At 42.2% G+C, this 72,089-nt stretch overlaps 1 protein-coding gene across 3 annotated transcripts; it reads right to left on the reverse strand.

Annotated features, from left to right (window-relative positions):
• Window positions 1-14,672: 14,672 nt before the first annotated feature.
• PCYT1B (phosphate cytidylyltransferase 1B, choline) lies at window positions 14,673-59,447 on the reverse strand. 3 transcript variants are annotated; one of them, XM_074968312.1, is made up of 8 exons: window positions 59,198-59,447; window positions 46,125-46,224; window positions 42,173-42,289; window positions 39,548-39,699; window positions 37,395-37,473; window positions 28,878-29,020; window positions 24,202-24,390; window positions 14,673-18,428 (listed from the first exon to the last, which is right to left on the reverse strand). In XM_074968312.1, exons 1-8 carry the CDS (start codon window positions 59,312-59,314, stop codon window positions 18,216-18,218), a joined length of 1,110 nt encoding a protein of 369 aa, XP_074824413.1. In that variant the 5' UTR covers window positions 59,315-59,447; the 3' UTR covers window positions 14,673-18,215. The 3 variants fall into 3 exon arrangements, with proteins under 3 accessions (XP_074824413.1, XP_074824431.1, XP_074824422.1); XM_074968330.1 differs by having other exon boundaries at window positions 59,278-59,310; XM_074968321.1 differs by lacking the exon at window positions 59,198-59,447 and adding an exon at window positions 56,036-56,123.
• Window positions 59,448-72,089: the final 12,642 nt, after the last annotated feature.

Below are 72,089 nucleotides of genomic sequence, written 5' to 3' on the forward strand. Positions count from 1 at the left end.
TTTAAGAATGACAGCTGAAAGGAGATAGTAATTTTGTTCTGCATGTTTACATGTAGCGGAATCTCTGTCCTGCCTTTGGCTCAGTTGTGAGGCAGCAGCCATTTTGTGTTTCAATTCACATGCAGGATGTTAGAGAGTCATTATGCATCTGCTCTCCTCTCATAGGGAGGCTTTATTTCCTTTTCTTTGATCTGAAGTAAGGCCATTTGGGCAGAAAATAACCCTTATTGTGTTTTTGGAAAAAGAAAGGATTATTCAGAAAAATAAATAATTTCAGGATAAAATCATAAACATCCTGAAAGTATCCTTTTGTAGTCTTGAGGAGACTTTTGTTAGCAGCTCACTGGCAAATCTCTTCCACATTGAATTCTGTTTTCATCACTCTCAGAGATCTCAGGAATATGTAATGGACTCATTTGAGCCCTTTACTTAATTGGAAATTGTGTGATACATAGGACTCACTTCCCTTAATAGTAGTCATCACTGGCCTTAATGAATGAGCCTATAGCTGAGTCAAACCCTATCTGTCTCCTGAGATATAATGCCAGGCTGTGTATTTATTGGGCAGAGGGGAAAGCAAGTAGCATCCATTGGTCCATGCATGAGCCCTTGTATCATCTCATGGTTTCAGCTGAGGCAATAAAGGGCGGGGTGGACCGAATGTGCCCTCAGTTTCTTTTCACTGTCACATCGTCTGAGTTGGAGCTTCTGCTGTTGTCTTGTACCTTGTAACGCACTTTCCAACTTTTTCTGAAAAAACTGTTTTATTCTTGTATATAGTTAGCATGTTTGTTGTTTTTGTAATACATTTTCGTGTTAGTAGTAGTTTTCAAGGACTTTGCAGTGCTGCTTTGGCAGTTTCCCACCTCTCCTCCCCCTCCGGCCCCCATACCCAAGCCTGGGTACTGGATTATGCCAAAGATGCTGGGGTTCAAGATCTGCACTTCCTGCTCTTGCTCGTTTTCAATCAGCAATGAGCACCAACGCTGCCTATCCTGCTTGGGGGAAGCCCACGTTGCATCCAGACGCAGTATCTGCCACTCCTTCCCTGACTGTACCCAGGAAGGCTGGAGACTCCACCTCAAGAAGCACCTCATGGAGGTTGCCATGAGGCCACAGTTGGGTCCAAGCCAGGGAACCCTCCCTATACATGGGCCTGAGCACTTGAGGAGTGCACCTCCTACCATGGAGCTCTAGTCTGGTTCTGCTGGTACCAGCACTATGGACCCTGTGCCAGGGCCTAGCCAGGAGGCAAGGAAGCATGCACATAAGCGTGGCAGTAAGTCTTCCTCAAGGCTCAAGAAAGACACTGCTCCTCCCTGAGTTCCAGCCATGGAGAAACGGCACGTTCCAAGGCCCACAAGCACAACAAGAAGTTGCATAGAATGCTGGACACGCTGGTCCCGGTCACTGAGCCTCATACCCCCTCTTCCTTGGTACCACCAAAGTCATGAGACTCATCGGTTCCAGCCCTCTGTCCCCATTCTGACTCTGGTTCCGTTGGTGGAATACGTGCCGCTGGCACCAGGGAGACTAGTGTTGGCTCCTGGACCGCATGAACTGTTTGCCATAAATGAGATGAGATTCCCACATCTTCCAGTGCATTTGCCTCCAAAGGACTCCGCTCTCCTGCTTTGCATTTGCCATCTTCAGGTCATGTTCCTGAGCACTCCCCTGCGGTTCACTCAGTTCCAACGGCTCCGCTGTTTGAACAAGGGTCAGGTGCACTTTCTCGGCGTCTGAGAACTCTGTGCACATAGTCCACCACTCCTGTACCAACAGTGAGAGCATCCTAAGTCTCAGCCTGCCCAATGGCAATATCCTCCCTTCCCTCAGCACAGGACCCATTGATACCGATCTCCATTGGGACCGCCCCAGCAACCGCCATATTTTCCTGGTTGGCAAGACTGGGTATCTTGGCTCCAGTATCCGCCTTCTCAATCCTCCTGAGAGGAGTCCCCTATCTCGCCACTCTAGCCTTCATCGAGTAGATATTCAGAACTGGGGTTAGCAGTACTGCCAGATCTGGAGTGGTTCCCTTCCTCGTCTCTGGATGCAGCAGCATCAACTCCTCCCCTCCCCGGATGACTAGCACCAGTTCCAGGCCCTGTTACGAAGGTTGGTTAAGGCCCTCCACATTCCAACATCCATTACTGGACATTCTGCATGCATTGGTACCGACCAGAGTGACACTACCAATCAGTGCTACCATTCTCCAACTGGCCCAAGCAACTTGTTTCTCCACCCCAAAGGTGTGTACCAGCGAAGGGGTCTGAGTTTTTGTTTGCTTACCTCCACCCAAGGTTATTCAAGCTGCTACTGAGCAGGCCAGACAGCAACACCCATGTTCCACTCCCACTGACAAGGAGTGTAAAAAGACTGAACTTTCTGAGTTGTAAGGTCTTTTAGTCCGTCTGCCTTCAGTTCTGTATCTCTAATTACATGGTATTGCTTGCAAACTATGACTTTTTGAATTTTGGCCACTTACTAGAATTTGTGGATCAACTTCTCCAGCAGGACCATGCTGTGACGGGTTGGATCACAGAAACCCCCTTGGGGATGCCAAATGATGTGCCAAGACTACTTGTGCCCCTGCTTTCCCTGCCAGCTTGGGACTCCAGCACCCTGTCTTGCTGAGCCAGACACGCCAGTCTGCTCCAACACAGACCCAGAGTCTGAACCACGTGCCCCAAAGCTGCAGACGTAACTGAAAGCAAGTTAAGAAGTGTTCCTGTCTTTAACGCTCAGATGCCCAACTCCCGATGAGGTCCAAACCCCAAATAAATACGTTTTACCCTGTATAAAACTTATACAGGGTAAACTCATAAATTGTTCGCCCTCTATAACACCGATGGAGAGAGATGCACAGCTGTTTGCCCCCCTCCCCCTCAGGTATCAATACATACTCTGGGTTAATAAGTAAAAAGTGATTTTATTAAATACAGAAAGTAGGATTTAAGTGGTTCCAAGTAGTAACAGACAGAACAAAGTGAATTACCAAGCAAAATAAAATAAAACACGCAAGTCTAAGTCTAGTGCAGTAATAAAACTGAATACAGATAAAATCTCACCCCCAGAGATGTTTCAATAAGTTTCTTTCACAGACTGGATGCCTTCCTAGTCTGGGCACAATCCTTTCCCCTGGTACAGCCTTTGTTCCAGCTCAGGTGGTAGCTAGGGGATTTCTCATGATGGCTGCCCCTTTGTTCTGTTCCACCCACTTATATATCTTTTGCATAAGGTGGGAATCCTTTGTCCCTCTGGGTTCCCAACCCTCCTTCTCAATGGAAAACCACCAGGTTAAAGATGGATTCCAGTTCAGGTGACATGATCACATGTCACTGTAAGACCCCAAACCTTCATTCCTCCCAGCCTGACTCACAGGAAGGCCTGCCTGCAAACAGAGCCATCCACAGTCAATTGTCCTGGTTGATGGGAGCCATCAAGAGTCCAAACCACCATTAATGGCCCATACTTTGCATAATTACAATAGGCCCTCAGAGTTATATTTCATATTTCTATTTTCAGATACAAGAATTGTGGGATTCATACAGGGTTCATGCGCTTGGCAACATTCAGGGCACACCCGGAGTGTTGTGCTGGAGCTGAGCACACACAGCTCCTCTCAAGGGCATGAACCTTGGAATCTCGCCCAGATGACATGAACCGTGGGAAGCCTCCCAGGACTGGGCTCAAGGCCCGAGAGCAAGGAATGCGGTAGATAGAAATTGGTAAATAAGAATGTTAAACAAAGCCAGTGTATTCCTTTTATCTGTTGGAGAATGTAATGCGCAGGGGGAGAGAAAGAATAAAGGGGAAGGTGGAAAGCTGACAGGCAGAAGTCCGTTGGCAGACCAGCTCGCTTGCTTACTAAAAGCTCTGTGCTGTCTTGTATTTGAACCGCCACACAAGAATGATACATTTATACAAATAGGATGACCACTCCCAGTAGATTATAAGCTTTGTAATGATACCTTACAAGAGACCTTTTGCATGAAACAAATTTTAGTGACATCATATTCACAATCATCGGCATACTTTCATAAAATCATATATTTCCAGGCTATTTTAGGGGAAGGCAGATTGGTTGCCAGGATGACACTCCAGGCCATGGTAGATTTGGTGGACATGTCTTTGAGCACTGTGGCCATAGGGATCATGATGAGGAGGGGGATCCTGGTTACAGTCCTCTGGTTTCCCAAGGGAGGTACAGAACACAGTCAAGGCCCTTCCCTTTGATGAATTTCACCTCTTCAACCAGAAGATGGATGATTCATTACACTCAAAGACTCTAGTGTGACCCCGTGATCACTGGGCCTTTATACACCAGCACCTAAGTGCAAATTCTATTGCCACCTCCTGCACAACAGTACAGAGCTCCTCCGTTTTCCCGTCAGCAGCCCTATGAGCCTTCCCACAAGTGTCAAAAGACTCAATGGTCCCATCCACCTGGCCCATCACCACAGCCCTGGACATCACACACTCTATCTTCATGTAAGTGATATTTCTGAAAGCATCTAGGGAGCCATCAGCCACATTGCACCCCACTGTTCTTGCACCCCACAACCTTTGGGGATCATCTAACTATCTTTCTATCAGCCTGGAGTGCAAGAACAATGGACAAGTGGGTCCTGGATGTCATTCGAAAAATGGCTATACAGTCAAGTTCATGATGCTACATCATCCACATTCCTGAGCCTGCCTCCGGGACCACTCTCATGATAGTATCCTTGCTCTGGAAGTGGATTCCCTTCTACAGATAGGGGCAATAGAGCCTGTGCACACAGACTTCCAAGGGACAGGCTTCTACTCCACCTACTTCCTGTTACCCAAGAAAAAGGGAGGATGGAGACCAATCCTAGATCTGTCATCTCAACTGCTTCATATGCAAGTCAAAGTTCTGTATGGTCACACTCATACCTTCATTAGAAAGAGGCACATGGTTTACAGCACTGGATATGCAAGACACTTACTTTCACATAATTATCCACCCAACCCACAGATGATTCCTGAGATTTACAGTGGGCCCTTGGCACTTCCAATACAGGGTTCTATCGTTCAGACTCACAACTTTTCCCTGGGTCTTCACCAAGGTGGTCTCCATAGTGGTGGGCTACCTCCAGTGTCAAAGGGCCCTCGTCTTCCCTTTTCTTGATGACTGACTGCTAGCAGCACAGTTCAGACACAAGGCTCGAGCATAGACTTTCCTGCTGCTTCTACTGCTCTCCTCCCTGGGAATCAGTGTAAATGTCAGAAAGTTGATGTTTGCTCCCACACAGCCTCAGGAGTTTATCGGGGCATGCATTGACATCGTTTCTGCACATGCCTACCTACTTATGGGACAGGTTTCAGAGTAACAGCCGTGTTAGTCTGTATTCGCAAAAAGAAAAGGAGTACTTGTGGCACCTTAGAGACTAACCAATTTATTTGAGCATAAGCTTTCGTGAGCTACAGCTCACTTCATCGGACGCATAAAGTGGAAAATACAGTGAGGAGATTTATATACACACAGACCATGAAAAAATACACATTGTAAAGAGAGTGATCACTTAAGATGAGCTATTACCAGCAGGAGAGTGGGGTGGGGGGGGGGAGAAAACCTTCTGAAGTGATAATCAAGGTGGGCCATTTCCAGGAGTTAACAAGAACGTCTGAGGAACAGTAGGGGCGGGGGGGGGGGGGAGGAATAAACAAGGGGAAATAGTTTTACTTAGTATAATGACTCAACCACTCCCCGTCTCTATTCAAGCCTAAGTTAATTGTATCCAATTTGCAAATTAATTCCAATTCAGCACTCTCTCGTTGGAGTCTGTTTTTGAAGTTTTTTGTTGAAGAATAGTCACTTTTAGAGTAGGGGCATTAGGGGACGAGAACTGAGGAAGCATTGTTCGAAGTCAGCCATAAAAATGTTGGCATACTGTGGGGCCATGCGGGTACCCATAGCAGTGCCTCTAATTTGAAGGTATACATTGTCCCCAAATGTGAAATAGTTATGGGTGAGGACAAAGTCACAAAGTTCAGCCACCAGGTTTGCCATGACATTATCGGGGATACTGTTCCTGACGGCTGGTAGTCCATCTTTGTATACATCTTTATAACATTCATAAACCAGTCGGAGAACACTTCAATCTCTCTGGTCACTCGATTTCTGATCTCAAAGTGACTATCCTTCAACAAAAAAACTTCGAAAACAGACTCCAACGAGAGAAATGGCCCACCTTGATTATCACTTCAAAAGGTTTTCTCTCCCCCCACCCCACTCTCCTGCTGGTAATAGCTCATCTTAAGTGATCACTCTCCTTACAATGTGTATTTTTTCATGGTCTGTGTGTATATAAATCTCACTGTATTTTCCACTTTATGCATCCGATGAAGTGAGCTGTAGCTCATGAAAGCTTATACTCAAATAAATTGGTTAGTCTCTAAGGTGCCACAAGGACTCCTTTTCTTTTTACTATGGGACAGGTTCCTGATTCTGCTAGAGCTGATTGCTTTGGTAACCTGAAATCCTTTGGTCCCAGCCAGAACTTGCCTTTCCTTTCTTGGCCACATGGTGGCATGCACGAAAATGTCACTGCCTTTGCTCATCTCCGCTTCTGCTGTCTGAGAGAGCACATTCTCTGATGCTCCACTCCAGGCACTCCCTACTGACTGTGCCCCCAACCACCCACCCCGAAGCTCTTTCCTCCCTTTGGTGGTGGACGGACCCAGATTTTGTTCGTAATGGAATGCCTTTCCTTTCATCCTCCCCAAGCATGAAGATCATTATGGATGCATCGCTCAATGGATGAGGTGCCCACATAGGCAAACATATGACGCAAGGAACTTGGACCTCTCAGGAATCCAGGATGCACATCAACCGCCTGGAACTTCAGGTAGTACGGAGAGCATGTCACACATTTCTCCCATCCGTCCACTTCCACTGATATGCGAAAAATTTCCCAGACTCTATTCTGTGACCCTAACCTCCATTTTGTGTCTCTGGCTTCCCTATTGAATAAGCAGGAGTCACTTGACCAAGTAATAACTGCAGGTCACTTACCATTGGGTGACATAGATCACATGACTAGAGCTGAGAGATCTCTAAGCTAAGCATGCCTAGTAGTAAAAATCACATAAATGAGGTATGACCATGAAAGGGCCCAAATCTGGAGCATGAGCAGTAGGGATAGATAAGGGAATCATGGCTCTGAGGTAAACAACAGCAGCGAGCATGTGCAATGATATTAATAGGTAGCTACTGAGCATGTGCCGTACGGGGTGAGCAAAAGATCAGCTAGCTAACTAGTTGGCTAACCACAGCTCATCCGTACTGGTTACAACTTGTTCTGAAGGTCAGAGCTGTCAGTCATAATTCTGAGGTAATGGTTGGTACTGAGCATGTGCGAATGAGGTAATTGTATAAGGGTATATAAGGAAGTCCCACTAGGACAGTATAAAAGGTCAGTTGCCAGCAGGCAGAAGCCAGCAAGAAGAGCTGCTGGAAGAACGGCTAGAGAGAGAGATCGGAGGGCTGACCAAGAGGACAGAAGAGCTGCTGGAATGAGTCTAGAATCCTGAGGAGAGCACGTTCCGAGGCTAGAGACAGCGGGTTCGGCCGCTGTAACATCAGCAGAAGCCACCGCATCCGCAACATGGAAACAAAATAACTCGGGGACAAAAGGACAGAGCGAGCGAAGCTGTGAGGAGTGAACTACAACTGTGAACAGAGGAAGGGAGCTGACTAGAGTGAGCTGACTAAGAAGCTACAGTAGCAGCAGCAGCGTTTGTAACAATGCCGCTGAGTCAGCAGATAGCTGAGCTTGTCAGTTTTTAACTACAAGTTAAGATGTGTATGTTTGAGGAAGGGGTGTGTGTGTGTGTTTTTGTGTATTTTATCCCTGTAAAACTTAAAGTATAAGTTAGGAACAGCCGTCAGCAATTTGTTACAAACTGGCCATTTGTAGCAAAGCAGCTCTCTTAGAATTATTTAAACTGGATGCTATTGTAGTTTAAATGCTCTTTAATTGGCAATAAGGGATTTGTGTGTGATTTCTATTTGTAGATTACATTGTAGTAGGGATTATTAGTTATAAGATACTTTGGTTAGGAAAGAATAATGCCTGTGTCAATCACTTTATCAGAAGGTTATATCTCTGTCCAAGTATTTCCTTAGCTATCCTGGAGACCCCCATACCCTAGGAAGACAAGATTAAAGGGGTGATAGGCAGGCACCCCCAAGCCTAAATTTCAGGGTAATACCACCACATTCTCATCATGTTGGACTCACTACAGTTTACTACATAAACAAGCAAAGGGGCACAGGGTCAGGAGTGCTTTGTGTGAAGTGGTTCGCGCACACTATACTGATGTCAGCATCTTTCCTCCTGGGGACTCAGAAAATTATTGCAGATGCTCTCAGCAGGAATTTAGTGGCAGACATGAATGGGAACTCTATGACTCTGTGTCCATGGACATTTTCCAGCATTGGGGGACTCCGGTCAGGGATCTCTTTGCCTCTCGCACCAACACCAAATGCATCAGGTAGTGTTCCAGGGGTGGGCTTGGAACCTGCTCTCAGGGTGAGACCCTAGTTATCAGCTGGTCAGACTGGATCAATTATGCCTTCCCTCCCCTCTCACTCCTTCCCCATGCCCTTCACGAGGTTTGGTGGGAGAGGGGCCCTCCTGACTGATTGCTTGACTTTACCTTGAGATAGGAGTTGAGGCAATCTTAAAATGTGCTCTCAAGTAACACTTCAACTGCTCTTATCCGTTCCCATTGTACTAACAAATCCAGCTGACTAGGCAGAAGCAACATCACGTGTCTTTGTCCCTTGTTTACACATTTTAGTATAAGAGCATCAAAAAGTCAAATCCAAAATTCTATCCCGGGCAAACAAACAGACCTAAATACTAACACTCTTCCCTGCCCTAGGGGAACTGTATGTGCGGGAGTTAGTTTGTAATGCACTTGAATCCAGAACTTAGGTCTATGCTGAATAAAGTGAGAGCTGCTTTTCAACTTGTCTCTGCTTGGTGGTGTTCTTCCTCTTGACTGTATTTCCAGACTAGGTTGCAAGCTGGCTGTGTTGAAGCCCTGCCTTGTATTAATGCACGTGCCCTGCCAAAAAGAGTGACGTTTGCTTGGAAAACATTACCAGCATACACAGTAGAAAACTTTATCATGTATCAAAAATCCGTTCCCAAGCAATTTGTTCATTGAAGCAATGGTTCCTGGAGCTCTTTAAATTCTGCTCTGTTCTACAGGTGTCACTCCACTGAAGTCATGGGTGGATGAGCATACCAAGGTGTATGACTGAAAGAAGGCCAAACCCAGGAGTACATTGTAACAAGGGGAGTTTTAATCTCGGCCACGCTGTTTTCGGAAGGGGAGTATGGAGACTGTGCTGCTTCACTTTGGTTGATACAGGAGCTTTATTTTCTGTGGTCCACCCTAAAGAGTGGTTCTACTCTAAAAAGTGCCTTAGAGATATTTCAGTTGGTTTAAAATCCTCTTACTGTAGTTGCTCTTGCAATGACTCTCATGGCTGTCTGCCCTCTTGCTTCTGGTTCAGCGCGGCCACCAGCAGCATTTCCCCAGGTTAATGACTGGCGGGAAGAATGACCTCTTCCTGGGCTTCACAACAGAGAGGGCAGAACTTTGTGGTGGCAGAGCCACCAGGATGATTTTTAAACCAATTTAGAGCATTTCAATGTAAAACAAGGACAGAAAGGAAGGGGATGACAGGAGGGAACACAGCTAAAGACAATTTGAGCAGGAGAAAGGAAGGAAAATGGTGTGAATAAGAAAGAGGTGACTCTATTAGCCAATCCTGCAGTCTTTATGTTGGCAAAACTACAACTTAACTTAAGGAAATCTTGCTTGAGTGAAGACGACAGGATTGGGCCCATATTAACATGAAAGAAGGAATGAAAAGGTCCAGAAGGAGACTATAACAGAAGATGAAAAGGAAAGAGTAGACAGAGCAACAAGGGGAGATCAGACTGGCTGTATGCCTAGAATTCATTAAAATAATCACATACTTTGGAGATGGCAAAAAGCCCTGTTAGATCTTTGAGTCTGTATCCCTGCCAATTCAGGATTACTCCCTGCAGTATGCCATCTCATGTTTGACTACTTTAGTTTTAAATGTCTGTCTCCTGATATTCAGCTAAAATTTTCCTTGTATGACTTTCTGCCTATCAGTACCCTCTTGCATTACTCTAAATATTTCCTTTCTTTCATTGATTCTCAGCCCCTGAAATATTTGTAAATGGTCATTAATATTCCCACATAATTGTCACCTACACGTTATATGTGTTTAGCTCATCTTTAAAATGTTTCCTGATAAATTAAACCAATCAATGCGTGTTTGTGTATATTAGATTAGGGGTGTGTGTATAGACAGATATTGTATGTGTTTAAATATGTATTACGCAAGTATACAGAACAGAACACTGTATTCTAGATGTTTTCACATCAGAGCTATGTGGAAAAGAGCTCTCTCCTTGTTGCTTTGTGATATGATCTCTGCCGATTCAGACAAATTATCATTAACCTTACACACCACACTGTGAATGTCTATAAATCTACTTATCTCTTCAATACATGCTTCTTCCTATTACTGATTTCCAGGTTTCTACCTCCAATGGGAGTATGTTTCATTTTATCCACCTAGCCCCACACTATTCATACACATGTTGCACCAATTTAAGTCAAATCAGTTTTAAAATAAACTTACTTAACGCCAGCTCAAGCTCCTGTGTAAACACTCTTTTAAAAGTTTACATTTGGTTTATGACTCATTAACTTATTTTGGTACCTGGCTGAAATTGGAGGAGATAATTGATATATGTTGGGGCACCGGCTAGCCCTCAGTGCCTATTAATTTCAAGATTGTTCTCACCGGGGTTTGCAACACCCCCCCCAGTTCACGCTGGTATAACTGAGATAAGAGTGAAGCCTGTTGTCTTCAAAACATCAGGGTCTTAAAGACAATGGGGTCAAAAACTAGTAAATGGTATTTGTGTGACAAATGTATTGAAGAATTAAGAGTGCAGCTCCCTCTCCTGGAGCTGGATTGGCTCTCAAGCAGTGGTTTCCAAACTGGGGTTCGTGAAATATTACAGGAGGGTTTGGGGGAAAAATTCCCTAATAGCAGACAGGGCTGTCCCTAGGGACCCTGGGCAGCATGGGGCCAGCAGCCCGGAGCCCCTGGACGTCCAAGAGCTAAGCAGATCAAAGCAAGCATATCTATCACACTGAGGAGATTTAAACTTCAAGACTCCTGATAAAAAATGGAAAGGGAGGTGGATATTTTTTGCTGTTTTTAAAATTAAATAGGCAGCTAGTATTGTTTTAAAATTATTATGCAGAACAAGTTTAAGCTTCATTGTAACGTGCGTTGTTTGCCTGGACTGCTCAAGACCTGAATGCTTGTGTAGGAGGAACTCTTTGAGTTGGCTTCTTAAATGCCTTCATGCTGTTTCACATCTGATACTCCTTGATGAAACATGGGAGCCTTAACAGGCTTATTGAATTACTTATTGAATTACTTTGAATAAGCCTATAACAGGCTTATTCAAAGTAATACAACCTATGAAAGTGAGATCTTGGAAGCCGTTTTCATAATGTAATAAAAATACTGTAATGATAAATAATAATAATAAATAGTGTGTAATAAGCATGTCATAAAAACAAATCTTATATTTCCATGATCACTGCTTTTATCATTTATACTCAGGTAAAGGAGAAAATCCCTGGAAATATTCATTTTTAGGAGGGGGTTCGCAAGACTTGACAATTTAGTGAAAGGGATTCACAGGTTGTTAAAGTTTGGGAACCAGTGCTCTAAAGGGTTCCTATGAGTAAAAGTAATACAAATTATTTTGGTCACTACTGTTAAGCAACACACACAGGAAGCAGGTCTGCTGTGTGAAAGTCATTATGTTGTTTTTTTAAAAATCCATCTTATCCAGGGGAAAAGTTTGTGTAACCAACGATGATTCTGGTGGGGACTTATACCTTTAAATCATTTGTTTCTCCACCCTTTTCAATTATTTTTAAAATCCTTATTTTTATTTTAGAGCATAAAATGTATCTCCAGCTCATACATGCTCTTAGCTCTTCTCTGCAGCTTCCACCCTCCCCTATGCTCAGGGATAGCTATGACTGTCAGAAGAATGTTTCATCTGCAACTGCTAAAGTAAATTTAAGATCAAAGAAGGAAAAGAGTGAAATCGGGGTCATGAGATGTTTGACTAATTTTTAATGGGGAAGAGAAAGGGAAAGTCAAAAGTGCTGTGTTGTTTAGAGCTTCAGCCAGGCCAAAACTTTCCTATTGAGTCTTTAAATAATGGTAGTTTCAAGTAATCCAGAACACCCAGCAGTGCCCTGAGTGCCTCCACTGTGAAGGCTAGGGGAAGTGTGTGTGTGGGGGGGGGAAATCAGCATCAAAAGGGAAAGCTAAGAGTAGCTCAAAGGTTCCACTGCATCTGGGCAAAGACTAAGGAAAGCCTGAAACTCATGGTATATGATGCTGCAGCATACCTGAATACCAACATCTAGGCACCAGCGGGAAGAACTCTGTTGATTTTGAGTAAAACTGAAAAACCAGAAGGATGAAAATGGTGGACACATGGAGCCCATGGCATCTGGTTAGCAGAGCCAACAGCTTTAGCCAGTGTGTAATTGTCTGTAGACCAAAGACCCAGTTGACGGCAGCCATTATTGCCTTCAAGCATAACACCGCCTCCTACCCCAGCTCTGTCCTCCCTCCCAATAGTTTTAAAGTGTTGACACTGAATGATTTATCTCTCAGACCTAAAGAAGTGGGGAATGGGGGTGCACACAGAGCCTCTGACATGGGTGGAATTGAGGGGCACGTGGAGCACCTGTGAAGGTGCAATGGCAGCATACATGGAACCCCTGGGATGGTGGAGAGAATGGTATGGGAGGAGAGGGACAGAACCCTGGTATGTGGCAGAGCAGGAGATGGTGGGCACATAGAGCACCTGGCCTGAGGAGAGGATGTGCACAGAAGGGGCGGTTCAGGTTCAGGAAGTTCCTGAAAGAAATGTAAGGGGATGGGAGAGTAGAGCACAGAGAGCTTGTGTGGAGGAAGGTAAGGAGCCCCCTTGGTGTACACAATTTATTTGGCCTACGGAAACAATTGTGTGACCCTCTAGTTTAGAAAACACGTCTTTCACTAAATGTAATTGAACTTTCTTGTGGATTGCAGCTCTCCAATTCAGCAAGGTACTTGTGCACATGTTTATTTTTAAGTAAGTAAGCAGTCCCATTGACTTCAAAGTTAAACACATGCTGAAATACTTTGCTGAATCAGGGCTTGTAGCGAGAGGGGAATGAGGGAGAAGCTGTAATAAAGAGGTGAGGGGGGAGGAAATATCTATTTCAAAACCAGCAACAAAAGATCCTCCAAAACCCAGCCAAGAGCAAGCACCCTTGGCCCAAACCTAGCGGTGGTGAACTTGACAAAGGAAGGAAATAGTCTTGTATGTGGAAACTAACTTTTCCATGTCTACACTAAGGGTAGGGACTGATTCTTGAATATAAATACCCAGATGTTTTAGAATTGCATTATTTTAAATTCATTGCACCTGTAGCCTATCGGATGGTTTGGGTTAAGAATAAGTAGAAGTTAGGAGCCTCAGTGGAGAGGAATATGGGAAACTGAAGATGCTAGTGTGAGAAGTTAAAGGCAAGTTGGAGAAAGTGCGTTATGGGAAAGTAAGAGTTAGCAAAGACATGACCATTATGGTTTTGTTATAACTAGTTTAAGCAAGGTTTTTCAATGTTTTTAAGAATTGTAAAAGTTTGATTAAAACGCTATCTATATTGATAGTATGGGACGGACATTGATGCAGATGTTAATTTAAATAATGTATAAGATAAAGAGCCAATAAGGTTGTGGAAATATAATTATGACGAAGGGGAGTTTAATGTTAATTAGCAGTGTTATGAAGTATAAAAAGTAGTTTTGCTAATTGCATGGGAGTTCCAATTAACATCATGGGTAGGGGTGGATGTTTCCAGGATCACAAGGTGTACAGTACTTCATTCTTGTCAGTGGACCGATCATTGATACACCATTTCATCTTTGAGTGGGAGTGTTTGTGTATGTGGTAACTGCATGCCTGTCTGCCTAACTAATCATCTTCTTTTGAATAAAGTTCAGTTGTATCACTAAAGTGTTTCCTAGTGGTCCTCTCTAAATACATTTTCTGTAACTGACCTAGAAGTTTGAACCTGAAAGTTAAGTTGGGTTTTATTGCGCCCTTATCTTTAACAACTTAATATTAATTGGAAATTAATTAAAAGGTTACATGCCTACCAATTATGGGTGCCGTCTAACAGAAGCTATACTGTAGCAGAAAGAGAGTAAAATCCTGTTTTCTACTCTTTAATTAATTATATAACTAGTATATAAGAGATGGCTGCTCCCTGCTTGAAGAGCTTACAGTCTATCTGGGACAAGACAAAACATGGGACAGCGGTGCAGGTGAGGGAGGAAGCAATACTGAAGACAGCCACACAGGACAAACTCCTGGAAGAAATGGGTCTGAAGGTGGTAAAGGCAGGTGCTTGGCGTAAAGGAAACACAAGGCATACACTGCAAGGCTAAGAGTAGGAGGAAGGTTGGCAAGCAGCTAATAGGAGAGACGATTGGGAGGTGGATGAGTTTAGCAGCAGGGGTTTGGACAAGTCAGAATGGCTGGCTGTGCTGTTTTTCAGCTCACTTAATATCGTGGCTGTAGAGACGGGATGTCCATAATGGAGCCACTGGTGTTAGAACATGGGCTTGATGTTACCAAAGAACGTTCTGGCAGAGCCGTAGTAAAATAAAGAAGGCAACCTGCACTCTCTGTTGTATTTAATTTATTTTCCCCATGGAGCTTGGGCTTATAAATAGGAACACAATAAAGCAACACTTGTTAAAAATAAAAAATGAAACCCAGTGATGACCAAAAAGTGCAAATCACCATCTGTATGTCCAGAGATGGTAAGGAGGTTGGCTGTCTTCTCTGTGCGTGGTGGAGATACGCATGGAGGGTGGTATCCATACTAAGAGAACAGGCGTTCGGGCTTAGTCTTATCCCAAACGCAGACCACACGTCTGGTACAGGTATATGGCTTTGTCACTCAGTAAACCACATGTGACTCTGGGAGCAATAGCTAAGCTTAAAATGAGGTCATTCTGGTGAGTGTCTGTCCTGTTTCCCATTCCTAGCCAAGCAGTTTAATTTTCCTCCAAAACTTTGCTGAACAGAGGGCATTGTTTGAACAACAAAAAAACCACCAACCCTGACAGCCTCAATCTCATTTGGACAGGGCTTCTTGGTATAAACAGCACCATAGAGAGCAGGCTGTTCTCACTGTGAAGGGGTGGTTTGTGATGGGAAAAACTGAGGAGTGGAGAAATCGGAAGAACAAACAAGCACACCCTAGGGATGAAATTGCAGTAGCTGGTTGCCTAAGGTGAACAGGAAGGTTTTAATTACACTATCCTCTCTCACAGGGCAGGTAGCAGCCAAACACTGTGGCCCTCTTGTCATTCTCACGAGTGAAAGAAGCAGTGAGTGCCCCTGGTACCATGATAGCTGCCTGTTGTTGCAACTCTGTAAAGGGACTGGTGGTGTCTCCAGAAAACCAGTTACTCAGCAAGGATGTCTCTCCTGGAGAGAGAGTCAGATAAGGGCTGGGCTGAGGTTGCATATGAACAATCAGCTAGGCCTTGCTGGGTGGATAACGGAATACTTGGCTATTAGAGGGAAAACACGGGGCTGGCTTGGGGGCCTGGTGCTAGAGTCCTTCAGTGGCCCACCTGGAAACTGCTGAGGGTGGGGCTCATTACCAATAATTTCTAACTCTGCAGGGAAAGGGAATGCAGACAGAGGGTAAACTGCTGCCAGGACCTTGATATACGTGAACACACACTGTACATTTACACACCAACACCTGTTTTTCACAAACTCCTATTCTTGGTGCCTCTCTGAAATGATACTGTTAGTCTGTTCTTCATGAGCTGGAGCAAAGTCCTCTTCTTTTGCTGGTTGATCTCACCCTTTTTAATCCCCCTGTCTCTCTCTCCTTCCCACTGGTGCTGTGTTGTACATGAAACCAACAAAATGAAGAATACTAAAATCTACAGTAACTTTCACACTGTGATGTGCTCGCAGCATGAAGGAAGCAAGTGAAGCAGTTGGCTTTTGGCTACTGTTGTCCATGCCATTCCTTGTTCTGGCAGCCGGGCAGGATGCAGATTGGAATTTATTGCAGGTTTAGTATGCCTTGCTGGTTTGGTGCCCAAACCACTCAGTGGACTGGATGGAGAAACACTTGACATGCCAGCATAAGAACATAGGTAGGTCCAGTGCAGCAGCCTCTAGAGCAGTGGTCCCCAAACTTTTTACCTTGTGCCCCCCCTTGGGGCCAGGAGTGGGGGACGTGGACATGAGTAAGGGAGCCAAGGCTGGGACCATAGCTAGGGGCGGGGTGGGTGTGGAGCTGGGTGGTGCTCCCTCGCTGCCCTTGTGAGGGCTGCCTCCCCCAAATGTTCCTCCTTGGCCCCCTAGGGGGGCATGCTGCACAGTTTGGGGACCCCTGCTGTAGAGGTAGATGGAGCAGGTCATTTCTCTGTAGTGCTGTCTGATCAGTTTCTAATCTAATTTTCCAAGCTGGGAGAAACGCGGGAGTCTTACGGGAGGTAGTTCAGCCAGCCACAGAGCGGTATGTCACACAATCCAACAGCCACCCCTCCCAGTGGCTGCTGATCTGGCGTAGATGGAGTATGAGGGAAGTCTCACCTCATGCTGAGCTGAGAGGCTGGTGATGTCAACATGATCGTGTAAAAAGGAGGAGAAAATTTCTTAAAGTTGATGTCTTTGTGGTTCCGTTAGGGATATGAGGATGCTCTGAGGGAAGGAGAGAAAACACCAGCATCCAATTCTATGTATAAAGTTTCATTATTTTCCAGTTGGGCTCTCCATGTTTGGATGTATTAAAGGCAGTTGCCAGCAGGAAGCTAACTGGATCCCAGACTGGGAATGCATATCCATGTGTGTGCATGCATGTACTGTATACGTAGCTGTAAAAGAACGTACAGTGCGTATATGCTTTTGTCTTGTTTAGAGATATGCCAAAAGTTTTAAGATTGATCTGATTGATACATGGAATGGGCAGAAACGCTGTTGCATAGACAGTCGGTTGATAACTGACATCTCCAAAGGTGTGGTAGTCCCAGGAGAAGTGTGGCTGAGGGGCTTTGGTTCCTGTGTATTCTTAAGGTGATCACTAAAACAGCCCAATTCTTTAAAATATTTTCCCCCCAGACAAGAAATCCCAGCTAGAACATTCACTGTCCAACCTTCAAAGCAATGTCACAAAGAAAACCAGAACACAACAGGTGGCTTCTGAGGCACTAGGAACAAGGAGTGAGATTTGCTAAAGCAAATTGGATTCACACTATATTCACCTTTGCACATGCCCTGACAAAGGCCTGGTCAGCAAACATTCATTAAACTCAATCTGTTCAATGCATCTCCAGTGCCGACTGGCCAGATCCCCGTTGCACTGGCCTGGTTTAGTTTTTTGGTGGCTTTTTTAATTTTGAAAGAAAAAAACCCATATTTCCTGTAACAAAGAAGCTTTTTGCTGCTGTGACGAGAGACCTCATCACGCTGGCAGGACTCAAGTTTAGTAGGGTGACCAGAGAGCAAGTGTGAAAAATCAGGACACATTTTTTTTTCCGAAGGTGGAGGTATAGATGCCTATAGACGAGCAAGCCCCTAATATTGTCGGGTCACCCAAGGTACATGCAGAGTCCAGAAGTGGCTCAATTATCTCTTCACGCAGTGCTGCTGCTGTGCCCATGCTGACTCAGCCTAGCTCAGGGGCTGAATATTCCCCTGAGTGCAAATTCCCCGAGGTTCTTGTCTGGCCCTGGCAGCTGCAGCAAGTGGTGACTAGTGACAGGTACTTACTCCAAGGTCATGTGTGTGTTGGTTGTCTGGGTGTGTCTGAGCCCCCATGGGGCAGAGATGAGCTGTTCCTGAGATCTCGTCCCTTGCAATGCACTACTCTCCTTGCAATGCCTTTTCCTACAGTGCACTCACCTCTGTCAGAAACAGCTGTATGTAGCTCCTCTCCTCCCAGCCACCTGCAGATTATATGAGTGGTGGTATCTTTATTTTTTTTTTATTGTTTATTTTTCTTTACTTCTCATCCTCATCTCCTTCGCTCATGCTGCTGATGGAGGCTGAGGCCGCTTTCGGAGAAGAAGGGGGAGAGGCTTTATTGAACACCCAGGGGGAGGGCGGCGACGGAGAGCGGGATGGAGAGCGGCCGCGCGTTGGACTGCTGGTTGGGCTCTGCCTCGGCGACAAGGCCTGGAGCATTCGGCCACTTCGCTCCTGAAACATCTGTTTCTGAAAAGCAGTTTGAAAAAGAGACTGTGTGAGTCAGGCACAACAATCGGGAGGTTGGGTGCTGGGAGGCCAGTTGGGGATAGTTACCTGCATAAGGGGAGAGGTTCTTTGACCTTGAGGAAAGGGAGAGGCTTAACATGCATTTCTGCTCTGAAATATGGCCAGTCAAAATGGCACCCTGGAGTCCCCTGTGGTGTTGCCTCTCACGCATTCCAGGCAAATGCTCACACTTTACAAGCCAAATGGTTTGGGTACCCAGCAAACTCGTGTGGATGCAAAAATGCTGCTGGGAGCTTTCCAGCTACACTACACATCCTGCAGATCTCTGCAGGGATGCTGAGGGCAGAATTTAGTTAGTTGTTCGGTTCCTGGGTGAGCCAGAACAGACTCCGTTTCACTCTCGCTTAGCTGGGCTGGCTCCACTGTACCAACAGGAGTCAGTCAGAGAAATGTAAAGTCAGATTGGGCAACCTGGTGGTTATTCACAGAGTTGTCCCTTAGGTGGGGCGAATCGGGGCAACCACTCCGTGCCCCGCGCTTTGGGGGGCCATGTGGGCCAGTGCAATTAGCCGGTACGGTTGGTCCCAGAAGTGACGGATTAGTCACTTCCACCCCAGGCCCCGCACCTCCCTAGAGACGGCCCTGGTTATTCACATCTGAAGTCAATGGGACTGCGCTTATGTGATGTGTGCACAAACCGGCCTTCACTTTGTTGTTGTAGCCAGCGGAGATGACTCTGGATACAAGTATGGGGTGAAATCCTGACCTTATTCAAGTCAGTAGGAAGTTCTCCATTGACTTCACCCATGGAATAGATCTTTTGAGCAAAACAAGATGCCACATTTTGGTGTAGTCACTTTTGAGAGCAGCAATGTACTGTTAAGTTTGTGACAAAGGAGACATGGAGCTTAACCTTCAAGGTGGAGTGGGGAAGGTGCTGTCTGGACTACTTCTTGTGGAGCTCTTACTGCTGCCTGAGTCACTGAATTGTATTGGTAATTCTTTCAACAGCTTGCAGCTGGACTGTGCTCTTGTTCAGGGCAAAGTGTAGCTCAGGTGTGACCGTGTGTGAGCTAATACATTGTAACTAACATGTTTCTAAACAGCAGCATAGGCAGGGTTGACACTTTTGACAACAATGTTAACAACCTTGGCCCCTTCTGGGCTTCCTTCGAGGATTGGACCACAACCCACTAACATGGTTTGAAAGGTGTTAAACCCTGTTTATACCATTGTTTAAAAAGATGGTTAGTTAAAATGTGTTTGCTCGCACATGCCCTATATTTTTAGTCTGCACAGAGCAAATGGTCGCTTGCAGCCCGAGTTCTAATGAAAAGAATAAGGCCTTATCTACATGCAAAAGTTGCACCACGAACCTGCTAAACTGCTGCAAACTCTTATTTTTGGCTAACGAACCTAAATAAGCCTAGTTTAAGCCAAAATAAGTGTGTCCACACAGCCTTTGACACCAGTTTAACTAACATGATTTAAAAGCACACCTTAAGTTTTTGCCCCAAGGCTTCCTCCTCCAGAGTATTTCCACGCAAAATAAGAAGCACGCTTTCTAGCTAATAGTTCTGCACAGCAAGGCAAGGCCTTGTCAGCCAGCTCTTGTCCAACAAAACTGCGTGACGTGCTCTCTGCCAACTAGCTGCAACTTCATCTGGCAGTGTTAAGCTTTTGCGTCACCTTTTGTCTCATGAAGCTGGTTTTCCCTCTGTCTAAACTCTGAGCCCTTTTTGCTGCCAGAACTTCTCCTGGTCAGAGCTGGACAATAATCTCCAGATGAATCCTGCCCCACCCTCTCATGGCTAGCTTCCACTGCTGCACGGAAGATGGAGATGTGTCCCCCTCCTGCTCAGTGCTAGAGTTCCAATTCTGTGCCTGTCGAATACCAGCTGGATCAACACATCTAACCACAACACACATAACCCATACAAATACAGGCCAGAAATCGTAACAAAAACCTTGGGTTGGATTTCATTTTCCCTTGCTCTAAAGAGGAATAACTGGCAAGGTGTGTTATGATTTGTTTTTTATTTTAACTTTCCTTTGAAATATGTGGTACTTGCCAGTGCTGGAGGCAGAATAAGGGTTAGATGAATGAATGACCTGCTCTAATATGGCACATCATATGTTTCTAGTGCCATGCATGGCCTCATGGCTGAAGTACTGGAATACAGGAGATCATCTATTTCAGCTGTGCCCAGACATCTTGTGTGGTTATGTAAATTGCTCAGTCAGGCTATGGCTCTATTCTCGATCAGGGATAGCAATACTTTTCTATTAGACCAGTCATAGGGCTATGAGAAGGATAAATCTATGAATGTGTATGAGGTGCTCACATACTATAACAATTAGTATGATTTCAAAAACCATAAGTAGCTAGTGTGCCGTGCAATGTTCTGAACATACAGCTTGCTGAGTATTTTCTGCTTCTCTTTTCCTCTTGGAGGACCCAAGAATTCCATGATTTTTCTCAATTTGATTTTTTCCCCCAAGTCATCAAGATCTTGTGCTGTGGCGACCTTCCTTCTGGCCAAGAAGGTTGGATGGCTCCCTTTGGAGCTCATCAGATCTACTACAACAGCAGCGAGAGGCATTGCTGAAATGAATGGAAGGCCCTTCTGACTTCTGGGGACTAAGCTAGTTTCTTCCACCACGCTCCTGGCTGCTACTGGCCCAGGGAGTGAAGTACCAAACTAGAATAACAAATCTCAATTAACTCCAGAGCCCCCACACCAACCTTATATTTTATCTTCTATTTGCATAGAACTCTAAAAATTAACTAGCTATTATCAACTTAATGTCACACTCTGCCTTCAGCTGCAAAACCAAATGGCAGAAGAGGATACAACCTCAGTAAATTCAACTTCAGCACAAATTCAGGTTGGTATCCCTCCCACGCCCATGGCCATGTGTCTCTACTCCTGTCCTACTCTCTAGGTTTGAACTATTCAATGCTTTGTAAATCTCCTGGGCTAGCAGAAAGTTCTTGCTCTTTGCAGTAGCTTCCAGCCTGCTAAGTAGAGGACCGGTTTGGGCAGGAAAGGGTTAATAGTGTGACTAGTCCAGTGCTGTCAGAATGTAATCAATGCTGGCAAAGATCCCAAGCCTGTAGCAGCATCCCAATCAGTTGCAGTAGCAGTCCCAATGAGGGGTTTTAGTGTGGAGGGTTAAGAGAGGAAAGTGATGTGGTCTGGCTCTGTAAAGTATTGGTGCAAAAGTCTTTGTTGGGTTTAGGAAGTTCTATGGGGCTGTGCAAAAGTTGCATTTACTGTGTATGGAAGTCTCATTTTCTTTACAAAATAAAAGTGACCAGGTAAAGAACCTAAGCATTGGAAAACTCCCTCTGAAGGTCTGCAACTGCTGCTATTTGAGCTTCTGATTCTACAATACACTATGGACGTTTCAGTGGGGTCATACTGCCACAGTTTACGGTCAGTCTAATCAAAATCCAGGATCCCGCATTTAGTGCACAATATACTTTCAATCTGGACCCTGAAGCCCACATATGACTGACTTCAGGCTCTGGCCAGTCAAACATATTTCCAACAATGATCAGGATTGCTCTCCAAAAGCTGAGATGTCCCGGTTGGGGAACTGAGCAGGTTGCTCTTTAAACTAGTTTCCTATAATGTTGCTCTATTTCTGAGGGACTTTTGTAACCATTTTTATTTTTTAAAAACATGGACCTTTTTGAACATCTTTCTTCAAATAGTTCAGCCCAGAGCACCAGAGGATGTTATACTCACACCGCCAGCAGGTTTGCGCAGGGAACTTGATCATTATCTGCTTTACGTTGTACTGCACTATACAAGTGTGAGATTGCAAGACCGCTTTTGGTCTGGCTCTTTTCCTAGAGTTTTATATCACATTCACTATTATTGTATCACAGCACCTGTGGGACTATCTGAAGGAAATAAACTGTGTATAAAACTATCTTGGTGAACAAATTCTCAAATGAATTTTATCCATCCTTTGCAATTTTGAAAAACAGCATTTTAACCTTTTCTAGAAATTATATATGATTTTAAGTGGGTTGCCCAGCCCTTAGTTTATCTTTTAGAAAAGGGATGCCAGCACAAAGTGTATTATTTCACAAATAGTAATTATAATAATAGCCTATTAATGGAATGCAAATTACTGATCTAGGAATATAACATGCCTATAACTATTCCTGGACTTTTAATGTCAACATTCAAAGCAGCATCTAACTAACAATGATGTGGCAAATTAATGTTAATAACAGTTTTGACACTAATAACAAGTTATCATTATTAAAAAAAACAACCAATTTCCAGTTGCCAGGCTGAAGATGATTTCTGAAAACACCTCAGTTCACTGTCACTAAAGCTTTCCTTAGAACAGTGCCAGCTCTGATTTCACTCTTTACCAGACGCTTTTATGGGACTTTGCTCTGCAAATGTGTCTGCATAAAATTACATCTGGTTTCCTACTCTGCATCTGCCATCCTAAATCAGAGGCCAACAAATATTCTTTAGCAGGAGTTTTAGCCGACTGCTTTTCACTAAGGAATTTCAGTCTATAAAAATATCTAATGTTGAAGATAAAATATTTCTCAATGGTATTTTTTCTAGTGCTTAGAGCAGGGAACTGAGTCAAGACCCTAGCCTCTATTCCTAGCTCAGCCAATGACTCAGAGCATGGCCTAGTATAGTGCAGATGCCGCTTATCTTAGCAAAGCAGTTTTGCCAGTAATGCTTATTCCAGCCACATGAAATAAACTATATTGGCAAAAGCACATGCTTGCTGGTATAACTGCTTCTGCACTAGGGGCTTTTGCTGGCACAGCTGCACCGGTCAGCTCACATCTCTTCACACCCCTGACCAACAGAGCTATGTTGGCAAAAGTTTGTAGTGGAGACCTGGCTTTAGGCACTCTACCTAACAAATAAGACACACTCTCTGTTCTGAACAGCTTACAGTCCAGTTTTAGACATGACACACTAAATTAGAGTAACAAACGTGGGGAATGAAGGAAAGGGTAGGCCCAGAGGTGCAATTTTGTGTGACTCAGTTAACCCCTCTGTGCTTCAGTCTCCCCAGCTGTAAAACGAGAACTGTAAATAATCCTATGACCACCTTTGGGAAGCTCCATGAGATCTCTGGATGAAAGTGGCTGGGTCAATTGTTCACAAAAAGAAGTGACTTACAAAAGTGCATCTTGAAGCCTGGCCTAAGATGTGTATCTCTCTGCAGGCATCCCTATGAGTCTGATTATTAGGAACTGAAATAATTTCTCAGTATAAATTTACACCTGACTACAACATGACCATTTTTATATTCATTATGCTATTTTAAAATATTGTCAAATTCAGATTTTTAATGTTTCCCTGCCTCTTTATTGCCATTTTCTGGAGTATAAGCTTTCCCTGATATAGGTGCATAACTCCTGTTTATTGATGATGCGGGAGGGAGGGGGAAATAGGCCTCTGTGTATAAATGTACAACGTATCTGTTAATACACAGTAATACCTAATGCAGTCTTACACGGTAACGTACTTGGGCACTACATAATGTTGGTAGTGCCTTTTAAAAATGCGAACGCAGAAATTGGCCTGAAAAGGACACTGGAAGTGGGAGATGTCTGCACTGTGGTTCTAGTACATGTTGTGGGATGAAATGAGTGGAATTGGCACTGACCTGCTAGATTGGCTTTCGAAACAAAGACTGCAGCAAAAGCACTTGCTATGGGTCTGTGTTAAGAATAAATCAAAGGCAGACAGAATTCCTGGAATGAAGTACCTACCCAAGCTCCGTCGGGTCCAAACAGCTCTAAAAAGTTGCCAATGAACTCTCTGGACTTCTCTTCCCATTTCTGAATGAGGTCATGGCTCTTCTCTTCCACCTTATTAACAAATTCTTTTGATTTTTCCTCTACATTTTTCACCTTTTCTTTCATTTTGTCTACTTGGTTCTGAAAGCGATATTTCTTTTCCTGTTTGAAAAGTATGTGTGGACAGACAAAAAAATTATCAAGTGGGTTTGGGGAAAGAAGAAAGCTTGTTATTTGTGCTTAAATACACAGGGCTTTTTCTGACTACTATCGTGTAATATTTTAATATGTAAATGTATGGATGTTCTGAAAATATTTATCATTTAGTGCTTATCATGTATTATGTTCCCCAGTAGAAAAGCAGAGTTCTAGATATATTAAAATAGGGTGTTCTTTAAAAATAATGTCAATTTAGTATTCGTGCAAGTAAAGAACTAATACCCAGACCTGTAGCAGGCAACATGCAAATTTCCCCACACTCTCTTGCCAGTGCATCCCAATACTGGCTTGCAGCCCTGATGCTATCCCAGTCCAAGGTATCTCCTGTGAAGAGATCTCTTCAAAACAGAAGAGAATCTTCATGATTGTGGCTTTGGATAATCAGCGGTCCCCTGGTTATACCTGAGAGGTGTGTCTAGGCCAGAAGGCTAGCTGACCAAACAGTTGAGGAGTGTAGGGAAAGAATCAATGTTCAGAGATCTGCTCAGCTCATCGGACGAGAAAAAGAATGGGCTCTCAGCGCTGCTAAGTGCCTCAGATTCAAAGCTTTAGTCTTGAAAAGCTTCTAAACTCCTCAGAAGCACAGCCAGTCATGCAGAGCTTAAAGGCTCTGAAGCTCTGTCTCTGGAGATCTTATGAGCTCTGTAGGAGCAGAGCTTCAGTCAGTTCACAACCAACTTTTGGCGGCCTGGGAACTTCAGTTAACTGGAATTTGAGTAAATCTGGATTACACAGTAATTAACTAATTAATTTTCCTCTAAGACAAATGTTCTTTAGCTCGACTGTGGCAGCTTAACCTATAAAAGTGCAGCTTTGGTTGAAGAAGTGGGAGTGTAAATTTGGCATCTTATGACTCAAGAGAATCTACTTCCTATGTATAGCCAGTCATATTTTTCTTGCTGGTCTTGTTAGCATTGCAGTTAGGTGAGTGTGAGATGGATTTTATTCCAGCTCAAGCATCATCAGTAGAATTGTTGAAGTCCAGTTGCAGAATCTTTATTAGTTGTGAGGAAGAACAAGCCAGAAAATACGCAGCTTGACTTCCAGCTTCCAGTTTGAGTTTTCAGGGTTGGCATTCAGAAAACTTTTTGTAAACCTGTTAATTAATCAGATATGATATGGAGTCATTGAAGTCTTGATTTTTCACATGTGGCCATGCAAATGCATACACCAAAATATGTGAGCATTCACACACCTGATTTACATGCACAATTCCCACATTGCAGATGCAAATTAGTTTTGTGCTTCTGGTGCAGCTTGTTAGTTATCTGCATGCTTAAATATCCAATTTGAGCAGGCAGTTATGGTAAGTACACAAATTAGACGCATGTGCACACACCCCACACACCCACCCACACACTTGTGCACTTGAACTTTTAAAAATCAGCACCATGGGACAATGAAAAAGGAGCTCTACAATGCCATTTTAGAGCTACTTTCAGAGTTGACGTGTGCTTCAAAGTTTACAAGTTCTAACATAGGCCCATGCTTTTACTAAGTCATTTTTATGTTAAACATTTAATGGCACTAGCAATTGCATTTTATCTTAAACTCAAAATATTAGCACCTCCAAGCTGTTGCTGACACAGAAATTCAAAAGGACACAGGAGCATTTGTTTTTCAGCTTGGTAGGGCTAGCCAAAGTGGCTAAATCAGGATAACCCCACCACCCCAAACCCCACAGTTACATAAGCAACCAAGCCTTAATTTAGGAACGCCAGCATTTTGATTGTCTACTGGTCCCTTTTATTTGTTTTGAAACACTAGAAGCCCTTGGAGAAGAGCAGAGCGTCTCCTGTTAAACTAGTGTAACCCTAGGCCAGCAGGGACTTCAGAACGCATTAGGCTAGGTCTATGCTACAGACCTTGCAGTGACACAGCTCTAAGGTCATCCATGTAGCTGCTCTTTGCAAGCCTGAGAGAGCTCTCCCGTAGGCATAATTAAACCACCCCCAATGAGCAGCAGTAGCTATATTGGCAGGAGAGCGTCGCCCACCGACACACTGCTGACCACACCGGCGCTCCTGTCGCTGTAACTTATGTTGGTAAGGGGGTGTGTTTTTTCACACCCCCTGACTGACAAAAGCGCTAGTGTAGCCATAGCCTGAGTCTCTAGAAGTGGGGTGAAGAAATGCCGCATGTGCTATGCAACAGTAATACCCTCTGACCAGTTAAGAAACAGATTTGATGAGCTCCAAAGCAAATTCACACCCAGTGTTCCTCTGTCTGAATGATGGCTGCAGTATTGATCCTCCTGCGTGGATAGTTACAGCAGGGAAAATATGGGGAAGCCTCTAGGTCTAAAAGAAGGATACATAAGATGCCCCCATTCCCACCTCAAACATGAACATAGAAACTAGCAGTACAGTAGACCTGGACTGAGAATGAAGGTTCAGAGGGAAAATCTAAGGATCCCAAGGATCCTCCTAAATTGGAATGACCGATAAATCTTGAGTCACCGCCTGAATTAAATTAGTGAGCCCCTTCATGATGTGCCATTTCCAGGTGGGAAATATAAGAGCCAGTGCTCCGAAATGAAATGAAATATGAAACAAAGACCAAGAAAATGCCTATGTCTGTGTTTCCAACTCCAGCTGAGAGGTGCATGTTACAAAAAAAATCTATAGACTGTCTGATTTATTCTGTCTCAAGTATGGGAGAATTGTGCCACTCAGCCTGTCATTCCTTGGCTTGAGAAAGGGCCAGATTTACAAAGGTACTTAGGTGCCTAAAGAGACAGACAGGCCTTTGGTGGGACCAGTGCTTAATTTGTAATGAAAGAGGTGCCAGGGCTCAAGCAGTTTTTTTTTACTTTTTATTGACGCGGCAAGCCCAGAGGTGCTGGGGCTATGAACCACCAAGCCAAGAGATGCCGGGGCTCAGCCCTGGCAAGCCCTGATACAAATTAACCACTGAGTGGGACTTACCAAAGTGCCTAATCAAGATAGGTGCCTAACTCCCATTGCAAGTCCCAGGGTCTAATCCCACACACACAGTCTGTCCTCATTGCTTAGAAAATATTTAAGGGGGCACTCTTCAAAATTACATGTCTGTCTGAAATAAGTTTGTTTGCTGTTGGAACAAGTAACACTTCAGATTACTGTAAATGAACATTTGGAGGGAGAAAAATCTTTCCTCCCCCTTGCCTACTTTGTGACCTGATAGCATTTTATTTACAGTTTCCCCTGTTGCTCATATGGCTCTTTGACACAGCAAAAGGGGGGGATAGATTATTAAAGAAAAAGTAGGAAAATATAATTGCAATCCCACAAAAATTGGCAAGGTGTAAGACTTGACAATACTTTTTACTCATTTTTTTCAAAATTGGCTAGACATCTGCTTAAGCATTTCTGTTTAGCAAAGTGCTAAAGTGAGGGCTAATGAAATAAATACAACTATCCTGCACATGGCAAATAAACAGGAGAAGTACATTTTGTGATGCACTGTCCTTCCTTTAAAATTTTTTTCTCATTAACTAGCTGTAGTCATTCACAATGTCCTTTTGTAATATGGCACAGTGCAGACGAGCTTTTCAGCATTGTCACTTTCCCGGGGCTATGCTGCTAAGACTTGAAAGAGAAAATGGCGGAAGGAAAACTTATGTTTCCTTCGCATCTTTACCCTTTTCCTGGACAGTACAGAGAGTTCTGTCATTAGACGCTGCTTAATTTGAAATACTGCATCCTCCAGAGCAATCCTCAGCAACCTCTGAGCTTTCAGATTAGCTCTCTAATTCATTCCGTTCTGCTTAGGTTTTGTGTCACATGTTATATGACTTGACACACTGCTCTCTGACTTCTGCAAAATCTGTCAAAACAGTGGCTCACCATAGATTTCCTTTTTCACCCCCTGGGCTTACACTGGACCCTTTAAGCTTACTTTAACATCTTTTTTTTTCTTTTCTTCAATGTAATTGCTTTGCAGAGGAAGAAAATTGATTGCAGACACTTGTGCTTTCCACGCCTTTTCCTTCTGATCTCTGGCATTTGGCCACATCACAGCAACAATAAGGAAACAAAGTCAAACTGCAGGCTGCTTTTTGGAGAGACTGTGACTGTCTTCCTTACATGATTGGAAGCTTTTTTTAGCGGCAGTGTTATTAAATTATCAGCAGCTCCATGAGAAGTATGCAGTAGTTCAGAAACACAACGGGAAATTGGGAGTATTGGCTTTACTTAAAGAGCTACAGTTTCCAAGAACTATGCCAAGTGGTATATTTGAAACTGATACTTGCCAGGACTCCTTAAAAATAAATCTCAAGCCCACCAATGTTCATTTTTCCCAGTTAGTTTTAACCAACTCCTGCTCTGTTCCATCTCCCATGTCAAAGGCACAAGAGGAAAATTAGTGTATCTTAACCCCTACTCCAAGGTTGGGCTTCTAATGGAAACCCTATCAGAAGAGGGAGAAGAGAAGATGTGCTTACTTACATTTATAAAACTAACATTCAGCTCTTTGGCGGTATATCCTCTTTGGAGGTTGCGTCGGGCATAGACATCATAGTCTCGTACAATTCTAGTAATGATGTCTGATGTTGAGATACCTTCAGTTCTCTGTGTTGGTACAAACATTCCTGGTGAAAGTGGAAAGCAAAGAGAGATGAATGACATGACGAGACATCACAGCATTTAGGCAGGGATGCACGTTTTAGCATGAATGCTCCTGTGGATAAGGTGGGTAACTGGGAGCTGAGAGATATGCAGTGAAATTCTGAAGCTAATGGGAGTTTTGCCATTAATTTCAATGGGCCCAGGATTTCACTCATGTGTTCTAATCCTGGGTCTGCCACTGGTTTCCTGTATGACCTTGGAGAAGTCATTTAGTTGCCTTGTGCTTCATTTTTTCAGCCTGTAAAACTTGGATAATATTTGCCAGCATCCAGTGTTATTGTGAGGTTTAGTTGGCTGTCTGTGGCATTATAAGATCTTTAGACTGAAGATGGACAAATTGTTCTTCTCTATTGCTATTCTCATTCCCTTGAGCTCTTTGATTCTCTCATATAGCAGAGATTCTCCATTACACTGAAGGGGTAGTACAAAGGAAGTGTTGTTTGCTTGTACTCTTTCACAGGAAGAGGAAGTACAACCGGGGTGGTGAAGAGGGCTACTTATTATTATTACTAGCTTATTTCCTCTAAATATTTGACTAGTTTTTAACTGTTTGCCATTAAGACTAGCCCATGCATGCTGTTAAATAAAGCCAGAGCCAGAAGCAATATTAGCAGTAAATGTGAATACATCTTCTGTACAGCATTGAGTGAAATAATGCACACCATGCAAAGATGAAAACTCAACTCCTAGAGCCAGTGTCTGCCTTATGAAGTAGAGATGACTGTGTTAAGCATTCCAAGCTCTCATCTAGGGATGGGCAAACTAGTTTGAATAAAATAATTCTACTGGTCAACCTGGAAAAAGAGTAATGGCTTTGATAGTTCAGTGTGAGTTAACTGCGATTAATTGACAGCCCTAGTAATGACCTAAGTAGGTAATGGAGACGGAGGTTAGGCCACCCACTACATGAGTCTTGGGCCAGCGGAGCTCAGGTTTCATGCTTCCACTTGGAAGGGAGAGCAGTTTAAAGGCACTGTTGGTGAATGATTCACAGCCCTGAGAGGCGTTATACTGAGAAAACACTGTTCTCCCACCTTCAACTCAGAGTGTCATAGAGATGGAAGGATATGTAAAATATTAAATAATAAAGGGAGGAGAACCTCAGGGCATTGTCTGGCCCAGACTTATGTAGGCCAGATAGAAATGCAAAGGGCACCCACTTTGAGGGCCAATAGAGTAACCGTGTCCAAACAAGCCAAATAAAGCTCCAGATCCAACCATTTGCTTTAACAGTTTATATAGGAAAGTGCAGGTGATACAGAGTTGTGAGGCTGGATTGGAAATAGTCTTGTGAAATAATAGTACTTACTACTTAACGTCTTAAAGGATTGTACAAATATTAAGTAATTAATCCTCACAATGCCTTTGTGAGGTTGTCACGGAGTCACTGGGCAATGCTCTGGAACTACTCCATACGAAGCCAGTCAGGACTCTGGGGGAGCCTCCTCTCTGTGAGCAGACTGTCTCCAGGGCAAGAAGCTTACACAGCTTCGACCTTCCTGAGTCTGACCTCAGAGCATTCAGCATCCCCTTCCAGACCATGCACTTCCCACAGCGAGTCCACACAGGCGGGGCTCCTGCACCCTAATTTCGCAGTCAGACGTGACTCTCAGCCAGCCAGTAAAACAGAAGGTTTATTAGATGACAGGAACACAGTCCAAAACAGAGCTTGTAGGTACAGGAACCAGGACCCCTCAGTCAGTCTGTCTTGAGGGGCAGGGAGGCCAGAGCCCCATCTGGGCCCCCCTCCATTTCCCCAGCCAGCTCCAAACTGAAACTCTCCCATCCCTCCTCTCACCTTTATCTCTTTCCCGGGCCAGGAGGCCACCTGATCTCTTTGTTCTCCAACACCTTCAGTTGGCACTATTGCAGAGGAGGGGCCCAGGCCATCAGTTGCCAGAAGACAGGGTGTCGGCCATTCTCTGTGCATACACCATCACACTGGCCCTCTAGGGCTCTGCAACAATCACACACCCTTATCCCACCACCTAGATGCTTAAGAACTGCATAGGGGAAACTGAGGCACCCACGCGGTATTCAGAGAAAACATTAAGAACATTCCCACTTCATCACAGAGATAAATAAGCATTGTTAGCCCAATTTCACAGGGTTCAGGGAGGGAATCAAGAGGCAACAACCTCTCATGATTTAATGATGAATCATTTCCCCCCTCTATATTCTAATTAATATTCTGCTAAACAGTTTTAATCATTGTCACAATATTCTCCCTAGCATGCCTTTCAGAATTGCAGCAGTTGCTAAGGAAGCTATTATGGGAAGCAGTAAAACATATCTAAGCACAGGTTAGAGCTAAGAGCATGCCTGAAAAAATACTGGCTTCCAATTGATTTAGCTTAAACCACATTTTTAGTCAGGTTTCACAAACAGACCCTGGCATGTAATATTGGTAGGAAAGCAATGCTTATGTTTCTAGAATGAAAATGACTCTTTATTAAGGGAACTATCTGCAGACATGCTGCATCTGCAGCTAGCATTCTAGCCATGTGCACACAGACTGACTTCTTGGCACCTCCTCCAAACCCTCCCTCCTGTAACCTGTGTTCCTCCTTCCAAGTTCCATGCAGGTTGCTACAAAGTTGAAATTTTTTTATAGTCTTAAACAAAGCTATCTTTACAATAGGAGATCAAGAATCACCCTTCTGACCAGCTTTTACCTGCTGTTAATCTCTGTTACCTGTCCCATATTCATTTTGTGTGTGAACCTTCTACTGCTGTCCAAGGTGGTTTGGTGCAAGAATCAAGTGCAAAACATCCAACAGAGATTCACAGAGGATAAGCGTGGACGGGAAAGGAGAATCAGCCCATACTTTTCTTAAAATGGGAAATTGATGCTGGTTAGTCATTTACTGAATGGTCTTCATTGTTACTAGCTAAACAAGTCACATTACTGACTGTCTGGGGCATATGTAGGACAGACAACCTTGCAAAACTGAAAAATAAAATTAAGCATGGTTCAATACAACTTTCTGATCTATTGCATTTCTATCAATCATCAATTAAAAAAAATTAAGGATTTTCTGAGCCCACTGCATAGTTGCTTTAAAGCTATACAGTCAGTTTCTATTAAGGTTCTCCTCATCTATTAAATCTGGTTGTCTCCTTTTCTTCTATTCCCCTCACCTGTTCTAATGCTATTGTTCTTCAGCGCCAAACCTAGCCTCCTTTCCATGGTGTTGAAGACCTAATTTGCTGCAGAAAACATGGGAGGGGCAGACCATGAAGAACCTATGTAAAGGGCTATACAATCCCCATACACAGCACTGTTCCCCAACAGCTCTCTACATGGCAATGAGAAAGGGGTTGTGGGGCTAAGGAAAGTGAGACGTGACTAGGTTCACAACTATGCAGGTTCATTGACCAAATCCCCCAGGCCAGAAGGACTGACTGCAGTAATAATGTTTTCATATGGTGGCCAAGGATATCACCTAGGGAGATCTCAAAGCATTTTACAAAGGAGGTAGGCATCACATGTGGGAACTGAGGCACAGTGCAATGAAATGACTTGCCACACACCAGGCCGCTAGTAGCTCTTGGAATAGACCCCAGTCCAGTGCTCTCTTCACTCAGCCATGATGCTCCACAGTCTTGGGGAACAGATTCCATCTCCCTCCATCCCTTCAGAGATCCCAAACACACATCTGCTTACTTCAATTATCTAGTGAAACCCCTCAGCCAGAGCCAACGTGAGATTTTAATGTAAAATGAAATCTGCAAGCTGGGCTGGCCATAGGAGCAGGAGAGGTGGCGTTCCTGGGAAACCTATGGACACAGCACTGATTCCAGTTACAAATAATGGCCATTAAAAAAATTGTAAAGGCTTTTTCTGCTCCCTTTTTAACCAAATGTACCTGAGAAAGCTAACTGAGGTCATAGGGGAAGAGTGCAGTTTGCAATTGTACCAGTAACCCTTTGTGATGGGGACTGGCCTTTGAAACCTGACCTAGGTTATGTGACTTAAGTGAAGAAATAAAGTTACAATTACTTGTCAGAACTGTGTCACACCTTTGTTTTACAGTAATGGAGAAGTAAGTGTTGGCTCCATGCAGCAGCCTGAGAATTGCTAGATTAGCCCTCACTGTCAGCGCTTGCCAAAGACTGATTAGTAATGATACTGTAATGTTTGACTAATATGCTCTTAATCTGTTCATTTTTGACAATGTGAATTCCTCAAGGAATCAACACATAATTAACCTATTGGTCACTGCATATTGTGTGTTCTCCTCTGTTCCCAATCCTCAGAGGTTGTGAGTCTGTTACAGCACCCAGTTTGACAGCCTGGCACTTTAGCTCAATCGTACAGGCTCATGCTTTTAGCTCACTACAAGGTAATAGTTACCAAACACAGTGAGCGTTTCACTTAACACTTGCAAATTACCGGATAGTAGATTCTGAGGCCCTAGGAAATTCTAGAGTGCACACATTGATGTAGGCTGGGAAGAGGGAAAAGTCTCACATGCCTGAAGCAGTCTGCTCCAGAGAGCTGTGGGAGGAAGGTTTAATTGCTTCCCTCTTCTGCAGTGTTCATTGTGTTATGATAGCTGCTCACGATAAAGAGGCTTTTGACATCACAATGGTTTAAATTTTTGTCACAGGGCCTGTCAAGTTTCCTTCCCCACTCTGAACTCTAGGGTACAGATGTGGGGACCTGCATGAAAGACCCCCTAAGCTTATTCTTACCAGCTTCGGTTAAAAACTTCCCCAAGGTACAAACTTTTCCTTGTCCTTGAACAGTATGCTGCCACCACCAAGCGTTTTAAACAAAGAACAGAGAAAGAGACCACTTGGAGACGTCTTCCCCCAAAATATCCCCCCAAGCCCTACACCCCCTTTCCTGGGGAAGGCTTGATAAGAATCCTCACCAATTTGTACAGGTGAACACAGACCCAAACCCTTGGATCTTAAGAACAATGAAAAATCAATCAGGTTCTTAACAGAAGAATTTTAATTAAAGAAAAGGTAAAAGAATCACCTCTGTAAAATCAGGATGGTAAATACCTTACAGGGTCATCAGATTCAAAACATGGAGAATCCCTCTAGGCAAAACCTTAAGTTACAAAAAGACTCAAAAACAGGAATATACAATCCCTCCAGCACAGCTTATTTTACAAGCCATTAAACAAAAGAAAATCTTACACATTTTCTAGCTAGATTACTTACTAACTTTATAGGAGTTGTAAGTCTGCATTCCTGATCTGTTCCCGGCAAAAGCATCACACAGACAGCGCAAACCCTTTGTTCTCCCCCCTCCAGATTTGAAAGAATCTTGTCCCCTCATTGGCCATTTTGGGTCAGGTGCCAGCAGGGCTACCTTAGCTTCTTAACCCTGTACAGGTGAAAGGATTTTGCCTCTGGCCAGGAGGGATTTTATAGCACTGTATACAGAAAGGTGGTTACCCTTCCCTTTATATTTATGACAGGGCCCAATCCATCTCCCATTAAAGACAAATACAAAGAGTCCCATTCACTTCAGAGTTGGACTGGATCCACTGCCTCTGAAGCCACAGATCACACGGCAAATCACTTGTCTGACATGGAGGAGACATAGGTGCAAGAGAGCAGACTCAGCAGATCTAGTGAGTCAGCGAGCATCACAACAGTAACAGAAGCCAGCAAGGCATTTAAAGGATTGATTTTTTTAAAATAGATGTAGGATGGAGAAAAAGAGCAATATCCTATCATGATAACATTCATTTAGAATGGCAGATGGAATATTCTGTCAATTGTCTCACTTCAAGGTGGCATGAGAAGGGGGGAAAATGGGTTTGTGTCTTTTATTTTTGTTGCTTTATGATACAATTTTCAAGCCTTCTTTATGCATTTGTTTTTTTCTCCTTACTGATTTTTGTAATAGAAATTGGGGCCTTTTCTGCCTATTTTCCATGGCAGATTCTATGGATGAACATACCCCGGGTAGAGGCAGTCCAATATGGACCTCCCAATGCAGATCTAGTTTACCTGGGTACTTATTAGATACTATGGTGCTGAGTACTATAGAAATAAACAGTTTTTGAAATATATTTAATTATCTTTTTGCTAAAGAAAAGGAGAGGGAAAACTGCTGGGAAATAAAATGAACTCGGGGTTTGTATAAAAGTTGGCATTCCTACAGCAATGGGAACTTTGCCCATGCTGCACATTGGTCAGATTTTCAAAAGAGCTCAACTTGCTCTTAGTAGCTTCAGTGTTCAGCACTTTTGAAAATCCAGCTAGACATTTAGATGCCTGAATGGGATCTGAGGTCTTCTGAAAACCTGACCCATTGTGTTTGTATATGCTACGCTCACCAAAACTATGCAAAAAGAACAGTATTGAGGTTACAAAGTCAAGCACTCAAAAGTTAGGAAATGCCAGAATTAAGGTCGTCTTTTCAATCTTAATTCAGATCTCTTGTTCAGTGGAGATAGTTCAATTCCTATGAAATTCTGCCAGAAACCAGGCAAGTTTCCAACAGAAGCCTTCCTGCCAGGCAGATTTTGGAACCTTTCTGGTTTCCTGCCACCTCTCCTGCTGGCTCCTCAGCAGCCCGTGTGGTGGAATGACAGGGAGCTGAGAGCCTGGGCGCCCCAGCTCCCAGTTGCTCAGCAATCCAGGCTTCTAGGCTGCCCAGCTTGTCGAATTTCAAGTCTCTGCTCCAAAGTATAGAGGCACAAGAGCCTCTCAAAGAAACGGTCACCAGAATTTATTAACATGGGTAAAACAACGTGTATTTCCCTCGCCTTTTTCTTGGAGAAGGCCAAACTGTTTTGGCTGAAATGTTTCAAAAAATTCAGCCTGAGGTGGATACCTTAGCATGGAAAGCTTCAGCCCAAATGATTACAGTTTGACAAAGTTATAAAGCAACCAAAACCATGGTCTTATAATGGGAAGTGTCCGGCAACCTTCATAGTAGGTGGTGCTACCGGTTCTGCCTATAATATCATTGTGTAATGTATTGTATACTTTTAACAGCATACACATACAAATCCATACTCACTCATTAGCTATCTGTCATAAACTAAACAGTTAACAAGAAACAGGAAAAGGAAAACAAGATTAGCAAATACTATATTCTGCAGTGGCCTTGATTTAATATTGGGTTATGGCTGCAAGGCCCTGGTGGTGAAAAGTCGGCCTTTGGAGGGGTGGGGACTGCAATGGCACAACCACCAGTGGCCCTGGAGATGGCCAGCATGCCCCAAAGAGAACAGTGTAGTCCAGGACCGGATATGGCCAGGACAATTGGCGGGCACACTGATTTAGTTTATCCCGGTGGGAGACAGCTACCAAACCCTGATCAATTACAACATGCCCTGACAGAATTCATTAAGGCCACCAAACTGAGTCCCTGATGGACCAAGGGAGAGAGCAAATTCCACACCGTGGGACTCTGCACTGAGAACACCTAGACACCTGTCCTCACACCCCAGGAATGAAAGCTATGCTCAGCTGGTCTCAGTTGTTACCATGGACACTGAGGAAGAGGCAGGGCTTGATTCTTTATTGCCTTACGCCTGTGCAAAGCGGCTAAACAGTGTCATCAGATCAGATTAATCCACCCATTTACACCAGCAATGTGTTTTACACCCGCAAATGTAAATGGTGCAAGGCAGTGGAGAATCAAGCCTGCTCTCTCTGTGGCAAGAACAGTTCCTATTTGCTTCATTTAAAATTAAGGTTCCTTTCTATTTTATATGTTTGAGCTGCACTATGGTTGGAGAAGGAATGTGAAAGGGGCTCACACTCAAAGACAGACATGAATGAGCTTCTTTCTCACTTATCCTAAGGCCACATTAAACTCCTTTAAGGCCCTCTTGCAGTGCCAGAGTCATGTAACAGGATCCTTGGTGTAAATGCGTATCTGGTCCTAATGATTTTTAATTGCTAACTGTACATTTTCCCCATAATAGGAGTCACACTTGTGGGTCAGAATAGAGCTGCACCTTAGCCTAGGGAAAACAGGTGACTTAATTTTGGCCATGGTACTATAGGTACATGGGAAGTAAACTCCTTTTCCAGCATTTCAGTACTACTTACGAACCATCACAAATCACAACAGTAACCGAAGCAGGAATGTTTACCGCCAAACCAAATGGCTTCCGGAAGGTTACAGTTGTAACCTATTTTTGTTTATCCAGCCCACGGCATCACCGGTGGTTTCAAGATGCGAACCTTTCTGCTGAAGTCAGCAGCACTTACTTGTTGACAGGCCAGAAAGGAATGTGCATTTATCTCTGTTTTCCCTCCTCCAGCAGGTGTGGTTACACGGCTGTAAAATACATAGATGGGCTTTAAATAAAGGCTGAAATGGAGAGAGTTAAAACAGAAAATTGCCCTCACCTGCTTCCTTTATGTGCTTGTACACATCGTCCGAGCCAGCGGAGGAGTATGGAATGTCGTCATGGGCTACAAAATCAATCTGCAAAAGATACAGAAGAAGAAACAATCAGACGCAGCCATCAGGTAATCTGCATTGGTTCTGGAAGGGCAGTTTCTTTTCTGAACTGTGTTTGCCTGCCTTTGAAAGTCTCATCTGAAAGGTACTATTTAAAACATTGCACTAGGGGCTGGGGCTGCAACAGAGCGCGCCACGTGGAATTATGGTAGCACTCAGGACTTTTGGCTCCAAGAGCACAGGTATAACATACCCTTGCTTTGTGTGTGATGTCATTCTCTATGCACAAAGGATAAGGGACCTACTGCTGCTACTGTCACCTACAGGAGATCTCCTTTAACTCAAGGGGCAGAGAGTTGACTTTTAAAACTGAAGGAGCAGGGTTTCTATTCCCAGCTTTCCATATTTGTATGTATGTGTTTTGTTTATCTAGAAACTGTCTATCAAACTGTAGATTCATTACAAAGGACTATTTCATTTGAGCTAAAGTAAAGCCCAGTGAGCTGTAGCTGCATTTGGGTTTATATACACTGTAGGGCAGTCAGTAGGGTGCACAAAAACTCACATGCACTTGACCAGGTCTGAAGTTCTATCCATTAGAGGACAGTGGCACACGTACATACTTTTGACTGATGATGGCAAATCATTGGGAGATTTGCCTTTGATTCGGTGGGAGCAGTTCAGGGGCATCATTTCAGAAAAATTCAGAGGCAGGGGGCGAAGTTCTGTCAGTGTTTAGAAGATTATATGTGATTGTATTATATCCTGCAAAATCTGGGGGGACGGACAACAAAAGTGGAGCTCAAAGAGCTATGAAAAGTTTGAGGAGGTCAAACCAAGGTCGGGGAGAGCACTTGTCCCTCTTACCCCACAGCAAATGATGACCCTGCTGCAATTGATTCTTCAGCAGCTCTATGCCACCTGAGGATCCCCCTATGCAAATCAGCCCACGCACACTGAACAACTGGGCCCCAGGTTTTTCCTAAAGAGAGACTGAGCCCTGGTCTACCTTACAGAGTTAGGTCACTGAAAAGTTTACATCGACCCAACTCTGTGAGTGTCTACGCTAAAATTTTGCTCTCGCCAACCTAACTCGCCTGCTATACTGACTTAATAGCTCCACCTCCGTGTCAGTGTTGATGTAGTTAGGCTGATGCTGTGTCAGTGTAAACATTGCATTGCTTACACTGACAGTTGCTAGCTTTCAGAAGCCGTCCCACAATGCCCCACACTGACAGTTCAATTGGTGCCAGCGCTCCTGGTGAGGATGCGCACTGCTGACAGAAGGAGCAAAGTGTCGATACACACAAGCAGTATAATTACTGTATGCTGACATAAATTAGATTGACTTAATTTTGTAGTGTAGACATGGTCATATATAGTTTGTTGCTAGAATAGTCCCTTACATCTGCCCCTGAACATTAACACAAAAGAGTATTCTTATTTGTTACAGTTAGGCTAACAAAAATTATCTAATCATTATCCACTTGATTAATCCAGATGTGGGATACCACCATGATCTCTTGTCCTATTGCTTTAATCCAAATCCTAAAAAATGCTAACTCTGTTCTTAGTATTTATTTGGTGGATCTCACTTGCCATGGCATCAAGAAGATAACATGCACTTCACTTATAGTATAGCCTCAAGAGTTAGACTTTAACTGTATGAAATAACAACTGGATGCCTCTGAATATGGGAGTACCTGGCAAATTGTGGGTATTTTCAATCCTTAGTCACTTTCTAACCCATGGAAAGTCTCATGATATAAATCTCTGATGTATTCTTAGCTCCAAAAGGCAGGAGATCTGAGAAGAGTGTCCTGTTATCACAGGTCAATGAGTTAAGTTTGCATTATTGACGCGCTGGTACTTTGAGTCAGTCTCCAAAAACAGAATACGTGCCCACTTCCACTTACATCAAAAAGAGCTAGAGAACAGAAAGTTTTCTGATTTAGAACTGGCAGGTGATTTGTAATAATTGGCTGTCAGGAATTGAATTACTTAATTTATTCCAGCTAATAGAATCTCATATCCTTGTTATGTATTCCCAGCAGTTAATTTACAGAAGGAAGGGAAGGGGTCTGGAGAAGAATGGTACCTTATGTTTTTCTAGGAACTCCGGTGTGAGCGTCCATGGAGCATCTCTGATGACTTCATCTACATAGCGACAGTGTCTGAGTGCCTCATACCGCTCGGTTTCATTCATTACAGTGAAGCCTTTGAACTTGTGGGTTAGATCATCACTGCAAACTGACATAAGAAAAATCAGCAAAATATTTCTGTGTTAACTTTGCACAATTAGCGCATCTGGCCGGTAAGAAGTTTCTGATCAATATCCTTATTTTAAAGTTGTTTGTTCAGTTACATTCCATTTTCAACCCAAATAAAGATGTGCCTCTTTCTGTCTTTGGAACAGAGACCAGAAGTGCACGCTAAATAGGAGGAATGCTCTGCAAAGTTCCAGAAATTTGCCTACACATCTCTAAATCACTGTTGGACAGCTACATTGAAACCAGCACAAATTAATAGCAAACAAGTGCAGTGGGCCTGGGCTATGGGTTCAGCAGATTTCACAGCATGTGAGGTTGGGCCTGATCCGTATTCAAACAGGAAATCTCTGAGGAAAACCCAGCTGTGGGATTGTAAGAGGCAGTGTGCTCTTGAGGAATGTTGCATAGGATGTGGACTCAGGAAATTTTATATTCTAATCCTGGTTTTTAAGAAGCTGGGAAAAATGGCCTATATCCCGGGGCTGTTGTGTGGATTAGTTAATGTTTGTGCAGCATTCTGAAGGTGTAAAGAACTATACAAATGCTAAATCTTATTACTGCTGCAGGAAGGGTTATTGATGACTCAGCAGCTGGACACTCTCCCCTCTGTATCAGCGCTGATCTAACACTCCAGTGTGGTGCTAGTGGATGCTCTTCTGCTGAAGGTGTCATTTTTTGAATAAGATGTAAAATAGAGGTTCTCACTACCATGATCATTAAAGATTTTAAGGCGCTTATACATAAGCAGGAGGAGTTCCTTATTACTGGAGTCCTGGCCAAATTCTAACTCAAATAGTTATATACTCATCTAGACTTTCAAATGGGTAAGGGATGCCTCACTTCCCATTACAGAGTTGTGGTGTATGCTGGCAACAAATGTGCCACAGGTCAGTGCATTTTCAATTGTGAGTGGAAATATCTCCCCATGTATATATTTTTATTTACAGTCTGTAAATCGCCTTAGGGTCTGGTTCTCCTAAAAGAGACGTGCTCTATCAATGTTACTGATTATCAGGAGGTAGCATATTTAGTTTATTTCTGATTTGTAGAAAATATTTCCTTTTAATTGTGCCTGTCCACCTATGGTACACACCCATCAGCCACCAAGGGCTTCTTTCTGGTTACCACACTCTTCTGGGCCTATTGATTTGCAAGTTATTTATAAGATCTGTTTAGTGAATTACTTTAAAAAAAAATCTTAACTCCAAATAAATGTTTCCACAACAAGAAATATGACAACAAGATGCACACAGTAAGACAGGTGACACCAGACTTTGGTGCAGTGCAAATTTTATGTGGGGATTGATGGTTGACAGTTTTCCACACCCACCAAGAGACAGCACATTATTCGGAGAAACTGATGAAGATGGTTGAAAGCTTGCTCCCACACTCAAAGAACAGTGGGTGAAATGCTGGCCTCACTGAACTCAATGGAAATTTTTCCATTAACTTTAATAGGGCCAGGTTTCACCTCATAGCTCCCTCCCCAATTTGAGACAAGGTCCCCGACAAAGAGCAGCTCCCCTATGCATTCCCATCTGTTTTCCCTCTACTCTGTCTGGGTCAGTTGGAAGAGCACGGGAGAGCTCTTAAGTGTTTCCTCCATTATGGAACAGATCTTCCCACTACCTACATTTGAACTGAAATAATTTAAGTATAAAACCAAAGTGTGAATAAGAACAAGATGCTGCTTTTCTAATTTTTTTTTTTTGGCAGAGCTGAGGCAATGATACAAAATAATGCCTCACATTATTCATTTGAATGTTTCAATGAACTCATCTGAGTCACACTTTGTTAATGTTTGAGCAGTAGAGTTTTGCTGTCAAAAAATATTTTTGAAAACCAAATTTCAAAGCAACATGCGCTAGTGTTCAAAGACACCAAACCTTAAATGCACATGTGCAAGTATTCACATTAGATGTGCTTGCACAATCATCCAGTCAGGAAACAAAAACAATACTTCTCTGATATATGACAACTTTGGAATGTATTTCATCAATCCATAGACTAACAAATTCAAAAAAGTTCCCCAAATAAATGAAAAAGAAATCAAAATCAGCTCATGGATGTTTTGTGAGCTGAAAAATATGCTAAAAATCATTAATTAGATTATTAGTTATAGATTATTCACTCATCTCTACCATTTTACACTCCTGAGACTGTAAAAAAAAAAAAGATAAACACTGGTATGGAGACATTCTGCCCTCAGAGTCATGCAGGCATCTCCCTTTAACTAACTGGGAACTGTGCATATGCAGCTCTATGACTTGACTCTTACTTTGTTTGACATCATTTTAAGATGGACTATTTTTTTAAGGTGTAAAATACCATCAAAACGGGAAGTAGTGCTCAAAGTCAGAGTATATAAACATCTGCAGTGGAGAACATGGCAATACTGCTCCTCTGCTACTTCAGAATAGAGCCAAAAATCCAGTAAATAGATGTGTTCTTACCTCCTACTAATAAGTAGCTATTTGGGAAGAGAGTTTTGGCTTGCATAAGAGCTCTAGCATGGCCGGAGTGGAAGAGGTCAAATATCCCATCTGCATACACTCTAACTGGTCTGTCAACTGTGGGGAAAGAAACACAACAATGATTTGACTGGAGGATAGCTAATATGATGACAATTTTTAAAAAGGGCTCCAGAGGTGATTCCGGCAATTGCAGGTTGGTAAGTCTGACTTTAGTATCGGGCAAACTGGTTGAAACTATAGTAAAGAACAAAATTGTCAGATGCATAGCTGAACATAATTTGTTGGAGAAGAGTCAACATGATTTTTGTAAAGGGAAATCATGCCTCACCAATTTACTAGAATTTTTTGAGGGGATTGATAAGCATGTGGACAAGGGGGATCTATCTAGTGGATATACAGTACTTAGATTTTCAGAAAGCCTTTGACAAGGTCCCTCACCAAAGGCTCTTAAGCAAAGTAAGCTGTCATGGGATAAGAGGGAAGGTCCTTTCATGGACTGGTAACTGGCTAAAAGATAGGAAACAAAGGGTAGGAATAAATGGTCAGTTTTCAGAGTGGAGAGAGGTAAATAGTGGTGTTCCCCCAGGGATCTGTACTGGGACCAGGCCTATTCAACATATTCATAAATGATCTGGAAAAAGGGATAAACAGTGAGGTGGCAAAATTTGCAAATGACACAAAATAGCTCAAGATAGTTAAGTCCCAGGCAGCCTGCAAAGAGCTACAAAAGAATCTCACAAAACGGCGTGTCTGGGCAACAAAATGGCAGACGAAATTAAATGTTGATAGATGCAAAATAATTCACATTAGAAAACATAATCCCAACTATACATATAAAATGATGGGGTCTAAATTATCTGTTACTACTCAAAAAAGAGATCTTGAAGTCATTGTGAATAGTTCTCTGAAAACATCCTCTCAATGTGCAGCGGCAGTCTGAAAAGTGAACAGAATGTTGGGAATCATTCAGAAAGGGATAGATAAGACAGAAAATATCACATTACCTCTATATAAATTCATGATATGCCCACATCTTGAATACTGCATGCAGATTAGAATTGGAAAAGGTTCAGAATAGGGCAACAAAAATTATTAGGGGTATGGAACAGCTTCCATATGAGGAGCGATTAATAAGACTAGGACTTTTCAGCTTGGAAAAGAGATAACTAAGGGGGGATATGATGGAGGAGTATAAAATCATGACTAGTGTGGAGAAAGTAAATAAGGAAGTGTTATTTACTCCTTCTCATAATATAAGAACTAGGGGTCACCAAATTAAATTAATAGGCAGCAGGTTTAAAACAAACAAAAGGAAGTATTTTTTCACACAATGCACAGTCAACCTGTGGAACTCCTTGCCAGAGGATGTTGTGAAGGCCAAGACTATAACAGGGTTCAAAAAAGAGCTTGATAAGTTCATGGAGGATAGGTCCATAATGGCTATTAGCCAGGATGGGCAGGGACGGTGTCCCTAGACTCTGTTTGCCAGAAGCTGGGAATGGGCGACAGGGGATGGACCACTTGATGATTACCTGTTCTGTTCATTCCTTCTGGGGCACCTGGCATTGGCCACCGTCAGAAGACAGGATACTGGGCTAAATGGACCCAGTATGGCCATTCTTCTGTTCTTATGATTTTCAGCTTTAACAGGAGTTATGTGTAAATCCAGCTGATAAGTTTTGGCCTCTGGTAAGAATGTTGTGTTTTTGTTTTTTTCTCCTCAGATATGCAGAATTACAGTGGGTAAATTTAAAATGTTTAGTCTACTTACTCTTCTACATCCTTGGGAGGCTGCACAGGAGGCGACCAATCAGAGAGGGGCTGGGCTGGCCCATATAAGAAGGGCTGCAGAGCAGTTTTGGTCACTCCCTGGAGCTTGAGGAGGGAGGTGGACTGGCTGCCTTGCAGGTTGAAGGCAGTAAGCACCCTGGATAGAGCAGTGCTGCAGGCAGAGATCCAGGGATATAAAGGCAGCTGCTGGTGGCCACAGGGATCTGCAGGCTGAGGCCCTGTGGCAAGGGCAAAGAGGGTGCTGTGGCCGTGGGGAAGTGGCCCAGGGAAATCTACTGAGGAGTAAGAGGGGGTGCCACAAGCAGTGGCCATCTACAGGATCCCTGGGCCGGGACCCGGAGTAGTGGGCAGGCATGAGTCCTTCCCCTGCCCCCACTTGCCACTGAGGAAGTGGCTAGACTAAGGGACTGTAACATTCCCCTGGAAGCAGGGAGTACAGAGTGCAGTGGCACAGCTGGAGGGCTCTGTCACGAAGACAATGCCCTGGTCCTGGGAGTGATGTGGGTCCCTGGAGCAGAAGTGACTGTGATGAGATGCCACCAGAAGAGGGAGCCCTGGCTAGTAGAGCTGATCCCCAGAACATCCAGCAGGGGGTGCCTCAATGGTGAGTCCCATCTCATCAGAATCCTCTTTACTGTGTTCTCCCCAAGTTGGCCTCTTTATTATCCTCCCTTTTCCCTGAATTCTCACTTGGAAAAAAGGTCTTTTTCCTGTCTCACTCCCTTTGTGTCATTTCACTTTTTTCTCTGCTCCCTGCCTTTTTCTTTTCCTCAGCTTAATGCTGTACACACGTTTGTTTCCTCTTGCAGCTACACCTTTCCTCTTCCCTCAGACGCTTCTCCTTTCTGATTAACCTTTCTATCTTTCCCATTCTTATTGCCTCCTCCTGTTTTCTCCCTACGACCCATCTCTTCCTGAGCCCCACTCATCATGCCCTAGCACTGGGCTGCAGGCCTAAAGGGGAACTGCTTCACTGAGTGTCATGCCTGGCCACTTTGCTACAAATAGGAAGTCCCTGTGCAACTGAAAGACAAACAACTGGGGCTCTGAGCTCCAAAGCTGCTGCTGCAGTGCAGCAGAAAGGCAGGTCACGGCTCAGGATAACCATATCTCCCATGACTCAGGTGAAATGTGGAGAAAACCATGTTTCTTGGAAAACTCACCGGGAAGATGGGGATGCTTCCTCAAAGCAGGGTAACAGGCAGCTTTTTGGGGCCCCCTGTAAAACCATCAGCTGGGATCCTCCCCACCATCTGAAAGGTCCATGATCGAGAGTATTACCTACCCTAAACTCCTCTGCCATGATACCAGATTAGAGGGGAACAGGTGAAGTGTTTAACACTCGTGTTTGTATTATGTAGAAAAATAGTGGATCAACATTTCCATTTAGACAGGCGGAGGGAGGAACTTGTAATGTGGCCATCCAGGATCTCAATAAAGGGAAAGGCTCTCTGATTCCCGAGGGCTGTAATTCCTGTCAGCCATCATGAATCAGCTCATACCCCACACCATTTGGAACTGGAGAATGGGCGCCAAACATCACACTATCATTGTGGGGGGCCCTGATGCTATAGTATTGCCTGCACTGCTGGCCTTGACTGTCATTGTAATGTCAGAAAGGAAAACGTGATTTCTCACCACTATAGGTCCTCAGGCAGAGTACATATATACACTCATAAGCTGTGGTGCTGTCAGAGGAGATATATCACAGCTGTGATGCAGAGGCCATGAAGTGTGTTTCAAAATGTGAGGAAAACACTCATTTTAGCCAGTATCCCATATGATTTCAGTATCCAAATAACCTGTGTGTTGAAATTTGCTGAGTCACCTCTTATGTCCAAATCTCACTCCCCAGCATTTTTATACCTGTTCAGAAAGTAACCCTGTACATTTAACAACTACATTAAAGTGTGTGGGCTGTATCGTTAAGAAACCATAAATATCCTTTCGTTATACCTCCCTGAGCCCCAAGGCAGCACACGCTGCTCCTCCTTCTCCCAAATGAAGAGTGTTGTTGTAATAGTGATAGTGTTATAATAGTGTAATAGCCTTTCACAACTGAAAGGCTGTGTCAGTGGAAGCTGCTCTTAGTCCTGTTAATGCCGCTGTCGGCAAAGTCTTGATTAATTGGACGTCTCACCTGGTGTTCCCAGGCGGGCCTGAGTGATGGTTAGTTTCTCATGCGGGGCTTGGCACTGACAGCTTATTTCATCGGCAAATGGAGCAGGTGCAATCAGAGTCTGGAAGGCAATGGAGGGGTAGAGACAGAAAAAAAAAATTACATGAGCAAATATCTAGTTCATTCTTCAACTAGGAAGACAAACCTGAATCATTTCATTGTATGTCAGCAAGTCCTAACTGTGCATAATGATGGCTTGTTTCCTTTTTGAAATCACTCATGAGCTCACCCAATTTATACAAAAAGTGCCAATTAACCACCGAAGAGACTATGGTGTTTATAAAACACCTTGCAAACTAAACCTTGGTCTTAGTCAAGAAGCTCTAATGTTTTGGAAATGGTTCAGGAAAATAAACAATCTATCCACACACTGAATTCAGGTCTCTCTGGCTACAGGCCCAGAGTGTAAGAAACTTAGTTCTTGGACTGTTGATTGTATGAGCTTTCTCTTTCCCTGGGCTATGTCTTGTGTACTGAGGAAATCCAAAACAATCAGCTGGCACAGTAGCTTGTCTGCTGGAGAACTCAATCAGGGTGAGTAGGGTTCCATTTTCCTTAGCATCTTTCCTGCAATTTTCAGATAAAAATCTATTTTTTGCTATTTATCATTTGTGAGCACGGGATGGTTGTACTCAGATCAGTGTCCAAATGCCCAGGAGATAAAACACTCACATATATACTAGAAGTAACTGAAAAACTGATTAGACCCTAGGATTTTGGAAGACAGTGACTGACCATCTCCTCACTAGCTTTTGAGTGGATTGGGCACAAACTCCACCCACTGACAGAAATTAGATATAAACTACCTGTGTTGAATTTTTCATCAAGCAAGGATCCTTGATACTTCATTTTATTATTTATAAAGGGCATAGAAAGCCAGGGCTGGACTAAGATAGGAAATCCCAGTGAAATTCTGACTGACTTATCTGGAATTTCTTTCATTATTATTTTTTGTATTGAAGTCATACTTAGATACCCTGAGATCAGAGCCCCATTTTATTAGATGGGGCTATATATACATATAATAAGAGAGAGTGCCTGAAGAGTTTATTCTTGAAAAGTACAAGAAAGACAAAGGGTGGGAGAAATGAGGTGGTATATCCCTATTTTACAGATAGGAACCTCCTGATGCAGCGAGAGATTAAATGTTTTGTCAGGAAGTTATCAGCAATTATAACCTCTGGTATTATATGCCTTGCACCTTGTGATTTGATATGGGGGGGAAATACCATTTGCTTGTTAGTTTTGAAATCTCCATTAGTTGAAAGTAGTAATCAATTAACAATAAAAAGGTTTTCTCCTTTGTCAAAAGCAAATACATCCCCTATTACTCTTTGGGATTTCATGGCCTTGCATCATCTGTCTTGTTTTTTTGTTCTTTGGAAGAGACTGAATGGAGCACACTAAGTTGTCCTATCTGTTATTTGAGCACTCATCATTGGCCATAACAAAGTATTTCTTGCCCTTTATTTACATTTTTCAATACTTAGAAGACTGCTGTGTCATTTAGTGGGCATTTCTCGGCAATGCTAGAACACTGTATCTGTCTCCTTTTACCAAAAATTGCCCACTTATCTCATTTATTTTCTTGGAATGGCTGATATGATTTCAAGTTGATGACTAACTTTGCTCTTAATTTAGGCCATTCCTGTAAATATTTATTTTTTCTTGATGATGAATCTCCCTACTTGACAGGCACTTGCAATGGGACCCTTTGTTTCTTGAGCTGAGAGGGTGGTTTCCACTGTTACATAAAAGTGAACTCTAGATTTGTTTGTAGCTTATCTTGGTTGGGATTCACCACCAATATTGCTTTTATAAAACTCTCATCACTCCTACAGATTTAAAAAATCTCATGTATTGCAGTGAAGCAGCCCTACTTTCACTGATGCCTTCATCATGTTAAATGCAACTGCCAAAATTAAAAATAAAATATGGGAAAATCAAACTTTCTGTTTGGGTTCTGTGGAAGGGAATCCTGTTCAACTAGCTGCCTACATAGCACACTGCACACTCGTTTCTTTATTTTCTAATCACTGTCTTTTTGCTTCTGTCTCCGTGATTGTTGAGTGCTAAACTGCCTTTTTATCTCCAAGCAATGTCAAGTTACACAACATCCCACACAGGCTGCTTCATGCTGGGATAAAGAGGAAGGCAGGAATTTTAAAACAATAATGGCCATGGTCTGAGGCCTGCAACTGGTAATCACATCCTAGCTAGGTACAGGCTGTTTCCTGGAAGATTATTTGAAGAAAATAGGTCTGGTTTGCAGCAAGAGATTTTTTATTTCTTTATTTATTTTTTGCTAGTCAGAGTAAATCTTTTACCCATATACATGTCTTTTTCAATACTAAGCAGCTTTTTCTCTCAGCCCCTACTAAAGCCAAGGACATCCTGTTTTAGCTTCCCACTAGCCTGGGTCTTGTTAGAAAAGGTCTTGCCAATTCTTTTCTTACCATGTGCCCTCGACCTTCAGACATTAAAACGGACAGTAATTAGGGACAAGAGACTAAAATCAGGAATACGTCAAGGAGGAACACGCATTCAGAAATGCATAAAAATGTGCTTCTAGATGAAACAGAATACAAAGAAGACTCTCAATTGGTACCTGAGGCTGTGTCATTGAATCTAGACTAGGAAAAATTGTCGCTGAACCGAGTCACTTTTGAAAATGGAACTTGGCCATCCAAGTTACTTAGCCCTTGAACGCTGAGAGGAGCAAATTGGAATGCCTAAATACCTTTAAAAATCTGGGCATAAGTGCCCAATTTAGCCCTTGGCTATAGTAATTGTAAAAACAATATGAAATCATCCTGACAACACTGAAATTCCCGCCCCGTTCTAACCAGCTTGAAAACTGTTTCAGCTAAACTGGAGCCATAGTATAGACCAGGCTTGGGTGGCCTGAACTGTTTTTATTGAATTGGTTTCAAAATCACCTTAAACCAATTCAACAAAATCAGTGGTTTTGAAATCAGGTGAGTATAAATGGTTCAGGCCACCCAACCCTATAGCTCCAATTAGTTTTTAAAATGGTTAGAATTTGTGAGGAAATCTCCCTGGTGTAGACAAGCCATCTCCCTTTAGCCTGAAGATCCCTGTGTACCAGCTGAGCAGTGGATCTAATTTTGCATGCTGTCTCCCGGCCTATCAAATTTGGGTGTGGAGGATCTGGCATGATGATTGGTTTGAGATCCACATTACCACTGCACCTGGTTTCTGTCCATTCAGATAAGTAATTTCTAAGGCAGTGTTTCCCAAACTTGTTCCGCCGCTTGTGCAGGGAAAGCCCCTGGTGGGCCTGGCCGGATTGTTTACCTGCCGTGTCCACAGGGTTGGCCGATCACGGCTCTCACTGGCCGCAGTTTGCTGCTCCAGGCCAATTGGGACTGCAGGAAGTGGCGCGGGCCGAGGGACATACTGGCCGCCGCTTCCCGCAGCCCCCATTGGCCAGGCACAGCGAACCGCGGCCAGTGGGAGCCGCGATCAGCTGAACCTGCGGATGCAGCAGGTAAACAAACCGGCTGGGCCCACCAGGGGCTTTCCCTGCACAAGCGGCGTCCCAAGTTTGGGAAACACTACTCTAAGATACCCATGTGTTCTTGGCTCAAATCACTAGCTGTGGCTGACAACACAGATCAGATTATTTAGTTTCTTTTTATTTGAGTGTACAAAGAATGTTGCAATAACAGGGCTTGCTTGCTTGCTATGTCCCCCCCAAGGAAATATCTCTCTCCATCCATTTGCCAGCATATTATATTTCAAAGAGATTTGCCAACCAGGACACTGAAGGTAACTCTTTTCTCCCCATTTATCCACCTGTGCCAGTGACTTCAGAAAAACACTGAGCCAGAGAAAATGTAAACAAATAATATTTTAGTTCAAAAACAAGAGTACTAATGAACAGTGTGGTTAATTCTGCCATGGTGGCATCTACCTGGATATAGTTATCCAGGAACTGCCTTCTGTTTCTGGTGCAGTTCCCATGCCTGAAATTTGCAGCGAGAGGGTTGCAGAATATAGCCTGGCTCCTTATTTTTCTTTCATCTGTCTCTTCATGTTTTATGCCTTGATTGTTAAACCCTAGCTGATTTACTGCTGAAAAGGACACAGGTGAACAGAGACAATTTGGAGGCAATAATTTATAGAAAATTTTGGAACTGACTTCCTCATTTCCCCCCTCCCCCAAAGAGAATAGTTTTTATAAAGGGTTTGAGTTACCTTCATCTGACTCTATGTGCTAGCGAAGAATTCAAATGTCTCCAAAGGGGAGGAAAAATCATCAGAACTCTTGCCAGGAGAAGCCCCCAGTCCGGATTACTTCCTTAAACTAGTAAGAATAGACCTGTAGGCCCAGCTTTCCCCTTCTTGCCAGGGAAACTCTCCTAGAAAGTTTCCCTGATCTCAGATTATGAGGCGTTTGCTGAGATTTCTCCAATTCTCTAAATAAACTCATTCAATACAGTGAAACTGCTAGAGCTATACAAGGAGGAATTTGGCTTGTGGATTCTAAATCAGATGGCTGTCCAACAATTATTAAAGGCATACTGTCTAAATATATTTTACAAAGTGCCGTTACTTGTAACCCCTACAATTTCTGTAACTTTAGGAGAATGGGGTGGGGAACTGATGTAAGGAGCTCTCTCCCCTTCCATCTATTGAGACAGAAGACCTGAGGAGCAGATTGTATTTGCACAGATGCACCTACTTTGTGTAGGTGATCAGCGGAGAGACCTACTTTAAAAAATGGTCAATTTTGGCTGCTTTGGGTTAAAATGTACTTTAATTTTGGGTGCAGAGGTAATGAAATGTTGATCCTTACTGTATAATGAAAGGGCAGCAGAACTGTCCTTAGCCTGCCCTAACTGATGGGGGTTACCCTAAGTTTACCTCATTTGCTAAGCAGGGGATAGGATGCCAAACCCAAGTGAAAGTCAGAGGGCGTGGAGACAGGGGTTTCTACCTAGTGGTGTGACCTCTTTTTAAGGAGTCCTAGATATCATTTGATCCTCCCTCTCCAGTGTTTAAAAATAGACTCCATTGAGAGTCCTTATTTCTGCTCAGTAATCACTACCGCTGAAATCATTCAGCAGGTCTAGGGGCCTGAACATTAGACCTGGTTTGTGGACAGTGTCGTGGTGAAAAGCAACACAGCGGATTCAGCACCGAGTGAGGTTCCCCACTACCCAGTGAAATCACTAAGAAGTGGGCTAAATGGTGGTTTGCATTCTAGCATTGTGGCTAGAGGCAGTGAGCAGTGTAAGTGGCAAGCGGAAGCAGCAGTTAGGAGTGGCAGGGATGACAGCGGCAGGGGTCACCCGTGGCAGCGCAGGCATCGCTCGACCATTCCCCTCCCTTCAGGGGTGGGAGGTGAAGCTGTATCAATGCACCGCTGGATTCTGGGACTTTGCTGACTACACACAACAAACCGTGAGTGGGTGCAGTGGAGGGAAAGGGGAGTGGCATGTTAATGGCCATTTGTCCATTGGACTTTCACGCTGCACGGTGGAAAACTGAGGCAAAGGACACTGCCCAAGATACCGTGGAGGCAGGTGTTTACTTGTAGTTTGCATGCTTTTGAATCACTGTGGTGTTTTTCCAAAGTAATACTGTGTTCCCTCTCTCGTAATAAGTTTTCTTTTGTTGTGCACATCCTCAGTGCTTGTGAGCAGGGAAGTCTTGCCTCTTAGTGTATGTCTACCCAGCATTTCAAAACCCACAGCTGTGAGTCTTAGAGCCTAGGTCTACAAATTCAGGTTTGTGCTACGGCATTAAAAAAAGCTGTATAGGCATTTGAGCTTGGCCTCTGAGGCCCAGAGAGGTGGATAGATTTCAGAGCTCCAGCCCCAGCTGCAATGTCTACAGTGCTGTTTTTAGTGCCATAATGTGAGCCCTGTGAGCCTGAGCCAGTAGTTCTGGCCTCTGAGCCTCATTCCTGCGGATTTTAAAACGCAGTGTAGACATTCCCCTGGATGCCTCTACGGGGGGTGATTAGTTTTCCCAGTTTTCTGAGTGGGGATTCAAGCTGGTTCTGGTTTATATTGTTAAGAGGAACATTATAAAAATGTTAAGAGGAACTGTAGATCTTGAACTCGGCCCTTTTTGCTGCCACCACCACCTTGGAGGTTTTCAGTTGGTTTACTTGATATGTTTGACAGCTCTTAGTGTACAGTCGGTTTCATTATATCCCTTAGAACAGGGGTGGGTTGGTTTTGTTTGTGTGGGTCTTTCACACAGCAACAAGGGAGAAAAAACATTTTTGAAAATAGGAAAATGTTGTTGTAAAACCACAGAATTAGCAGGAGGATTCAGGGACAATACTTTACACTACTTTTATCTCATTTTTTAACTCCCTGCATTTCATGTTGACAGTCTCTTAAAAGCAGAGAGAGACTTTAGACCAGTTCCAAACTGAACACTGATTTCAATGGAACTAATCCCATGCATATGGACTACTCATGTAAGGACTTGTAGCACTGGACCCATAGTTTGCAAACAGTGACTACAAATCAGGAAACATGAAAATCTGAGGGGAAAATTTAAAGCAGTTTTCAACCAACATGTTTGTTAAGAATAAAATACTACCAAAAATCTTATAAGTAACTGAAGAATGAGAAATATACACATGCTGGGTCTATAAAACATTAGGCCTAAAATATGAGCATTCCTTGCAGATGAAGAATCTCTTAAGGCAGCGGTTCTCAAACTTTAGCAACCCAAGGACCCCCACTTTGATTTAAAATTTTTCATGGACCCCCAACTTAACTGCCCCTTTATCTCTGTGTACCTCCAGGTAAAGATTCTGCAAGTGGAATTTAGTTAAAAGTTCTGTTGATGATGCATGAACCAAAAGATAATCCAGCTCATCTCACAGATTTCTATTGACTCTGCAGTGCCAATATGAATAAAGAGTAATTCAGAATAATCTATTTATATTTTTAATAATATTTTTAAAAAATTCATCCAATTTGCAAACAATCCAGACAGCCTTTTTCCCAAGTACTATCTGGGTTCATCCTCCATAAAGTCATGTTATGCATTACTAATCTTTGTGTAATAATTATTGACTGACTAATAATCACAAGATGCAAGTATAAGTTTCAGAAAGAAAGGAACAATGCAGAAAATTCTTCCCATCATTTTACAAAAGCACATGGTGATATGTATAGATTCATAGCTTTTTAGGCCAAAAGAGATCATTATGATCTAGTCTAACCTGCATTTCAAGAAGTGGTTTCTGCATCAAGCCCATAGGCTCTAGCTCAAACAGAAGTTATCTTTTAGAAAGTATGATATATTTTAGAGGTATGTTGGGTCCCAAACTCAAACAAAGTACAAGTGAAAGAACCAAATATGTACCAAACATCAGGTACACAAGATGGAAACAGGCACAGTTCTGCAATTCAACACTGCCTCGGTACAGACAAGTATTTCATGGGAGTTAGTCACCAACACAGAGCCACAAAAGAACAACCCGAGAACAATTCTTTCATCAACCTAGCAGCACCTACTTCTGGTCTTAGGTTGGCTTACTTACATCACACGGGGCATGAAGTTTTTCATGGCCTTGATCAATGTAGTTAAGCCGACCTAACTTTATAGTGTAGACCAACCCTTAGTTTTGGCAAATCTTTGTATATATAGCTGGCTGTGTTGGTGGTTTCTATATATGTATTTCTGACAAATGTGAATAGTTCTTAGCTCCTTCCTATGGGTTTTTTCTGCTTTAGTATTTTTTATGTAGTAAATGCCTTGCTTTTGTTGTCTAGTTACAATAGCCTTTTTACTCATCTTCCTTTAGGCTGTGATATAGACATTCACAATAACTGAAAAAAATATTGTTCGAGAAATAGACAATGTTCAACTGAAACAGCAAGTTCCAAATAGCATAACGCACATACATGTGAGCAAGAAATACAATACATTCTATAGTACATAATATTCGCACCAGTTCTCCTATGCTGTGTGTGACTCTTGTAATGACATCTCAGTAGTTCTATATATCTGATAAATGATGCAACATCTTGTTGCCAACATAATTTAGATATGTAGCAATGGTGTGACTCTTAGTGAAGTGAAAGGCAAATCACACTCTAATTTTTGGTGGTGATGTGCTGCAGGCAAAGAAAAAATATTTTAAAAGTGTGCCAAAGAAAGTCATGGACATACAAAGGAAGGCCAGATTGGACACCCTTTTTAAATATTTGGTCCAAAACAGCCAGAATTCATGAATACTAGTTTCGGGTCCAAATACAGTACACAACTTGTGCAGGGCTAAGATCACCTACATTTAGTCAAACCACGTCTCTTTTAAGCTTCAGACACAGCCTTATTACTCAGTCATCTGCTCTAATGCTCCTTTTCCATGACAGCTGTACCCCAGCATAGATCCAAATTGAAGAAGCGCTGACGGCAGGCTCCCTAAATCACACCACATTGTGGAAAAACAAAAGCATGGCTGGTTTTGTAACTATAATAAAGCCTTTTATATCTATAATGTTACTAACTATAAAAGTTAAAATCATATGCATTTGTTGAGGAGTTTACTTGTGTGAACTGGTAAGAATATCTGAAATACTTCTAGAGCTGTTATGTATGAATCATCCTGAATCACTGTTTAAATATCAGATCAAACAAAAAGGAAAAAAAGTCAGAGATCAAAATATTGAAAGTCAAGGCCAATACAATTTTTAGATATAGCTTCTTCAAATTTCATACTTAGTCGCATCAGTGGGGAATAATCTCTACAGCCATTATAGCTCTAGTTTAAACCATTATTATAGCTTCACCGAGTGAGACTAATATATATTAATCTTTCTCATCTACTCTTAACTGAAATGTTAGCATTTTTCAAAACTCCTGAATAATTTCACCAACACAACTAGCATATTTTAAAAAAAATACTGTAAAAATTATTAAAGCCCCTAAGATTAAAATTTTCAAAAGTTTCTAAGTGACTTGAGAACCTAAGTCCTCTTTTCTAAAGGAACTGAAGGCATTTAGGAACCTAAATCTCATTGAAAGTTAATGGGACTTAGGCTCCCAAGTCATGTAGGTGCTTTTGAAAATTTTACTCCTAGAGACTTATTTTGGAAGGAAGAGACATACAGTATGAGTAAAGAAAACTCCCACTGCACTTCAGTGAAAGGTCAAACCAAGTGGTAGTCCTTCAGGATTGTTTTCAGGTAAGTTTCTATGTGTATTGTTTTTTAACTTCAGAACTGTAATTATAAATTGCCATTGCTTCTTTTTGTTATAGACACTGTCTGGGATTGTCTCCAACCCCACCCGTGAGCATGTGCATTGTCGTTATTATTTAATATTTAGGTTGTGGTAATTCCCACTGGGTGATAGATGCTTTCCAAACCCGAATAAAGACACAGGCCCTGTTCCTGCAAGGAGCCAGGAGCTATCCACAGGGAATTAATTGCAGAATCAAGCCCAAGACTGCATCATCATAAACAAACTAAATAAATAGGTTCAAACTGCTGCATCTTCCAAATTAACTCCCTCCCTCCCCCTTTGATCTTCTCTATTCCACATGCCTCTGCTTCCTAGCTAAACTAAGGGCTTGCCTATGCTGTGGATTTTTAGCCACCTGAGGCTAAAGGTCACTGAAGGTGTGTGAAGAACGGAGCTATTAATTGGCAGGCAGATGCATGAAAATAGGGAACACAGAGTAGGAGAATTAGAGGGAAGGATGGAGCAGGGAGTATCTACTTCAATATGAATTATTAGTGGAGCCTCTGACTGACTTTTTTTTTAGTTCAAAAATCCCAGACAGCATCTGCAAAAAAAAGAAAGTCATGGCAATTTAAAAAACAGTCCTACCTATAGGAAAACCTCATATTTCAATACACATTGAAACTTACCTGAAAACTGACTTCATTATCTCCTGCTTTCTTCATTCACTGAAGGACACAGAAGTTTCCTTTAGTCCTACTGTGACACTTCCTGCCAAGATGGCAGCCTCCATGACATAAAGTCAGAGGGATTGACTGACTGAAAAAGAAATATTTACATTGTGACAGATATTAATTAAAATATTTGCTGTTTTGGGGCATCAAATAAACAATTCTTTTTTTAATTAAAAAGCCAATAACAGTAAATATCTACAATACAAAATATCTATTTATGAAGTCTACTAACTCCAATTCCTTCTGTGAAAATATGTATTGACCTATGAAAGTTTCATTATTAATTAGTGGACACTTTCTTCAACCATTTCATGTTATTTGATCTAATTTTGAATTATATGTATATTTAGATTTAAACAGTAGTTTTTTTTAAAAACCTGCCTATACAAAGAGTTCTGGGTGCCCTGACTATTCATTACTCTCACACCAACATAATGACCACCCAGCAGCATGAAAAAAATAATTTGAAAATAACACAAACTCAGCTCACTAATATTACATAATCGCCTGATAGCAAATTAAAATACGATGTAATAAAATTATAGTAAAGTTCTTTTAATTAGGACTCCCCAGTGGACAGCCTTGTATCCCGGTTAAGTGGCTGTCCTAGTTAATGGTACAACCCAACTCCCATTGACATCTTAGGAGTTGGTTCAGCAACTAAGAGAAGAGGCTATTTAAAAAATCTGAAAAGACTTAAAATGAAATCCAGTACTGTACTGAATAAGAATAATGGACTAGATCCTCAGCTGATGCAGTGGCATAAGTTCCATAGTTTTCAATGGAGCTATGCTGACTTACACCAGATAAGGATCTGGTCGCATATACACTACTTTCCATGTTTAGTTGATCTTTATTAGTTCTTTTAATCTTTATCATTTTTGTACATACAGAACAAAGCTTAGAAATTCAAGCCTTTTATTACTCTAAGTTCCATTTAACCCTTCTGGGCATTGGCTATCAATACTTCCTCTTTAAGACACACTTTTGCCAAAAGAGTTCTGATTAAGCAGCAGTCAGGACCATTCACTATCATGTGGATAGTGGATTGTATTCTTAAGTATTCAGAACTATTCACTATTAGGTGGACTATATTGTATTCTTAAATATTCTGACTTCTCCTCTATTTCAACATTGGCACATTTATTTCAGCAAGTATGGAGGTAAGGTAGATATGCAGTCCCACAATCTCATCTTGGAAGTATGAGTTTTCCATAAATCTTTATTCCAAGTGTCTCTATTGTCATTACTGATTTATTAATACTCATGAAGCTCTAAAACAGATCATTATGAGTTCCTGTTTTGCTCATGTACTCTGGTTACCACCTTCATTTCCATAGGAATTCTACTGGAATGACATACTGTAAATACCTGCTTCACACTGACATTTCTTCCTTTAAATTCTTTTTATGTGACAGGATAGAAGGGATATAATGTATTCAAAAGGGTTGTATTATGTGTAAGAAAAACCTTAACAAACAGCATGAGTAAACACAGTGCAGTACAAACATTTTTTTAAAAAAACCCACCCAAAGCCTTTCCATTTATAAATTAACAGGTTTTTTTTTAAAAGTTGTTAGTTCATTATAAGAAGAGCTAGTGGAAAATGGTAATTTAGGCCAACTCCAGCAACTGTTGCTATTTGTCAGAACAGTATAATATTTGAAATATAGTGTTAAATGTAATTATTGAAGTTGGATTTTTTAAAATTGTTTTAATTAAGGTTGTGATTTAATTCTGGTGGTAAATGATCTCATTTCCAGTTCTAAACTATTGCATAAGTCATACAGTGTCATACCTTATTGATATCCATTTCTTGGGCTTCTTTCATATATATCATCATTATCTGGGCCTTGTGGTAACACATATAGGGAAAGGTTAACAATTACCCTTGTCAAGAATAATAAACCAGACAGCCTTATATGCGGAACAACAATAAAAACATTCCAAATGTAAGAAAGATTAGCATATGAAAATACACAGCTCTAGGATGTTTGCACTTAGGATGCAGCACCCCGAATGGAGCCTGTCCTTGTTTGACTGTGAAGTGACCTGGTCTGCCTGAATGAGCCTTTTGTCACCTTCAGTCAAAGACTAACAATTTGTTTAATTATTACACACCTTCCCCGCCCCACAAAGTCCCATTTCTCCACACTGCACCTTCAAACAGCACTCTTTTAATCAATTGGCAAGCTCCCCTCTCAGATATAAAGGATGGGTGGCATTTACCATAATTTAGAGTGCTAAATTCCATTAGAAGCCTGTCCTCCAAAGTTCTTCATGACTATAGAAAAGCAGCAAGTAACACTTCATTATCTTGTCTTATTTGTTAAAAAGCTGAATCCTGCCTGATGCAGAATGAACCTGCAGAACGCTGGGAGTGAAACTGAATAGTGATGGTGGAAGAGGGTTGAATTCAATACATCAGACATACAGGGATAAAGGAATGCTCTACCGTATGTGCAGCCGGCTTCTCTGAATACACTGTTGTCATACACTAATTAAGACCTGCAGCTCTTCTTTTAATGCAGCTTTCCCGAGTCACATGCTTTCCATACCCTGAAGTGAAATCATGGACCCGTACACTGGCAATCTCATTAGAACCTTTTAGAAATGTGGGTGATCTTGCCATATCATTCCGTCCCCCGGCCCCTCATGCATCCTTAATTCACTGTCTTTTATTTAGGGATATGGCAATTCTGCTTATCTGTCATTTTATTTCCCAAAGTCAGCACAAAGACAAAGAACAGGCAAGGATACAATGAACAGCCTTGCTGTAAATCTGAACCTAAAAAGGCTAAAGAAAAATGCCATTTTTACATTTTCTGACAGGTTTTGTTATAGAAAGAGACCTGCCATAACAGAATATTAACCTCTTCTTCACAGACAAAAACACAATAATCCTATATCATCTGTATTTTTTCCACAGCTGGTACAATAGTTTTTTGTAATCCAAGTTCTCCCAGTGCAGACCCTAAACACAATCAACTGAGATAGATTAGGCTGCAGCTGAATTCATATTTACATGTTAAATCTTTGAACAATTGATTCCTTTACATTCTAATAAGGCAAAGAGCTCTTGGGTGACAAATACATGCATCCTTTGTCTTTACTTACCAACCGAGGCTGAGGGCATGTGTGTTCTATCTCCTCCATGGTTTCTGAAAGAAGCTCATTAGAAAGGGATTTTGGGATACCTGTTTCTGACTCAGCATCGGTGGTGAGCACTGGCATGGCCAGTGAATGTTTGTTTTTCTCCGCGATGCCCTCTCTGCTGTTCTCTTCGCAGACAGATAATGTTTTTCTTTGTCATGTAATTCCCTCCCGGACCCCCTCACCTTTCTTCTCTCTCCCTTCCCTTGAGGAATTAAAGGTTTTTCTTTCAAGGAGAAGTGAAGAGGAAGGCCTCAGTTTATCACTATAACAACCAGCCAGCAACAGAGCAGCTGGTGTGGGATACAGTATTCTCATTTGCATGATGTCTTCTGGTTGGTTACTGTCACCATAGTACCACTCCATCTGATTTATGTGCTGTATTGATATTAGATGATACACACAGCACCAGAACTTATGGGAGGAGGGGTTGTTTAGCACTATAAGACTTTGTTAATGTGAACAAACACAGTTGCACTCTACATATCAGACAACCCCCCCCTTCCCAAGATACATATTAAAATTCTCTCAAATTATACCCCCATCTGGCATGATTAATAGAGAAAGGTACTCATTTTTTGCATGTAACCAAGCTTTAATTAGTATTTCACTCTGTTGGAGATTTATAGACAAAAACTGAGGACCACGTTTTTATATATGGGGGACTAAGATGCATGTGCAAAAAAAGTGTGCATTTATTGCACATACAAAACCCATACTTGCAGGCACAATTATAAATTGTTACATACAGATACCAGATATGCATATAAAAGCTTATTCTAGAGTCTAGGTGATTCCTTAAGTCCTGGCTGAGACACAATGGTAAGGGGATGTAGTGAAGCTTGCATTGCTACTGTCCATGCACAGGGTGTAAGACTGGGAGTCAGCCAACTGGCCTGACTCTGCGATTAGCCTCCTATGTGACAGGGACAAGTCACCTAACCTACATCTGCTTTGATTTTCACGATAAAGTGGGATAACAATACTTTACTTTGAGATCCTTTACTTTATTTCACTATAACAGTGCAAAGTATTATTTTTTTAAATTGAAATCACAAGGCAATTAACAGCTTGATATATCTGTTAACTAAAGATCAATGACCTATACAGCATTCTGTGTTGCAGAGGATGTGTTCCACTGACATGGTAAGGCTGTTTATAAAGAGAGTCTTAATTCACCCAGTCTTATATGGCTTTGCTGTTCTTTCTTGACTTATGTCTTTGTGTTTCTTTGGTGCTGAAAGGACAGCTCCTCCAAGTGGAAACTTTACTTGTGGCATCAATTGGTGAAAAATAGATATAGAGAGGGACTGGTTATCCGGCCCAGTTCATGCTAACACTTACCGTATTGCACTGTTCTTATTACCGTATTGCACTGTTCTTAATACTCTATTTCCAGTGTCTTCAATGGCTTTGTCCACTGGTGATTGATTATTGACAGAGCTCCATTTTTGCGATTCTTTGTGGGAGCGCAAACAAAGACCAACTACTGATATTTTTACCACTCTGTTATCTAGACCTGCTCATCTAGCCACAGCCACTCACGCTAGTAAGCACTGCACACAGCTGTAAATGTTTGAAGCTTGGTCCCTAGCACACCACTAAAATCTGCAATGCTATGTTTTACTAAAGGGACTTGAGAGTTGGACTTTCAAGGTAGCTTGAAAGCAAAAATCTACTGCCCTTCTTTTTTGACATTTTGGAGGGAAAACAGTCAACTCATATCTCTTACATAATTTCAGACTCGGGTACCTCTCCAAAGTCAAATGACTCAGAATACAAATTCTTATCTGTGTTACAGTCCAAACCCCCAGATGGACTTAGTACACAGAGAGAATGAGAAATCTGAGAAACTGTAAGTGGCTTGTCCTTCGTTGAGTTAGTCATGGAGCCAGTAGTAGAATCTTTGATTAACATGTTTATTTACTTCTCCCCTTGACGGAATGTATTTCCTTGTAGTTCCTGACACTTGTACTTAGACCATTTATAAGGATGTATTGAATATGATGATATTGGCATTTATTATCCATTGTAGCAAGGTGAATTGGCCTTCCCCGACATAGACAAGGAGGAACCACTTCCCGTCCCCTAGTGGGTGGAGCCATGCCGGGCCTGCCCCTTGTGCTGGAAGCGGAGGGCGGAACAGGAATTATAAGAGGACGGGCCTCCTGCTCAGTTGAGGGAGAGCCAGTGACGGAGTCAGACGCTGGTCCCTTGCTGTTGGCCCGTGAACCAGGAACTGAACTGTATCAACTCTGCTTCTGGAGGAACAAGAGGAGGAACTGCTGTCTGGTGAATACCCCAAGGAGCTGCTGGAATTGCCAGATGCCGAGTACCCCAAGGAGCCCGAGTGCCTGTGAGGAATGAAGCCCTATGACTAGGTAGGGGAAGGAAGTAGCCCAGGGAAACCAGACATTAGTCCGGTTGTGTTTGCTGAAGTTACAGTCAGCATGTTTTTTGGCAGGATCCCCGCTAACCCAGTGGTGGGATTTCCTGCCACTGTTAGGGCCCTGGGCTGGGACCTGGTAGAGTAGGGTGGGCCCAGAACCCTCTACCCCCTGCTGCCAAACCCACCCCTCAGATGGCAGCCTCCCACCTTAGGCCGCATGGCCTGCATTTGTTTGCTGTCTACCCCAGCCAGGGAGTTCGGCCATAGATTGCTTCTTCTCTGCCCTACCCAGGGGGCTTGAGCCTAACTGTTTACTGTCTGCCACAGACTACTTTTTCTCTGCCCCAGATGTGAAGCTGGGCCACAGACTGCTTCTGCTCTGGTCCAGCCAGAGGGCTTGAGCCTAGCTGTGTTTGCTGCCTGGCCCAGCTAGAGGGCTGGCTATAGACTCCTTACTGATTTACAGTGCTAATCCCCTGTTGATTGGCCCTCACCCGTTAAGTGGCATAGTGAGGCATAGTGGCCTCCCTCTGATGCAGACAGGGAAGAACCGCTCCAAGCCCCGACATCCATAGTTGTAGATTTCTTTCCTGCTTTGATGTATATACTTTTTTATAAAAGACAGCAGGAGGACACAGGGGTTAATAATGTATTCTTTTTCTTTAAAATGTCTTCACCTTATGTGGAAAAGTCTTATCATTATATATGCTTGTAGTTTTTGGTAATAAAAAATTGCTATTTTGATGTAAAGGAAATTTATATAGTATTCAACAAAAAGTATTTGTGTTCTAGATACACAGAAAGTGGCACAGTTTTAGGAATTAGACCTTTGATCCAAAATATGCCCTCAGTCCAAAATATAACCAAATATTTTTACCACAGCGAAATATGAATTAAATCTCTAACCTCCAGTGAATAGGGTAGGAACCTGGACAGTGTCTTCTTAGGAATTGACTTGTTCTTTAGTCATCCTGTACGGCCATTTTATGACTCATAGGTTATGGGTTTTCACTACTGATATACCAGATTTTCTCAGACTTGTTGTACACAGCAGTAATGTCAGGATAACTTTGAGTTGATGCTTTTGTAATGAAGAAAATACATTGGTTGGCTTGAAATGTAATAGGCTGAAAGATGTGGCTTTCAGTAGCACTTAGCCACTGAGGCTACTTTTAACTTTTATTTAAAAAATAATTTGAAGATTTTGTTGCTCCAATTCAAGCTCAATAAAGGAAAAATAGAAATTAAAGTGAGCTGACACCATGATGAACTATAAGAGAACCATGACTCAAAATTGTTCTTCATAAATAGGCAGCTTTATTTAAAATGTCATATCAGACATGGCACAGGCTGTAGAGAAGAAGAACTCTTCAAAAGAGAAGGGGAGGTGTGGATGAAGAAGAGGAGATGAGACATGGGAATGTAAACCGGCAAAAATGCAAAAAGAGAGTGCAAGGGAGAGACTGGATTGGGGAAAGAAAGGAGAAAACACATAAAAAAGAGGCAAACTCTGAGCAAGGCAAAACATGTTTTGTTTTGTTTTTTGTTTGGGGTTTTTTGTTTTTGATGTCACTAAACCTCCTTGCTGAATCTTTTCTCTTGTAATTAAGTTGCCTATCATTTATTTTCCCTATATACAGGACTCAAAACACTATTAAAGACATTCTCAGGGGGAATAATTATAAACATGATTAATGAAGCGCCATGACCTTAATTTGTTACTCATTTCCTTAAGAAACAAATGCAGTGCTTTTTAGGGTAATACTCACCCAGATATGGAAAGTAAATGCAGGGCCCTTCACATCATGCAATGGGGCTGAGTAAGGTGGGGACTTGGGCAGAGTGTTGACATAAAGCAGTCCTCTGCAAACTTTTCCAGGCATGCCAGCTCTTAAAAGACCAGTGTGGAGAGAATAACTGGCAGAGGCGGGAGTACCACTCGATGTCTACTCAGCTGGACCCAGTGGTCCAAACCCCTCTCCATCAGGGAGTACAGAGGGGACGTAGCTATTCTTCCAACTCATTGGCTGTGTGTGAGTTGGCAATGTAAATTTCTTCCCATCCTTTTCACTCTCCTCTTTAGTTAATTGTGCAAAGTCCATTACTCTAGCATTGTGCAGGGAAGGGTGAATTATACCCTTATTTCATTTAAGGTCTGCATGTTAAATCTTGTCCACATTCTGATTTAGTACATTCTGATTTACAGTACAGCTATTTTTTCATCTTATGGTGGCATTAAAGAATAATGGTTCTCTCTTGCAGTAATACTACAGCCTATCTAAACTATACCAATGATGCAAGATGGAAGTGGAATATCCTCTTGCTGCTGCTCATTGTATATCCCGGTCTGGGGAAAAAGTCTTGATTAAAATCTTTTGTCATTTGCCTGAACAGAAAAAGTAATTAATAAACATATGTTGCCCTTTTAATAAAGGCTTTTCTTATGGAAATGCCTTTATTAAATTTAATAGGGTTAAATCATTAGGGTTCTATAGAAATATGATAGGGTTCTTTAGAAAGTATTCTAAAATATATAGAATTGTATACAGCATGATATCCTTTCTATAGGCTTTTTGAGTCATTCTACAGAAGGGATACAATTTTCTATAAATTCTCTAGACTTAAAGGCCCTGTGAAAAGGTTACCAGATTAACTTCTGTCAGATTTTTCTATAAGCATTTCATCCAAAGATTTACATAGGGTTTATAAGCATTATTTAAGCCTCATAAAACACTTTCGAGGTAGGTAATGCTATACCAATTTTACATATTGATAATGGTCTTGATCCCAAAAAGCATTTAAGTATGTGCATACATTTGCTCATGTGAGTAATCCTATTGACTGCACAGGGGCCAGTCTGAGAGACAGTAGTTAATGCCCCAATCCAGGACAGAACTTATGCACATGCTTGCTTTTAATCATGTGTTTTAGTGCTGTCCTCAACATGATGCTTTAGTGAATTGGGTTCTGACTGATTTGCTTGAGGTCACAAAACAAAGTGATTTTCTCACCGTCCTTAGTTCTAACCCTTGGACAACAAAGGTGGCATTTTCATTATTTAAAAATAATAATATGACCTAAAGTGAGAAGTCAGGAAATTCCAAGTTAAGAGAAACTCACATCCTGGGGGAAGAAAGGGAACAACAGTAAAGGTAGAATAGCAGTCTTCTATGAGTTAGTGAGTTTTGTTTGTTACCACCTGGATATCATTTTTAATGGAGATTTGGTAGTCCATATTTTTGGGTTCTTGTTTTATATACTCATGTTTATGGCTTTTGAGATATATTACATATTTTAAAATGTGAGTCTACTCTGGAAAGTAATGTAAAAACAGCACCTGCCTACTCAACAGATTTGCTTCTGAGTCATATCTGCTGACTGTAGTGACAAAATAAGATTTTTATGTCTTTTTACTCCTGCTAGCTCTGTATAGCTAGCACAGCTAGGAGAGCGAGTTGGATTCTATTCCTTCTTTTGCATCAACAACAGGGCCACTGATCAATATCCAGTCATTTGCACTAGTACAATCCCACTGGACTCAGTGTGTGTGACAAAACGTGTGTGTATATAAATAAAGTTTGCTTATTTTCCAGTGTTCCTGTTTATCTGAAAACATATTTTTAAATGCACAGTTGAACTAGGTATGGTCAGAAGGCACAAAGCCTGTAAGATTTAATTTACTTCTAATTACACAATTTAAATTTATAGGCATATACACTTTGTACAAATAACTTTATCGCAAGGTGAATTATCACAAGGTCATAAACTCCTGAAAACAGGGGCTTTTAATAGTGGCCCTGATACACATTTTGAAGAAGTTACATCAAGATCTTTGCTATGGTAATGGGTCATGCACTCTGCGTTTTTTGCAGGCCAAACTCATTGCACACACCAGGGGCTCTTCGCTTCCTCTCTACTCCCACCCACCCCATAAACACACAAGCTCTGATGTGCCATTTTCCCATTCCCCAATATTTAAGTAACTCAGTGCTACTCCCCACCCCTTCCCCCAGGCCAAGGTTCTGTGTGCCCCCTATTCCCCTAAACCAGGAGCTCTGTGTTCCTCCATTCTTCCCTTTCTCCCTCGTATCCCATTTTCTCCAATGTACCAGGTCCCCCAGTCTCCCCCTGCCAGGGGTTCTGTGTGACCCTATTTCCCACTTTCCTCCATATCCCCCATTACCTTTTCCCCTACACCAAAGTTTCCCAATCTGCCCCTGCCAGTGGTTGTGTGTGCTGCCCATTACTCCTTCCCCCATATGAGGGTTCCTCATTCTTCCATCCCCAATGGCTCTGTGTGCATGTCCTTCCACTCAGGTCAGGATTCCCCAATCTCCCCCTCACCATGCCAGGAGCTCTGTGTGCCCCCATTCCCCCTACTGCAGAGTTCCCCCATTCTACCCATGCCAAGGGATCTGCGTGTATCCCCATTTCCTCTTCCCCCATACCACGGTCCCAAACTCACCAGCCAGGATGTGTGTGTGTGCCCTACTCCCCCTATACCAGGATCCCATATTCTCCCTCCCCCATGCTAGGGCTTCTCTATGTATCCCTATTCCCCCCTTTCCAACTCCCCCCCCACCCCCAAAGGGATTGGATTGTATATGCACTGCTTTTGTAAACTAATTTGGAACAAAATTCCAGTTGATGAGCAATTATAGTGGATTTCCTCCCGAGAGGATAACAGTGTGAATCTTACACTTGCACTTCTTTCAGATACATAAATAGCTGACCAGTTAGTGTTAAGACCAAGTAGACCTACCATTTCTGTCATTAGCTGAGTGGCTGGCTTGATTCTCTTTTCTGATTTTAAAAACAGGTTTTAACTTATCTGTTGTCAAGGAAGGACAGATTGCCAACCAAACATTTCTGCAGTCAGACTCATCTGTTGAATGCACAGGGATGAGACTATGAAGCATTTTGATGAACTCAGCTAGCTGTTAATAGGCCATTTCCTCTGTAGAACTGAAGACATGTACAAATTATATACACACGTACAACTGCCCCTTTGGCTTCAGAATTTGGCCCCAAGTTAATACTAGAGTTGCACACCAGAAATTTACAACACAGCATTTCAACATTTCCAAAATTGGAGGCCTTAAGAAGAGTTAAATTAGAGCCTTTATCTCCCTATTGGGTTTGAAGAACAATGATTTCTTCTTCGTGTCCAAATTCTATTGCTTATTCCTCCTCAAGTAACCCATAGTGGCATCTCTTATTCAGTGTACCACAGACAATTCAAAGCTCAAATTAGCCTGATCACCCACTCAGGTGTTCACAAAAACAAAATCACTCAGTGATGTCATGGTCATCTTTGAACTCGAAGGATCAACAACAACTATACTCATATATATATATATAAAATCTAAATAGCACAGCCTATTATTAAGGTTGCCTGACACTTCCTATTCTAAGACCCTGTGTCAGGTAAAAAAGGTAAAAATCACCTCTGTAAAATCAGGATGGAAAATAACTTTACAGGGTAACAACAGATTCAAAAACACATAGGATTTCCCTCTGGGCCAAACTTTAAAGTTACAAAAAGAAAACCAGGAATACATCTTCCTCTCAGCACAGAGAAAATCACAAGCCAAAACAAAAATAAGCTAACACATTCCCTTGCTAGTACTTACTAATTCTAATGGAGTTGGTTTGCTTGCTTCCTTGATCTTTGTCTGGCAAGCACACACAACAGACAGACCAAAACCTTCCCCCCCTGCTCCCCGATTTGAAAATATCTTGTCCCCTTATTGGTCCTTTTGGTCAGGTTCCAGCCAGGTTACCTGAGCTTCTTAACCCTTTACAGGTAAAAGGATTTTGTGCCTCTGGCCAGGAGGGATTTTATAGTACTGTATACAGGAAGGTTTGTTACCCTTCCCTTTATATTTATGCCTGTTTTCAGTTGCCTATAATTTTGCCAATCTTTAACCATTTGGGCTGAAATTTCCCAAGCCTGGTGTCTGCATCAGGCTCAGTATTTTTGAAAAAATTCAGCTAAAATCATTTAGCAGTTTCCAAGAACAAGGCTAGGATCTAATATATTGGTTTCCCCATGTCAAATAATTCTGGAGACCTTTTCTTTGAAATGCTCTAGGACCTCCCCTGCTTTGGAGCAAAGACTCAAAATTTGATAGGGGGAGAGGCATCTGTGTCAGGGAGGTATCTTTTGCCATCCTCATGCAAATCCACCCAAATTTGGGCAACTTATAAACCTTTGAAAGGTCACAATTTGTACATGCTCAGAAGACACTTGTTAGGTTTTAGCTGCTAAAATCTCTTAACAGTCCACTCTTAATGAGTATGCTTGAGACTTTCATAGCTCCTAGTGCTGACTGGACTGTGTGTGTCATTCCCAAAGAGCTGCTCTGACCTAGGGTAGGGCTGGGCACTGACATTGAGAACAGAGAAGAGACAGGAATGGGACAGGGACAGGTTTTAGGGGATGGGGCAGAAGGAGTCAAGCTTGGGGGAACTGGGCAGAAGAGTCTGTGCCCACTTCAGCACACAGAGCCTGGGATGGGATCCAAGATTTCTGAGTCTCAGCATGCATATGCTATCTGAATATATTTGTGAAAACTACTAGCTAAGTGTATTCCTCCTCCCTTTCTAGTGGTAGTCCACATAGCAGATGACAACCTACTATTGCTATTAGTTACTCCTGTAGCTTATGTAGCAAAGGTCTGTGTAGTGGCTATAAATGTTCTAAGCCAGATGAAGAACCAGATAGTGTCAATATGATGGCATGACAGCTTTTTTTCTCAGCTTACAGTTTAATAAACTATGAAATTACACACAAAAGCTATGCTAAAAGGACATTTATTAAGGTTGCAAAGTCAAGCACCCAAAAGTTAGGAAATACCAGAATTAAGGCTGCCTGTACACCCTTAACTTGGCTTTCCTGGGAATATGTATAATGATGGTTTTTAATTACATGATCATATACTATGTTTCCACAAGACTTTGCCTCATTCATTGAATAGAAAGTCCTGAGCTTCTTAACTTTGTGTGTAGACAAGGCCAAAGGTAGAGCACAAGAGACTGTCTACTTCTACTAAATAGTGGTGTTTTGGATAGAATGGAGTGGCTGGAGAGAAGGTGCTGTGGGAGATGGGAAGGAACATAGTACAATTTCCAGCTCGCAAATACTAAATGTAAGACACAATTTTAATCTAATGTAAATTCCTATCCAACACTATGCTTCAAGTATGTAAGCAACATTATAACTCTCTACACTGATGATATATTATTTTAGTAAAGCTTTACTTTAGTAAAGTGCTGGCTTCATCCAAGCACACTCACAGTAACTTCATGAAAGTTCCAGGACTATTTTTATAGTTTATTTTTTGCATTTTACTCAGAATGGACAATAAAACTAGAACATTTTCACTTCCTGGCTCTCATGTACAAACACAGTGTTGGTATTTTTGTGGATTTCACAGCTGTGTTTGAAGTGAGCTAATACGGGCTGGTATGCCACACTGGTACATCCCACCTTCTGACAAATCAAAGGAGTCATGCCCTAGAATTTGCAGAAATGGTCTTCTTTAAACATCAAGAGAGGCCATGTGGAACCTGAGAATAGAATAAAACAAAACAAACATGGTCCGAGACACTGCCCTGAGCATAGCCACATTGGGAAGACAGTTTCACAAAGAAAAGGCTGCAGCAAGAGACTGATACAATGTAGATAAAGCAAACCATGATCCTGATGGGAAGGGAGGAAGACAGAAATACGAAGGGGTTTGCAAGCCTAGCTAAAGTGTGAAGGTTGCGGGAGGTTGGCAGGCAGAGGGAAAGGTGGAGTGGGAGTCATCCTTTTCTTTTTCCAGTTTTAGCATGGGGAGAATTTTTGAATAAATAAAATAGTAATCTATTGTCATTAGGCTAAGTTTTGTTAAAAAAATACCAGTATCTGTATGTATGAACTAGAAAGTTCAAGTGACTATAGACAAGAATGAAATTTGGCTTGTGTAGTTTCACTGTCCAACTGATTGAAATGCAAAAGTAACCGAATATAAATGGTGGAAGCAATTCAGTGTTTAAGTTTTTGTTTTGATAAATTAGACCCCGATTCTGCAGTAAGATCTACAAGGGAATGATGGTCCACACACACAAATCTAATGCCAAGTCTGGAGCCTTAGTGTGTTTAGTAGTAAGCTACTAATTATTTGAAATATGTTATTTGAAACTAGATGTTTTATCATGATGATCTCCTTTTATCTGCTGAAAAAACTTGAATTAGTGAGCACACAGATACTGAGCTAGCTCAGAACTCACACCTATTTCTAGTTCACCAGTGGGTGTGTATTTGATCTTCAGCCAGGTCTTGGATTGTAACAGTCGCTCTGCAATAATGTGCTACTTATATATTAATTGTTCATTTTTGTGAAACTGTAGAGTGAGAGTGCTGAAAGTGGTTAAAACAGAGACTTTCATGCTGTGGCAATAACTACATGCTTTGAAAGACATTGGCACCAGAATTAATTGTTAGACATTATAATAATGTAAAGGTTCATTCTCAGTGAGTTTGCACTGGCTTGTCTTCCCTATTTAATTTACATTATAATATTTTGTACTTTTCTTCTCGGTTTGGATGGGAATAGAGTTTTAAATAGTCAGGTGGCCAGATTCCGATATCTGTTACAGCAGAGGTTTTCAAACTGTGGGGCATATCCCACAAGGGGGGGCACAGAGCAACATTCCGGGGGCTCAGGGAGGGAGTGCTACCTCTACCCCCTGACTCACAGTAGGCCACCCAGCCTGTGGGTCAGTATCAATGCCTCCATGCCCAGTGCTGGCTCTGACCCCAGAAACCATCACATGCACCTTCTGCAACCCTAAAAACCTGAGAGGGGAAGGGTAGGTATTGGGGAGCGTAACCAAACATTGCAACACAAAGGGGCGGGGAGCTTAGCTCAAAAAGTTTGAAAACTGCTATGTTACAGTGATGTAAATCCAGTGTCACTCCATTAACGTCAATGGAGTTATTTGGATTTAGTCTAATGTCACTGCACTAAGAATTTGGCCTATGGTTTTTAAACCTTGTTCTCATCAGGCTCAGTCCATGCTCTTACTCTTCTTTGACTCTTTCAGTGTCACTAATGCAGTCAGGCCATAAAACAAAAAACTGTGGATGCCACCATGCCATCTTGAACTTTACTTTCCAGCTTGATAGTCTACTGCATTAGGAACAGTTTGAATTTGATGGCTTTAAGGCTTCATGTCTGCACTTCAATTTCCATTTCTCTTCAACCTGACCCTAACAGGTGATTTAAAGTGGAGTATGAAGACAGTGTCTAACAGACAGAAGACCTGGTAAGCAGGTAGATTGCTGCAGTTTAAATATAGATGTTTGACCAGAATATTACATAAACATAAATGAAAAAAAGACATGCTTCTTTGTGTTGATTCAATCAGTTAACTATACATGAAGAATAACATGTTTTGGAAACACACATAACACCTAAGTAGGTGGCACATATACAGGGGGAAACCTTTCTCATCAGGATCCTTATCTGAAACCTGTTGTTTCATCTATTCTTATTTTAAAGGTGTATTCTTCTAAAAATTCCTTGCAATACTTCATTTTTAAGGGTTATGTTAGTTTAAATAGGTCACGTTGCAATGTGGTATAAATAGCACAGTTTGATAAATCATTGCTTGATTAGTTACAAAGTGCCAAATTCATCCCTGGTATAAACCCTGATGATAATGGAGTTACAGCAAGTCTGAATTCAGACCAATATATAGAAGAGATAAAAGAATTACTGAACTATATGCACTCCGTATGTGTGTGCATGCGCATATATACACATGCACTAGAAGATATATGGTATATAAAAGTGATAAAATAATGGTTAGACATTTCTAAACAAAGTATGGCAGTGAAATTTGCTAACACTGCTATAATTTATGATCTGCCTGCATTCTATTAATATATTACTCCTGCATTTCCAAGAGATTCTAACATTTACAAGTATAAACTTGGTGTACAGTGCCTCAACCAGGAAGTATTATTTTAACTATTTATCTTACAATAATACTTAAGATCAAGTACATACTACAACAACTAGACATAAAGATGAGCTGATGAAAAAAATCTCTTTTTAATTATTTTATTTGCTTTTCTTAAAGCTGTAACGATAATTTCTAATTTGTTCTATTCATAACCTGTATGTTTGTTATAGTTTGCAGAAAAAACATGAAAAAAATCTAAATCACCTTTTGTTGAAATTTGGGTGCATAGATATCCTGAGTTTCCTCCTCTGTCCTGCGTTTTTGGCAGCCTACTATCTCCCTTAACTTGCTTCTCTCACGCTTCTCTTTGCAGCTTTCACACTTTCCTTGACCGAACCTTGAGTTACTGTGAGCACGCAATGAAATTTCCACTTCTTGCACTTAAAACAAAGGTGATGCCAAATAATTGTTCAAGAGAGGTTAAAGATCAGCTCCAACTAATCTGCTGTG

Source organism: Natator depressus, chromosome 1 (genome assembly GCF_965152275.1).
Source record: "Natator depressus isolate rNatDep1 chromosome 1, rNatDep2.hap1, whole genome shotgun sequence".
Classification (NCBI taxonomy): Eukaryota; Metazoa; Chordata; order Testudines; family Cheloniidae; genus Natator; species Natator depressus.

What these genes read in the sequence shown, in the direction of transcription:
- PCYT1B (XM_074968312.1), bottom strand. Translation starts at nt 59,314, where the DNA reads ATGCCAGTGCTCACCACCGATGCTGAGTCAGAAACAGGTATCCCAAAA. An exon ending in CATGCCCTCAGCCTCGGTTG is followed by an intron (nt 46,225 to 59,197) that starts GTAAGTAAAGAC and finishes ATTGCCTTCCAG; the next exon opens with ACTCTGATTGCACCTGCTCC. An exon ending in AGTTCCTAGAAAAACATAAG is followed by an intron (nt 37,474 to 39,547) that starts GTACCATTCTTC and finishes TATCTTTTGCAG; the next exon opens with ATTGATTTTGTAGCCCATGA.